Source organism: Zeus faber (genome assembly GCF_960531495.2).
Source record: "Zeus faber genome assembly, chromosome: 13".
NCBI lineage: Eukaryota > Metazoa > Chordata > Actinopteri > Zeiformes > Zeidae > Zeus > Zeus faber.
This window is the reverse complement of record NC_137198.1, coordinates 3,807,003-3,879,091: the sequence shown is the minus strand read 5'-3', so window position 1 is coordinate 3,879,091 and position 72,089 is coordinate 3,807,003. Positions and strand designations below refer to the sequence as shown.

Genomic DNA, 72,089 nt, shown 5'->3' with positions numbered 1-72,089 from the left:
CAGTTTGACACCAAATCACAGACACTAATGCATTCAACGCCAAATATGTCCAACCCGGCTAAAAGTATCTGGAACACAACAATGACATAAGCTATGAACACAGGGGTCTCGTTTGAACTGGTACATCTTGACGTTTAACTTTCATCCAATTATGGGGATGGTAGCTCAGGAGGTAGAGCTGGTGGTCTAGTGATCTAAAGGTTGCTGGTTGGATCCCAGGCTCCTCCTGCTAGCATGCTGTAGTGTCCTTGAGCAAGACACTTAACCCCTAATTGCTCCTGATGGCTGCGTCCGTCGGTGTTTGAACAATTGTAAGTCGCTTTGGATAAAAGCGTCTGCTAAATGACTAAAATGTAAATGTAAATGCAATTCGATCCACCTACGGAGCAGAAATGAGTGAAATACCCAAGTATTCAGCTGGTCCTGCTTGATTGACATGCCACTGTCCATAAACAAATGAACAAGATGATATTTCAGTAAGAGGATTTGACATCATATTATTAACTATTAATGATATTTACAGTAAGACGCTTTATAACGTCATAATTTTTACTATAAATTATATTTACAGTAAGACGCTTTATGACGTCATCATATTATTTACTATAAATGTGCAGGTTCTGATTCACCGTCACTCTGTAGTATTTAGAGATTACAAACTATACGTTTACGTATATATATTTATGTACTTTCTTACCTGGTTGATGTCTGTGGATCTGTTCCATTGATATTTTATCTCTTTGGTCTCATTACTTTGCCGGATTCATGAAAAACACTAAAAACTGTCGTCCACAAAAACACATAACCACGTGGAGTCCAATCCACTCAATGCACGACTCAGTGATGCGTTCCAGATCCAGCGAGGCATCGGAAAAATAGAAGCCGTGCAGTAATAATTACTCACAGAAATACCACAACGTTTTTCGTATTTCATGGAACAAAACGTATTGAAAATGTAACTCAAACGTAATAAATGAAAATGTCACCACTAAAATAACTGGATGACACAGTGTCCAGGGACGATCAGAATTCTTGAAACGCTGTTCTTCAGGAATATTTAAATTGAACGGCAGAACAGAAACATGCAGATGTAAGTCCATGTTGATTGGTCGAGACGTAAGTCCACCATGTTTGTTATCTTTGTATCTTGTGATGTGTTTCACAGAACCCGGAAAACTGTAGCACATACCTAAAAGGAATACACTGGACCCTGTGTATTGCAGCCTGCAGCTATATTTATTATTATAATAATAATAATAATCGTAATATTGTGAATATTATCATTATTATTACTTAATGAAGAATGAAAATAGCCTGGACTGATACAACACTGTACGATGCTCCCCCTCATGTCCACAGACTGTGGACATGAGGGGGACAGATATACAGTGTGTGTGTGTGTACACTCACCGGCCACTTTATTAGCTACGCCTGTTCAATTGCTTGTTAACACAAATAGCTAATCAGCCAATCACATGGCAGCAACTCATTGCTTTTAGGCATGTGGACATGGTGAATATGAGTTGCTGAAGTTCAAACCCAGCATCAGAACGGGGAAGAAAGGGGATTTAAATGACTTTGAACGTGGCATGGTTGGTGGTGCCAGACGGGCTGGTCTGAGTATTTCAGAACTTGCTGACCTGCTGGGATTTTCACGCACACCCATCTCTAGGGTTTATAGAGAACGGTGCGAAAAAGAGAAAATAGTGAAAGTGAGCGGCAATTTTGTGGATGAAAATGCCTTGTTGAGGTCAGAGGTCAGAGGAGAACGGGCAGACTGGTTCCAGACCATAAAAAGGCAACAGTCACTCAAATAACCACACGTTACAACCAAGGTTTGCAGAACAGCATCTCTGAACGCACAACACGTGGAACCTTGAAGCACATGGGCTGCAGCAGCAGAAGACCACAGCGGGTGCCGCTAGCAGCGCACAACAGGAAACTCAGGCTACAATTGGCACAGGCTCAGCAAAAATGGAGGAATAGAAGATTGTAAAAACGTTGCCTGGTCTGATGAGTCTCCATTTCAGCTGCCACATTCAGACGGTTGGGGCAGAATTTGGCGTAAACAACATGAAAGCATGGCTCCATCCTGCCTTGTATCAAGGGTTCAGGCTGCTGGTGCTGGTGGTGGTGTTGTAATGGTGTGGGGGATATTTTCTTGGCACACTTTGGGCCCTTAGTACCAACTGAGCATGGTTTAAAGACCACAGCGTACCTGAGTGTTGTTGCTGAGCGTGTCCATCCCATAATGAGCACAGTGCAGCATCTTGTGATGCTACTTCCAGCAGGATAATGCAGCACGTCACAAAGCTCAAAGCATCTCAACGTGGTTTCTTCAACATGACAATGAGTTGACTGTTCTCCAACGGCCTCCACCCTCATCACATGTCAATCCAGTAGAGCAGCTGTGGGAGGTGGTGCAACGGGAGCTTGGCATCATGGAGGTGCCGCCCACAAACCTGCAGCAACTGTGTGACGCTGTCAAGTCAATATGGAGCAAAACCTCTGAGGAACATTTCCAACACCTTGTTCAATCCATGCAACGAAGAATGAAGGCAGTTCTGAAGGCAACAGGCTCCAACCCGGTACTAGCAAGGTGTACCTGATAAAGGGGCCGCTGAGTGTATATATACTGTGTGTGTGTGTGTGTGTGTGTGTGTGTGTGTGTGTGTGTGTGTGTGTGTGTGTTTATATATATATGCACACACACAGAGACACACACTAACCAGGAGTCATGTCTCCCAGGAAAGTTACCTGATGCTGTAAATTTCTGGCTGGGAGAAGAGGAAGCCATCACCTCCAGTAAGCTGTGTGTGTGTGTGTGTGTGTGTGTGTGTGTGTGTGTGTGTGTGTGTGTGTGTGTGTGTGTGTGTGTGTGTGTGTGTGTGTGTGTGTGTGTGTGTGTGTGTCCTAATGTTGAAATACATTGTTGAGTCTCGTAAAAACATCTTTTGAAGTCACGAATAAAGTATTAAACTGAAAGTAACGATGACATCACGTGTGTGTGTGTGTGTGTTTTGCAGTGCACAAGGACCACTATGAGAACCTGTACTGTGTGATCTCTGGGGAGAAGCGCTTCATCCTCCATCCTCCCACCGACCGCCCCTTCATCCCCTACAGTAACCATGGCAACCGTCGCCGCATCTCCAGTTGCCATAGTACAGAAACTGACTGGTTACCATGGTAACCACCTGCTGTGTGTGTGTGTGTGTGTCAGGGTTGTACCAGCCGGCTGTCTACAGACAAACTGCAGATGGAGGCTTTGAGGTGGAGGATCAGATGGACGCTCAGAAGGTTCCTCTTCTTCCTCACCCTCCTTCTCTTCCTCATGTCACCCTCCTCTTCCTCACCCTCCTCTTCCTCACACTCTGCTCTTCCTCACCTTCCTCTTCCCTCTCACCCTCCCCTTCCTCACAGACACCCTCCTCTTTCTCACCCTCCTCTTCCTCACACCCTCTTCTTCCTAACCCTTCTCCTCTTCCTCACCGTCCTTGTCTTACTCACACAATCCTCTTCATCACCACAAGTCTTTTTGTAACGCATGTGTCTTGTCTCTGATTGGTCACTGATGTTAACATGCTAGCATCTATGGCAGTGGTTCTCAACGAGGGGTCTGGGGACCCCCAGGGGTCCTTCCCGGGGCTCCAGAAGGTCCCCGCTGTCTGACCCCTCATTAGAGTCCACACTCAATCACTTCTAATCAACCTGCGGCAGGTCAGCTTCAGTGTCCTGCTCAAGGACACTTCAGCACGGTTACAGAAGGAGCCGGGGATCGCACCGGCAACCTTCCGCTCTGTCTCCTGAGCCACTGCCCCCTGACCTCTGAAACCTGCTTGGTCCTCTGCCAGGTCCCCTGGATCCCTCTGGACCCTCTGGTTCCGGACCTGGTCCAGTTCCCAGACTACGCTGCTTCTGCTCCTGTGAGCTGCACCGTGCGACCGGGGGAGATGCTCTACCTGCCGTCGCTGTGGTTCCACCACGTCAGGCAGACGCAGGGCTGCATCGCAGGTACTACAGTACTACAAGTACTACTACCACCACACTACTACTAACACAGTACTACTAACGCAGTACTACTGCACTACTAACACTGTACTACTAACACTGTACTACTAACACAGTACTGCTGCACTACTAACACTGTACTACTAACACTGTACTACTAACACAGTGCTACTTACACTGTACTACTAACACTGTACTACTAACACAGTGCTACTTACACAGTACTACTAACACAGTACTACTCCACAACTAACAATAAGTTGTCTCTAAGTAAACCTTTTCGTTGTTGTTTTTGTACTGCAGTAAACTTCTGGTACGACATGGAGTACGACATCAAGTACAACTACTTCCAGCTGCTGAACTCTCTGTCTGGGATGGCAGGGTAGCTATGACAACACAGGATGTGTGTTGTCGTCGTCGTTCACAGTACGACTTCTGCTCCAAACTCAAGTTCAAGAAGTCCTGGTTGGACAGACTCTGATTTCCCAGCATGCATTTCACCACAAAGGAAGACTTTTATTCAACAGACCAGTGTCCATTGAGCTGATCAGTCTGGTTCTTCTCCTTTCAAACATTGTGTTTGGTGCTGGAGCAGAGCATTACGTGAGGAGTCTCCTGTGGAGTATAATAATAAATCTATCCATCAGCATGTTACTACATCAACATCAATCTCTCAATGTTCTTCATATTATTTCCTACATGATGAATAATGAAGTGTATAAGCAGTGCATTTACACAATGAGTACAAATGACAGTTGCAGACTGATAAATAAACGTGACCGGAGACCTTGTTGTACTGCTAGAACCTTAGTGAACCTTTTAGAATTTCTTTGTTTAAATCCCAAAACTACATCAAGAGAATCCAATTAATTAACAAAAAACATGAAACTTTTTCATTAATTTATTGAGCAAAATGAATGATCCAAGTTTCAGATAAAGGATGTTTAACCTTCCGATGAATATACATGAATCCATCAGCAGAGGAACCCCCAGAACTGCTCCACCCCAGAGATACTGCAGAGGAGCTCCATCCTACTGCCCCAAACCACAATACTGTCCCAAACCACCTTCCTGTCCCAAACCACCTGACTGTCCCAATCCACCACAATGCCCCAACCACAATACTGCCCCCAACAACCCTACTGCCCAGACCATTCTACTGCCCCAAAAAACCTGACTGCCCCAACCACCCTACTACCCAAAACCATCCTACTGCCTGAAATCACCCTACTGCCCCAACAACCCTACTACCTGAAACCACAATACTGCCAAAACAATCCTACTGCCCCAGCCACAATACTGCCTCAACCACCCTACTGCACCCAACCATTCTACCGCCCCAACAACCCTACTGCCCCAACAACAACACTACCCCAAACCAGCCTACTGCCCCAAACCATCCTACTGGCCCAACCACCCTACTGTCCCAAACCACAATACTACCCCAACCACCCTACTGTCCCAAACCACCCGACTCTCCCAACCACCTTACTGTACCTATTCACCCTACTGCCCCAACCACAATACTGCCCCAAAAATCTACTGCCCAAACCTCAATACTTCTCCCAACCACCCTACTGCCCCCAATCACCCTACTGCCCCAACCACTATACCTCCCCAAACCACCCCACTGCCCCAACCACAATACTACCCCAAACTAGTCTACTGCCCCAACCACCCTACTGCCCCAAACCATCCTACTGCCCCAACCACCCTACTGTCCCAAACCACAAAACTACCCCAACCACCTTATCACCCCAACCACCCTACTCTCCCAACCACCTAACTGTACCAATTCACCCTACTGCCCCAACCACAATACTGCCCCAACAACTCTACTGCCCCAACTACCCTACTGCCCCATCAACCCTGCTGTCCCAAACCATCCTACTGCCTGCAACCACCTTACTGTCCCAAACCACAATACTGGCCCCAACACCCCTACTGCCCCAATGACAATACTGCCTCAAACCACCCTGCTGTCCCAAAACACCTTACTGTCCCGAACAACCTTACTGCCCCAATCCCCCTGCTGCCCAACCACAATACTTCCCCAAAACCACCCTACTTCCCCCACCACTCTACTGTCCCAAACGACAATACTGCCCCCAACCACAATACTAAAAGATTTTAAATTTTTCCATTTCCATGTCGCCTGTCTCCTGTCTCTGCGTTTGGCTTTGCAATTCACAGGGTTGCGGAAAGTGTCTTTCTCCACGCTCACTGTCCTGGTTCAGAGTTTCCTGGTGATGGACTCATGTGAACTAACATCAACCTGAAGCAATACCTTAGACCCTGAACTAAGGATGCATTAGAAGCAGTGTGCACATGACCCTAACAATGTGCACGTGACCCGCACAGCGTACATGTGTGAGGCCTTCAGCTGCTGCTTGGTGACTGTGTGCTGCAGATTAGCTGAGCTGCTATGCGAGGTATGCTGAGAACAGATCACACTGTGAGAAGGTCCGAGTGCGGAACAGTTAGAGGAAGTCATAATTTGTACAGTAAGAAGTACTTATATCTGTTCATAATATCTGAAGTAACAATGTTTGTTAGAATACCGCCAGTAACTTTAGACATGTCAACTACTAACTAATTGAACTGATCTGTGAGGCTGAGAGAGTGAACTGCTCTGAAGACTACACCAAGATTAGCATTAGCTGTGTGTGTGTGTGTGTGTGTGTGTGTGTGTGAGATAGAGAGAGCGAGAGAGAAGGAGTTGGTGTGATCCTTTCAGCCAGTGAGAACTGCAGAATGAATGTTGCCGTGGTTCTCTTGTTGCTCTGCCCATCACTGACATGTTCTCAGGGGGCAGGAGAACCTGCCCTGCTGGGGGGTGATGGGGCTGCAGAGCCCCCTGCAGAGCTAGCTACCATCTGGGACGAGCTGCTGGGCCTTAGGCAGCTGGTGGTCAACCTGAGAGCCGCTAAGATCCTTGAGAGGCTCAGGCTCAGGAACATGGAGACCAGACTGCGAGACAACGAGCTGAGAGTGCAGGAGTATGCGGACAACATCCAGCAGCTGGAGAACACTGCAGCAAAGCATGCAGAGAACATCCAGCAGCTGGAGAACACTACAGAAAAGCATGCAGAGAACATCCAGCAGCTGGAGAACACTGCAGAAAAGCATGTAGAGAACATCCAGCAGCTGGAGAACACTACAGCCAAGCATGCAGAAAATATCCAGCAGCTGGAGAACACTACAGTAAAGCATGCAGAGAACATCTGGCAGCTGGAGAACACTATAGCAAAGCATGCGCAGAACATCCAGCAGCTGGAGATCACTGCAGCAAAGCATGCGGAAAATATCCAGCAGATGAAGAACACTGCAGCAAAGCAAGCGGAGGACATCCAGCAGCTGGAGAACACTACAGCAAAGCATGCAGAGAACATGCCGCAGATGGAGAACACTGCAGCAAAGCATGCAGAGAACATTCAGCTGCTGGAGAATGCTACAGTAAAGCATGGGGAGAACATCCAGCAGCTGAAGAACACCGCAGCAAAGCATGCGGAGAACATCCAGCAGCTGGAGAACACTGCAGCAAGGCATACAGAGAACATCCAGCAGCTGGAGAACACTGCAGCAAAGCATGGGGAGAACATCCAGCAGCTGGAGAACACTACAGCAAAGCATGCAGAGAACATCCAGCAGCTGGCGAACAGTTCAGCAAAGCATGCGCAGAACATCCAGCAGCTGGAGAACACTACAGGAAAGCATGCGGAGAACATCCAGCTGCTGGAGAATGCTACAGTAAAGCATTGGGAGAACATCCAGCAGCTGAAGAACACCGCAGCAAAGCATGCGGAGAACATCCAGCACTTGGAGAACACTGCAGCAAGGCATACAGAGAACATCCAGCAGCTGGAGAACACTACAGCAAGGCATACAGAGAACATCCAGCAGCTGGAGAACACTACAGCAAAGCATGCGGAGAACATCCAGCAGCTGGCGAACAGTTCAGCAAAGCATGCGGAGAACATCCAGCAGCTGGAGAACACTACAGGAAAGCATGCGGAGAACATCCAGCTGCTGGAGAATGCTACAGTAAAGCATGCGGAGAACATCCAGCAGCTGAGGAACACCGCAGCAAAGCATGCGGAGAACATCCAGCAGCTGGAGAACACTACAGCAAAGCATACAGAGAACATCCAGCAGCTGGAGAACACTACAGCAAAGCATTGGGAGAACATCCAGCAGGTGGAGAACACTACAGCAAAGCATGGGGAGAACATCCAGCAGCTGGAGAACACTTCAGCAAAGCATGCGGAGAACATCCAGCAGCTGGAGACCGCTACAGCAAAGCATGCGGAGAACATCCAGCAGCTGGGGAGCACTACAGCAAAGCATGCGCAGAACATCCAGCAGCTGGAGAGCACTACAGGAAAGCATGCAGAGAACATCCAGCTGCTGGAGAAAGCTACAGCAAAGCATGCGGAGAACATCCATCAGCTGAGGAACACCGCAGCAAAGCATGCGGAGAACATCCAGCAGCTGGAGACCGCTACAGCAAAGCATGTGGAGAACATCCAGCAGCTGGAGAACACCACAGCAAAGCATGGGGAGAACATCCAGCAGCTGGAGAACACTACAGCAAAGCATGTGGAGAACATCCAGCAGCTGGAGAGCACTACAGGAAAGCATGCAGAGAACATCCAGCAGCTGGACAACACTGCAACAAAGCATGCAGAGAACATCCCACAGCTGGAGAACGCTGCAGCAAAGCATGCGGAGAACATCCGGCAGCTGGAGAACACTACAGCAAAGCATGCGGAGAACATCCGGCAGCTGGAGAACACTACAGCAAAGCATGCGGAGAACATCCGGCAGCTGGAGAATAATACAGCAAAGCATGTGGAGAACATCCGGCAGCTGGAGAACACTACAGCAAAGCATGCGCAGAACATCCAGCAGCTGGAGAACAATACAGCAAAGCATGCGGAGAACATCTGGCAGCTGGAGAACACTACAGCAAAGCACGCGGAGAACATCCGGCAGCTGGAGAACACTACAGCAAAGCATGCAGAGAACATCCCACAGCTGGAGAACACTGCAGCAAAGCATGCGGAGAACATCCAGCAGCTGGAGAACACTGCAGCAAAGCATGCGGCGAGCATCCAGCAGCTGGAGAACACTGCAGTAAAGCATGCGCAGAACATCCAGCAGCTGGGGAACACGACAGCAAAGCATGCGGAGAACATCCAGCAGCTGGAGAACACTACAGCAAAGCATGGGGAGAACATCCAGCAGCTGGAGAGCACTACAGGAAAGCATGCGGAGAAAATCCAGCAGCTGAGGAACACCGCAGCAAAGCATGGGGAGAACATCCAGCAGCTGGAGAACACTACAGCAAAGCATGCGGAGAACATCCAGCAGCTGGAGACCGCTACAGCAAAGCATGTGGAGAACATTCAGCAGCTGGAGAACACTACAGCAAAGCATGGTGAGAACATCCAGCAGCTGGAGAACACTACAGTAAAGCATGCGGACAACATCCAGCTGCTGGAGAACACTGCAACAGAGCATGTGGAGAATATCCAGCAGCTGGAGAACACAACAGCAAAGCATGGGGAGAACATCCAGCAGCTGGAGAACACTACAGCAAAGCATGTGGAGAACATCCAGCAGCTGGAGAGCACTACAGGAAAGCATGCGGAGAACATCCAGCAGCTGGAGAACACTGCAACAAAGCATGCGGAGAACATCCCACAGCTGGAGAACACTGCAGCAAAGCATGCGGAGAACATCCGGCAGCTGGAGAACACTACAGCAAAACATGCGGAGCACATCTGGCAGCTGGAGAACACTACAGCAAAGCATGCGGAGAACATCCGGCAGCTGGAGAACACTACAGCAAAGCATGCGCAGAACATCCGGCAGCTGGAGAACAATACAGCAAAGCATGCAGAGAACATCCGGCAGCTGGAGAACACTACAGCAAAGCATGCGGAGAACATCCGGCAGCTGGAGAACACTACAGCAAAGCATGCAGAGAACATCCAACAGCTGGAGAACACTGCAGCAAAGCATGTAAACAACATCCAGCAACTGGAGAACACTACATTAAAGCACGCAGAGAACATCCGGCAGCTGGAGAACACTGCAGCAAAGCATGCGGAGAACATCCGGCAGCTGGAGAACACTACAGCAAAGCATGTGCAGAACATCCAGCAGCTGGAGAACAATACAGCAAAGCATGCGGAGAACATCCAGCAGCTGGAGAACACTACAGCAAAGCATGCGGAGAACATCCAGCAGCTGGAGAACACTACAACAAAGCATGCGGAGAACATCCAGAGCGTGGAGCTCCGGGTCAACGGAAGCCAGAAGCAACTAATGGAGGTGGAGACGATGACTTCCAGACTGGAACAGCAGCAGAGAAACTCAGGTAGCTGAGAAGTTCCACCATTCAGGGTTCATGGAGGATCCGTCCTGGAGTCCTCACCTCCAGGATTGTGCTCACCTCCAGATTTCAAAAGCACAGGACAAGATGTAAATATCCTTTATGTGCAAGCACTTGCCAAGAGAGTATAATGACGATGGAAGGTTGACACAGAGGGGTTCTCAAGTGGGCACCCTCCTTTCTTAACGTTTCGTTGATGAGCCCACGACGCCTCTGGAGGGCTCAACAGTGACTTCTGGCGTCCCAGAAGCACCCCACTTTGCGTCAACCTCCGGATCAACGGTTTGTTAGAGAACAACAATTAGAGAAGAAGATTAAAAGCAAAACTTGAGTGTTATTTAACATGAAACTTGTTTTTCCATCCGAGTGAAGCCAGTCACTCGGGTGGGAAAATAACAGTTTTCTTTAAGTGTTGAGCTCGGATCCAGTCACCAAAAAGTGCCTGAGCTGCATCCGGTCCAGATGTTTGTGCTGTGCTGCTTACAGACCAGGCAGAGGCGCTGTCGTCCCTGGAGGTCCGGCTGAGGGACAGCAAGACCAAGATGGACGATATGAAGAAGGCAAACACAGGTGAGCAGCCACCTGATGCAATATGTCTTTTCTTTTTTGGATTCTTTTCATGTCCTTTCTAATATTTTTGTCTTTTATTTAAATTGTATTTACTTTACAGTTCTTCTGTTTTTTGTTTGTAAATTACTACAGTCGTTACTCAATTGTATTATCAGTGCATGGGTGTCCTTTGAAGTAGTTCAAAAATACAAATCCAATATACACGGTAAAAACGAGACGAGGGCTGTACAACCTGACCCCTCATTGTACAGACAGGCCATAGTTACCATGGTAACCCTGCTGCTGTGCTGTCTCTCCGCCTGGTCACCATGGAAACCCTTTAGCTCTGGCAGCGGAACTTCCCTTCTTGGAAACGAGGCTGCGGGCGAGCGAGAGCGCAGTGGAGCAGCTGAGGATGACCAACACAGGTGAGCGGGTACTACAGTACTACAGTACTATGATACTACAGTACTGTGATACTACAGTACTATGTATGGCAGTTTCTCTTACCACACGCCACCCAAGTGGCGTTTTCAAGGCACGCCGGCACAGAGACACAGAAGACGTTGTAAACACCAGTTTATTGTAGAAAGTGCACCAGTTGGAATTAGCCAGGAGCAGATAGAACGTGTCATGACAGGGCTCCTCTTCTGAGTGTGTGTGTGTGTGTGTGGATGGAGGTTTTACCTGCTGCTTGTTAGACCAACCAATGAGCAACAGGTGCAGTATGCAGCCACTCTGATCCCAATCACCTAGATCCAGGTCAGCGTGGTTGCTCAAACTCACAACATCCCCACGCCACACTCGAGTACTATGATACTACAGTACGACAGTACTACAGTACTATGATACTACTGTACTATGATACTACAGTACTACTGTACTATGATACTACAGTACTATAGTACTATGATACTACAGTACTATGATACTACAGTACTACAGCACTGTGATACTACAGTACTACAGTACTGTAGTATCGTATCAGTCACTGTCACTGGATGTGCTCTGTCATCCTGGTACTTTTCTCATACTGTTGATATATTGATGACATACTAAAAACTTTCACATACTAGTTTGGTACTAAATATTATGGTAGTACAACTTGTTGCTACAGAGCACACTCCATGTTTAGGGTGCAGTGAGAACATCCTGGTACTTCAGGAGTTCTGGGATTGGTGTGTCCTGAGCAGAACCTGGAACAGAACCTGGAACAGTCAGCGCAGGCAGTGATCAGTGTACAAAGTACAGCTGTACCCCAGGACTACAGGTCCCCATCTTAGAAGCTCCGCTCACTATGTGAAGCTCCACCCATAATGTGAAACTCCACCAGTAATGCGAAGCTCTACCCACAATGCGAAGCTCCACCCACATCATGAAGCCCCACCCACAACGTGAACCCCCACCCATAATGTGAAGCCCCACCCACAACATGAAGCCCCACCCACAATGTGCAGCCCCACCCACACTGGGAAGCCCCACCTACAATGTGAATCTCCACCCGCAATGTGAAGCTCCACCCACAATGTGAAGGTCCACCCCTCTGTAGTTGTTGTGTTGTGTGGTTTCAGTGCTGGCAGCTAGACTGTGTTCCACTGAAAGTCACCTGGAGGAGCTGAGGAAGGAGGCTCCAGGTGAGACATGATGCTTCTCACAGCTCCAACCGCACCTCTACGCCCCCAATTCCACCCCTACATCTCCACACGCACCTCTACACTTCCACCCGCACTTCTACGCCTCCAACTTCACCTCTATACCTCCACCTGCACCTCTCCACCTCCACCTCTACACCTCCAACTCCACCTCTACAGCTCCACCTGCACCTCTACACCTCCAACAGCACCTCTACACCACCCAGAGAAAACAGAAACACTTGGAGTTGTGGATGTGTTGCAGCACCTGCTGTTCCAGGAGAGTCCAGTGAGCTGGAGCTTCTGGAGACCAGGGTCAGTTCCAGTGAGAGGCAGGTGGACCTTCTGCACCAACACAGGGAAGGTCGGTCCAGATGATGATACTGATCCAGATGATGATACTGATCCAGATGATGATACTGATCCAGATGATGATGCTGATCCAGATGATGAAGCGGATCCAGATGATGAAGCGGATCCAGATGATGATGCTGATCCAGGTGGTGATGCTGATCCAGGTGGTGATGCTGATCCAGATGATGATACTGATCCAGATGATGATGCTGATCCAGATGATGATGCTGATCCAGATGATGAAGCGGATCCAGATCATGATGCTGATCCAGGTGGTGATGCTGATCCAGATGGTGATGCTGATCCAGATGGGGATGCTGATCCAGATGGGGATGCTGATCCAGGTGGTGATGCTGATCCAGATGGTGATGCTGATCCAGATGATGATGCTGATCCAGATGATGATGCTGATCCAGATGGTGATGCTGATCCAGATGGGGATGCTGATCCAGATGGGGATGCTGATCCAGGTGGTGATGCTGATCCAGATGATGATGCTGATCCAGATGATGATGCTGATCCAGATGGTGATGCTGATCCAGATGGGGATGCTGATCCAGATGGGGATGCTGATCCAGGTGGTGATGCTGATCCAGATGATGATGTTGATCCAGATGATGATGCTGATCCAGTTGGTGATGCTGATCCAGGTGGTGATGCTGATCCAGGTGGTGATGCTGATCCAGATGGAGATCAATAATCATGAACATAATGGAACAGTGACACTGTGTTGTCTGTTTCAGCCCAGGTGGGAGCACTGTCCTCGCTGGAGAACAGGATGATGCTGACCCAGAGTCTGATAGAGCAGCTGACACAGAGAACAGAGAACAAGAGTAACTCAATACCTTAACTAATATCCTAATACTTAACTGGTCAATACTTTAACTAATATACTTATACTTTACTGATCAATACCTTAACTAATATACTAATACTTTATTGACCAATACTTTAACTAATATACTAATACTTTACTGATCAACACCTAAACTAATACACTTATACTTTACTGATCAATACCGATTGTTTATTACATTGCAGTAACAATCAATTGCAGATCAATAGCACATCAGTAGCAGATCAAAAGCAGGGAGGAGCCTCTGTGTTCTTTTATCAATAACTCTATCGATCCGCCCCCTCCTTTCCCAGCTCTGATATTGTGGAGCAAAGTCAACAACACCGAGTCACAGCAGGGGGCGCTGAGGAGCCTCCTGGCAGGTCAGCTATTTCATCCTCTTACCCTCTCACCCTGTCATCCTCTCACTCTTTCATCCTTTCATCCTCTCATTGTCTCCACCCCTGATGGTCCAGTGACACCAGAATCAGATTTGGGCCAAACATTAAAACTTGAATGAACACGTTGACTGAACTCACTGATCTGAAGACAGACAGACAGGCAGGTAGGTAGGCAGACAGACAGACAGACATACAGGCAGACGGACCGGTAGGCAGGCAGGTAGGCTGGCAGGCAGACAGACAGGCAGGTAGGCTGGCAGGCAGACAGACAGGTAGCGTGTGGGTGTAACGTTTTCCTCTGGTTCCAGTTCACTCCTCTCAGCTGCTGCAGCTGGACAGTAGGATCAATGCAGGTAAACCAATCGATCAATATTCAACCAATCAATCAGTCCCTGAGTCGAGCTGTCCTCCTTCCAGCGACATGTCCATCCAGTGTGTGTTGAACAGGTTGCTTTTGTTCACGCTGGTTGTGTCTTTGTGTGATCTCAGTCCAGTCTGCGCACTCTGCTGGGTGCTGCCACCTGCTGGAACAGACAGGTGAGACATCCAGGTCACACACTACTAGGATGGAATAGTCTGTTAGCGTGTGGATGGAATAGTCTGTTAGCGTGTGCTGCTGCCGATCTCCACACACCACAGGAGCAAATGTGTTACATTTATCATGACGTGATGTGTGGGGTCTCTCACATTTGTTAAGATGTCAAAAACGTGGGGTGTGGCCAGACACGTGCTGTTAATTAGCAGGTTGGGTGTGTCCAGCCAGTGGTCAGCTCCTCCACCTGAAAAGAGGAAGACTTTAGGTTTGCTCTGATCTGGCTGCTGCTCTCGATGGGCGGGCGGGCGGTCAGATGTTATAAATCATGTGTTGTATCAGATATATCCTCTCTCTCTCTGCTCTGCTGCGATTCTCCTGACTTCAGTTCCAGCCTTGGATGCCAGACTGAGCGCCACCAGCAGGCGAGTAGAGGAACTGCAGAGGGTGAATGAAGGTGTGAGTCCTGTCCTCTGTGGCCGACGGTGTTATTCATGCTGTAATAAGTGACAGAGTGCAGGTCCTCCAGAGAATCTTTCTGTTTTCCTTCTTCTCTGTTCAGCCCGACTGTCTGTTGCGGAGATCCGAGTGTCCGGCGTCCAGAACCACAGCGCAGGTCGGTCTGACGTCCTGGGATGCGTCTGATGTTTCTTAATTAGTCCGAACACCCCGTCTTACATGAGGGCTTGTGGACACATGAACCCGCAGCACACCCGAGGCTGTGGACTCATGACACCAAACACTTCCTGTCTGAGTTGAACCTACAGGAAGGATGTGTTGACGTTTCTGATTCCAGATCAGTTTGTAAAACATTCCATCATGGAGTCCAGAGTGACGGCCATGGAGAACACCTCTGCAGGTTGGTGGCGAAGCCTTCAGGTGCACTGAATAAATGTAAAGTATTCAGTCCAACCTTTATGAATGATGTGATTATTATAAAGTATCAAGTGGAGAACTGGGATGGCAGAGTAAGGGTTAGTAGAACAGTTAGTTATCAGAAGACGTGGTAAATTGGTGTAAACTGGTGGTAAACTTGTTATGATCACGACGAGGAGGGACCCAAACGCACGACACAGAGACAGTAGACGGACCGGCGTAACGGAGGAGGTTTATTAGGAGGTACAGTGGAGATGACCGGAGGGGTCCGGTCTGGATGGGACGGGTCCAAGCCGACGGAGCTACCGAGCCAGGTGGAGCAGGACGGAACAGAAACGGTGGCGGCTGGGCAGGAACGATCCGGGTTCCGGGTGGAGAGACGAGGGAACCGGGCTGGACGGGGCAGGACGGACAGACTTAAACAGGGAGAGGAGACAGGCAGGTAGGGACGAAGACGAGACACTGGGATAAACAGACTAGGAACTATGGACTAGGAAGGAGCCAGGAGACCACCAACACAGGTAGGTTTGCTAACGATCTGGCGATGAGTGACTGGGGAGCTGGAGAATAAATACTGTGGTGGATGATGACGGTAATAGGTCCCAGGTGTGTGGAATAGGCCGGCGAAGGAGCAGCAAGTGAGGAGAGAGCGGCCTCTAGCGGCACTGGGAGGCCGTGGGCTTGACAAGACTGGTGGTAAACTTGTGTAAACTGGTGGTAAACTGGTGGTAAACTGGTGGTTAACTGGTGGTAACCTGTTGTAAACGGGTGGTAAACTGGTACGAAACTGCTGTAAACGGGTGGTAAACGGGTGGTGAACTGGTGGTAAACTGGTGTAAACTTGTGGTAAACTACTCAAACATGAAATACTAATACTAAAACATGAAATACTAATACATGGAATACTACTACTTAAACATGAAATACTTATACATGGGATAATACTACTAAACATGATATACTAATACATGGAATAATACTCATATCATATTTTCAGCCGAGGCAGATGAATTGAAGGACACCAAGAAGCAGATAGAAGGTTTGACACTTTATTATACTCATGACATATAATAATAATAATTATTATTATTATTATTATTATTATAAATATAATAATAATAATGATAATAATAATAATAATAATAATAATAATAATAATAATAATAACAGTATTATTGCTATTTTTGTTATTATTATTATTATTATTATTGTTGTTGTTGTTGTTGTTGTTGTTGTTATTATTATTACTATTATTGTTATTATTTTATTATTAATAATAATAATAAGAAGAAGAAGAAGAAGAAGAAGAAAATAATAATAAGCGCTTCAGGCTGGACCCCTGATAATAATAACAATATCACTGTTTTGTTTTAATTGTTTCCAAACTCTGTGATGTCCCTTCCTGTCAGCTGTACAGACGCAGCTGACTGAGCTGGTCCAGCGGAGAACAGGTTAGAATCCCTCCATGTGGTGTAGGTGGGGGGTGGGGGGGGGGGGTACAGGTGGGGTGGGTTTGGAGGTGGAGGTGGGCCAGTGGTGGAGGTGGGGTGGGGGTGAGGGCTGCTCTGCTGGATGTTGGACCTGAGGTCACTTCCTGTTTGGCTCTGCCTGCAGATCTGGAGCTCTCAGCTGGATCCTTCATCACTGTTCTGTCAGAGCTGCAGAGGGCAAGCACGGGTGAGATCACTTCCTGTCTCATTGGAGGACACTTCCTGTCTCATTAGAGGACACTTCCTGTCTCATTAGAGGAGACTTCCTGTCTTATTAGTGGTTACTTCCTGTCTTGGCATGGCTACTTCCTGTAAACAACGGCCTTCCCCCAGACCTGGCGGCTCGGCTGAACCGCACCGAGGACGTCCTGCAGCAGCTGAAGGTTCCAGCCCCAGGTTTGTAGCACAGTGAGGGTTCAACTCCCACATACGGCACTGCCTTGCTCAGAGGCTTCAGGTCAATGCTGTGGAGTACTCCCTTCTGATTGGTCAATAGAGGGAAGTTATTTATGAACAATAACGCTGTATTTTGACAAGGCCCCTCGTATGCTAATGCTAATGCTAATGCTATAAAGTTGCGTCATCTGGTGGTGCTGCGTAGGAGACTCAGTTTAACACTAATAACAGGAAGTATTTTATCATGTTGTAGTGCTAGTACTAATACTAGTTGTGTTCCAGACAGGGCAGGTTACGAGTAGGGCTAGTACTTATACTAGTTGTGTTCCAGACATGAGAAGGGTACTTGTGTTCCAGACAGGGGCAGGGTACTAGTAGTGTTAGTACTAATACTAGTTGTGTTTCAGACAGGAGCAGGGTACTAGTAGCGCTAGTACTAATACTAGTTGTGTTCCAGACAGGAGCAGGTTACTAGTAGCGCTAGTACTAATACTAGTTGTGTTCCAGACAGGGGCAGGGTACTAGTAGCGCTAGTACTAATACTAGCTGTATTCCAGACAGGAGCAGGGTACTAGTAGCGCTAGTACTAATACTAGCTGTATTCCAGACAGGAGCAGGGTACTAGTAGCGCTAGTACTAATACTAGCTGTATTCCAGACAGGAGCAGGGTACTAGTAGCGTTAGTACTAATACTAGCTGTATTCCAGACAGGAGCAGGGTACTAGTAGCGCTAGTACTAATACTAGCTGTATTCCAGACAGGAGCAGGGTACTAGTAGCGCTAGTACTAATACTAGCTGTATTCCAGACAGGAGCAGGGTACTAGTAGCGCTAGTACTAATACTAGCTGTATTCCAGACAGGAGCAGGGTACTAGTAGCGCTAGTACTAATACTAGCTGTATTCCAGACAGGAGCAGGGTACTAGTAGCGCTAGTACTAATACTAGCTGTATTCCAGACAGGAGCAGGGTACTAGTAGCGCTAGTACTAATACTAGCTGTATTCCAGACAGGAGCAGGGTACTAGTAGCGCTAGTACTAATACTAGCTGTATTCCAGACAGGAGCAGGGTACTAGTAGCGCTAGTACTAATACTAGCTGTATTCCAGACAGGAGCAGGGTACTAGTAGCGCTAGTACTAATACTAGCTGTATTCCAGACAGGAGCAGGGTACTAGTAGCGCTAGTACTAATACTAGCTGTATTCCAGACAGGAGCAGGGTCGCGTTCTGTGCTGGACTCAGTGACTCTGGACCCGTCGGTCCCTTCGACATCGAGACCAAACTGGTGTTTTCCAAAACCATCACCAACGTGGGCGTGTCCTATGACCCCACCACAGGTAGTACTGCGCCATCATAGTCGTATTTTATAGTACTATGTGCTCCCGGTGGGGTCCGGGTCCCGGTGTACTGTAGTAGTAGTAGTACTGTAGTACTATGAGTCCCTAGGTGTGTTCTAGGACCCAGTGAACTGTACTAGTAGTAGTACTATATTAATAGTAGTGCTGTAGTTGGAGTACTGTAGTAGTAGTAATACTATAGTACTATGTGTCCCCAGGTGTGTTCCGGGCCCTGGTGTACTGTAGTAGTAGTAGTAGTACTGTAGTAGTAGTAGTACTACAGTACTATGTGTCCCCAGGTGTGTTCCAGGTCCCGGTGCGAGGCTTGTACTGCTTCCACTTCACTGTGACTGACTACCTGAAGGGCTGCATCGGGCTGTCGTATTAGCAGTAGTACTGTAGTAGTAGTACTGTATAGTAGTAGTACTACAGTACTGTGTGTCCCCAGGTTTGTTCCAGGTCCCGGTGCGAGGCGTGTACTGCTTCCACTTCAGTGACTGACAACCTGAAGGGCTGCATGGGGCTGTCGTATTAGCAGTAGTACTGTAGTAGTAGTACTGTAGTAGTAGTAGTAGTTGTAGTAGTACTGTAGTAGTACTATAGTATTATGTGTCTCCAGGTGTGTTCCGGGCCCCGCTGCGGGGCGTGTACTGCTTCCACTTCACGGTGACTGACTACCTGAAGGGCTACATGGGGCTGTACCTGTACAGGAACAGCCGCAGGATCCTGTTCTCGCTGCAGCTCAACGCCCACGGTGGCTACGCTGCTGCCTCCGGTGGCGTGACGCTGGAACTGCAGGAGGGCGACGCCGTGCACCTCGGTCTGCCCGCCAGCTACCGTCTCTATGACGACAACAGGGAGTTCAGCGTCTTCTCCGGCTTCCTGCTCTTCACGCTGTGAGACGCTGCAACAAACCACCATGTCACTGTGCAGTGTCTTCAGTTTCCATGGAAACAATAAACACAGTACTAATTAGCATTAAATGGCTCCATCCTGATTGGACAATAGCGGCTAACATCAGTTTGTTCCCGATAACGGCCGTTGCCACGACAACCACTCCCCCTCCTGGTTCCACGTCCCTAGTATCAGCTAGTGGTACTGTAAAGTACAAAATAACGGAACAATCATGTTTGACATTAATAACAGGAAATGGTTTATTATTGTATCACATAACAGAACTTATTATATAATGAGACATACTGGTTATTACACTAGACATACTAGTTATTACACTAGACATACTAGTTATTACACTAGACATACTAGGTATAACACTAGATATATCAGGTATAACACTAGACATAGTAGTTATAAAATTAGTCATACTAGTTATAAACTGGACATACTAGTTATAACACTATACATACTAGTTATAACACTATAAATACTAGTTATTAAGCTAGTCATACTAGTTATAAACTACACATACTAGGTGTCACACTTTACATACTAGTTATTAAACTAGACATACTATTTATAACACTATGCATACTAGTCATAAAACTAGTCATACTACTTTAGAACACCGTACATACTAGTTATTAAACTAGACATAGTAATTATAACACTATACATACTGGTTATACAACTAGACATATTAGTTATAAACTAGACATACTAGTTATGGATCCTTCTCTTGTAAGTAGTGTGGGCCTTTATCTTTAAATAACCTCCTGGTCCCTGGGGCTTATTGCTCCATAATAATATAGAATCCATGTCACCTCATTAAACCAGAGTGACGTCCATGAGTCAGTGTCACTCAGGGTCTTCATCACACTGGAGTTGCTCAGTGCGGGTGGAGGTCCTGGTGGAGCTCAGTGGTGTGATCGGATTAAAGGTTTCACCTCCTTGTTTCATCTGTGGCCTCCCAAACCAAAGTCTTTTTAAATAAATATTTTGGCCAAATCCCCTGTTTACAATCTCCTCAGACGAAACCAGGAGGTGGAACGTTTAGGACCAGTTCATCCTTAACCAGGACATGTAGTGGTGATGCCGCGGGCAGAGGAGTGGAATATCTGCAGATCACACCACCAAGGAGCCCTCGGGGAGTACATGTTGTAGTACTTGTACTTGTGGCCCCAGGACGGAGCCCTGAGGGACACCACTATTTTCTAGTCCAGGGTCTGGACAGGGTTCTCTCTGAGGGGGCCCCTTTGGGTCCATGGGCTTGTTTTTCTTTTAGTGTGAATGGCTATTGAGATTTTGTCGGGAACAGCTGTTTATATATCGACTAAAAACTACGATGCAACAAAACCCTGAGATTACAGAGAGAACAAAATGCAGAGCGAGGCTGTTTTGGGGCCAAAACAGCCCCAAATTATTATTTTATTGGAAGTTTCATTTGATCAATGATGTGTTTTGATTTTAAAAGTTGGAATTGGACACTATATTAATAATAGTCTACTTTCACTTTCATATGAGTGCCACGGACTGTGGTGAAAAAGCCCGCTGCATGACAACTCTGTAAAAAAAATGCATCTATGTAGTATGTACTGTGTGTATGTATGTATGTTTGCATGCAATTGCAATTTCATGTCACATGTGACCCCCAGTGCCCGGATGCCACCCATATATAATCTCATGGGACCTGGGGCTCTGTTCCTTCAGATCTTATCGCAAAGCAGGAAGAAACGCAGTTTGAAAAATCATTTCTAGTTTCTGTGAGGAGCTTACAGTCTAAACGTAATAGTAAAAAAATAAAAGTGTGGGGTCTCGTCAGTGATACTTCGTCCCCCAGAGGCTGAGCCCTACAGTTTGACTGCAAGCATGGAAACTAGCAACACCATGGGGAACCGGCTTCGGTATGTTTGTGTACGGTTGAAGGGAGCGGACCCGCTCCGAATATCCTACACATCGCATCGGAGGAACAACGGAGCGGAGAGCTGAGCTTGGGAGGCTACACTATAGGTAGGTAAACTGCCATCTGTTGAAGTCTGTGTGTAGTTTGCTTACGCCAGTGGTTCTGCTCCAGGAGCCTCACAGCAAGGTAAGTTATTTTTAACGGCTCTGCCAGCATTAATGTTTTGCCTATGCCTATATCCCCCTTTTTCATTTATGTTAGCTCTGATAGCATCGGGTGCCCTCACCTAAGTGTGTCAACCAGCTGACAAGCAGCTAAAAGTGCCAGTTTGGGGTGCCCCCACTGTTTATTTAGGAGCACATTGCTGTCCGCTGCGTTAGCTCTGGTAGTATCAAGTGGCCCCACCGGATCATGTCAGCCAGTTAAATGGTCACAAAAGAAGCTGACATGAACAGTCATACTTGTTCCGGGTGCATGGCTCCTCTGCTGGCCACAGACCGACATGATCTCTGTCCTAGGTGTTTGGGGGTGGAGCAGGGCCTTGGCAAACATGTAGGATGCCAGCGCCTATGGGTTGGATCACATGCCGGCAGTAGAGCCCACCATAGTCTCTCTGATTGTCTCCCCTAGCGAGGCATTGAGGCCTAACGGCCGTTGCCTCGGGCTCAATGCCACATCACTGATGACCTTATTACAAGGTTATATGACACAGCTGCCCGCATGGGCCACATGGGCAACTCCCTGGCTCACCTCACACTTGCCTTGTCCCAGACGCTACAGATGTCAGGCGTGGACAACCCTGCACTGAGCCTCAGTAATACCTCACTGCAGGCCTTTGCATTCATGGAGAGAAAGCTTGGCAGGCTAATGTCTACGCTAACCCTGGTTGCCGCCAGGTCTGGCTCACTCAATCCCCTCTTTGTTAGGCTTGTAGGCCATCACTCCACACGCTCCTGGTGGTCCTGGACCAGCTGTTTGGCCAAGCAGGACAGCAGGCTCTGGAACATACAGTGCAGGCGAGCCAGATAGGATATCAGTTTGCAGGCTTGAGGTGAACTGAGGCCTTGCTATGCCCCGCTGCACCACTCCTTTTAGGCGCCTAGGGGCGACCGCCGACCATCGGAGGACTGTCACAGTACCACCTCCATTACTGGAGGGTTTATACATCAGACCTTTGGGTCAAGGAGACCATGTCCAACGTCAGCCCCCAGGCTTCAACGAGGTCAATAGGGCAACAGTCAGAAATCCCAGAAGCTTGTTAGCCCTCATCCAGGAGATTTCCGCCCTCCTGGGGAAGGGCGCCATTGAGGCTGTCAACACATACAGCTTGATTAATTTTATTCAGTTCATTTCCTAATCAGGAAGAAGGATGGTGGGTTTCACCTGATCCTCGATTTAGGAAGGCTCAACCAATTCTTGAAGGTGTTGCCATTTCACATACTATGTCAATGTACTGCGGGCTATCTCCCCAGGCGATTGGTTTACGACCATCGACCTGATATATGCTTACTTCCAGATTCCGATTGTAGCCCATCACAGGAAATTCCTACAATTTGCCTACAGAGGTTAGGCTTATCAGTTCCGAGTGCTTGTTTTTGGGTTGTCCTCAGCCCCGAGGGTCTTCACAAGATGTGTGGGAGCAGCCCTGTCGCCCATAGAGAGCCGTGGGGTAAGGGTTCTCCCCTACCTTGACAACTGGTTAATCTACGCCCGTCCTAGGGGTACGCAGTCCTAACACGTCACTTTTGCTCGCCCAAATGGCTGGTCTGGGCCTCACAGTCAACACAGAGAAGAGCTCATTTACACCCAGCCAGAGGGCCCTAATCATAGGCATCCTCCTGGACAGGTTATGACAGCCACACCATCTCAGCAGCGGGTAGAGGCCATACTCTGTCTCCTCCTCAACTTTCCGAGCGGCACTTCTCTGCCTTTCGGTCTCTTCTTGAGAATGATGGGCATGCTGGCAGCAGCAGCTGCATTGATACCATTGGGTCTCCTCTCACTGTGCCCATTCCAGATCTGGCTGAATGGCCTTCAGCTGGACCCAGGCGGCACAGGGCTTGAAGGGTGAAGGTGATGAAAGACTTTCTCTCAGCCTTCCAGCCGTGGAGGGGAAGGGCCTGTTTGTTGGCAGGTGTCATCTTGGACTTGATCCCTTCTCATTGGGAGGTGGTCATCACGGATGCGTCAAGGTCAGGCTGGGGAGCTGTCTGGCAGCACAGGACTGTTGGAGGTGTATGGGTCGGCCCTCAGAGGTCATAAGCACATAAATGTCCTCGAGCTACAGGCAGTTTTCTTGGCTCTCAAACGCTTCCTTCCATGTCTGGAGGGCAGGCATGTCTTAGTCAGTCCAGATAAACCACCAGGGAGATATGAGATCCGACTCCTCCCTTTGGGTTTCACAGCAGTTCCTGACGTTGCCCTTCCCTCGGGGCATGCCCGGTCGGACGGCTTACTCTATGCCTTCCCACAGACCTGGCTGATCCCTGCAACGTTATGCAGAGTGAGTCAGGTCAGCACAGAGTGCTAATAGTGGCCCTGAACTGGCCGGGAAGGCCATGGTCCCCGATACTTTACAGTCTCATCGAAGGGCAAGCCTGGCACCTTCCCAGGAGACTGGACCTCCTCCCCCAATTGGGAGGTCAGATCTGACACCCAAATCCAGGCCAGCTGCAATTGTGGGTTTGGCCCCTGAGGGGCCAGAACCACTGCTGAATGCCTGTGACCAGGCGGTAGTCCAAACCATCCTAAGCAAGCTAAAAGAGCACCATCAACCAGGTCACTCTATGCGTGCTGACGGAGGATATTTTAAGACTGGTGCGTCTGAGTCTGAAGATCCCTGTGCACTGTTTGGTGCCCATAATACTATGCTTCCTGCAGTCCCTGTGGGAGATAAGAGGTCACCATCCACCCCGAAAGGTCTATGCAGCGGCCATATCTCCTTGGCATGTTAAGGTGGACAACTGACCAGTAGGGTCACATGGGTTGGTCAAAAAGATTCCTTAAAGGAGCCTGATGCTTGCAGCCTATGAGAGCCGTGAGGTTGCCCTCATGGGACTTGTCCTTGGTGCTAGAGGCCATCTCGCGGCCTCCACTCCGCCACACCAAGGTGCAGAGTTAAAGTGGCTGTCAGCCAAGAACTGTCAGTGTACGCTGGAACTCAGACAGGTCAGGAGTTACCCTGCGGCCCAAGCCATCATTCCTCCCAAAAAGACTCTCTCCCTTTCACATAAACCAAGTCATTGAGATGGCAGCTTTCAACCCACCACAGGACAGAGGCTGGGATCTTTAAACGGTGGTTCTCCAACCAGGTTTAAGGGAAGGTAAAAAGAAGAAAAACTTTCAAGGTACGATGTGTACCTGAGAGTCTCTGCGATGTGGCTGCATCGCGGTTCGGAAAACGTGGTTTCAAAGAACAAAGAAAAGACAGGCGGCTTGCCATTGCGCCAGGAAGATGGAAGGGAAGTCCCTTCAGGTGACGGTCATTGTCTAGAGAGTGAGATCCTCGGGAACAAAAGCACTAACGAGTGGTTGTGTTCCAGGGTTTTTATGTCCTCCGAGGGGGCAGAACCGGAAGTGACCTCCTTCAATGGCCATTGGTTGATGGGTTCATGAGAGGTTTTCCATTGGTTGGGGAATTCTCGTGAGGCTCTCTGTTCACTGTGGAGGCGAGATTCCTCTTCGTTGTGAGGCATTCAAAACCCTATTCTATAATCTGAATCTTACAATCCGACTCTTTCAATTCTTAATCTCCGTATTAGGTTTGTGTTTGTGAAATACATCTTGAAATTTCAACACTTAGAATCAATCAGCCAAACCTGGGACTTTGAAAATGTTTGAGACTTTGAGACAATTTTCCACAACAGATATTTATGACAGAAGGCAACTTCTCAAGATTCAGGAATAGTGTCTCATTAGACCAGACTACTAACAACCTGACTGGGACGAGAAATACATGGTTCTGCCAAGTCATCAGTCAAGTGGAGGTGGTGACTGTTCATGATGGAGCAGTGAACCCTACCTGGAGTAATACTCCTAAGGATACAGAGAATGGATAAGATTCATTTCCCAGTCTTCAATGGACGGTTGAGGAAGACTACGGTGGGTGAACACCAAACCCTGCCCCCACTCTACAGTGAGTAAATCTACATTTCCCCACTGTAGAGCCTACAGCTGCATTGAACCTAAATAGTATGGAAGTGGTGTCCTTTATCGGTTATAGATATGGCCTCTGTACATCCAATAGATCGCAGTGTCAAAAGAGTTCCAGTTTGTATTCACAAAGACATGTATCAAAAGAGTTCCAGCCTGTACTCACTATATTCTAAGAATTGTAAACACACCTGCCATAATATATTTATATTTTGTCATCTTTTTCTGTTTATACAAAGATGGTTTTGCTTATTTTTATCCATCATAAAAGTACTGAGTACAGACAGTTTTTTCTGATAATCAAACCACGATTAAGAATATTTTTGCATAAAATGTAACGCATGTAAGCAAAGAAGCCCCTGAAGACTTGCTTCAGGAGATATGTACTCAATTGCTTTGCAGGAATTTTATGTTTGGGGCTTTGTAGCCCCAAAAGGGGAGAATTATTTAATGGGAAAGTTACAGAATGTGCTTAGCACAACACATTGTTTTGGCAACTGAAATAATGGATTGAGTGTAGCTTTCTTGCTCAATGCCACTCCCAAGAAATAAGTCAGTCTGGTAGACAGTACTATTTAAACAGATGAATTGTTGGAATACACTGCTAAGAACACACTCCACGACCAGATACTATAAAGGGTTTTGTATATGTGTATTAAGCCAGTCTTGTCCTCTGCAGAGACAAACTAAGATCTTTTTGTCATAAATTATCTTAAATTAAAGGACATCTTCACCAAGGTGATTTTTTCCACCACAAGAGAACTCTTCCTGGGGTTCCCGCCAGCTTCTCTGGGGTCGTTTGCGTCACCGCACTGGACGCCTTGTGGTGCCTATCTCCACACCTCCAGATTCGGGGATCTGAAACCGACTCCCTTTCGATCGGCCAGGGGTGATGGAGGCCATTGCCTCGCGCTTTGGACCGATGCTCGCCAATCTCTCAGGACCGACTGACCCATGTTCAACTGCTGTTCATATGGAACCCTTCTCCACTTCGGCCTTCAAAGCTCTCATTTGAATATTTGCTACTACCACCAAGATCTGCACCCGCGGCGGCTCCACCTGTGCCTGCGTCCTAGGCTTCCGTGCTCACCGCGGTGGCCCTCCTACTCGGCGGCATAGCCCCCGTGGCTTCCTCGCCGTTGACGGCTGGGTATGGGTCCGACGCTCCACCGCTATCCATTTTCAGGGCTAGTTAATTCGGCAGGTGAGTTGTTACACGCTCCTTAGCGGATTCCGACTTGCATGGCCACCGTCCTGCTGTCTATATCAAACAATACCTTTTCTGGTGTCTGATGAGGGTCGGCATCGGGCGCCTTAACCCGGGCGTTCGGTTCTTCCCGCAGCACAAGTTCTGCTTACCAAAAGTGGGCCACCGGGCGTCTCGCATTTCACGCCCTGCTCCAAGCCAGCGAGCAGAGCTTCTTACCCATTTAAAGTTTGAGAATAGGTTGAGTTGGTTTCTGCCCCAAGGCCTCTAGTCATTCGCTTTACCAGATAAAACCACGAGTGTCAAGCGCCAGCTATCCTGGGTTGAACTTCGGAGGGAACCAGCTACTAGATGCAGCTGCCTGTCAGGACCGGGCCTCCGGGCTACAGGCCTCCATCAGAGTTTCCTCTGGCTTCGCCCTGCCCAGGCATAATTCATCATCTTTCAGGTACTATCGCACATGCTCGAGCCCCCCCACCCCCATGGGAACGAGCAAAGGCTTTTTACATTTAAATATTTACATTTACATATACAGATTAAAAAAATACATTTACATTTGATATTTACATTTTGACATTTACAATTTTAAATGCAGAACCACACAAAGATAAATACATCTCTCCATTCACAAACAAATGGCTTGTGGTGTGTAAAATATTTTACATATGGTGATGGTATGGTGAATGGATCATCATCATCATCATTTACAAGTGATAAAATATATTTGATTTGCTTTCATGTTCTCTAACTTTAAAACACGTGCACACGTTAATGAACTATTTGTAAACGTGTCTCCGCCTTTTAAAGTTGTAGGTGATAAAAAACAATGAAAACATATTTAATTACATACAAATGATGGAACATTTAAAGTTATTTATTAGTGGATTTTGACACGGTGTGACAGAATTCTTGCAGAAGTGCAACGAGTCGGTGTTCAAAATTTTAATACGCAGCTCTGACGTCATTAATTTCGACATTATTTAGACATTTATACATTATAAATGTACAATGTCTAAATAAATGACGTCAGAGCCGAGTCGACGCCCGCTCCCAACCGGTTTTCCAGGGCCTTTACTTTGAAATCCCGACTCTGGGCTCCACCGGAAGCAGACGGATGGAGTTTCCGGTCTGTTATTTTGAAAAGAGGGAAATTTAAACTGGGAGAAAGCGTCAAACTGCAGATAAAAGGTGAATTAAAGTTTTATCCCCGAGTTCCTTGTTCACTTCCACTTTATTGTCAGAATTATTTCTTTTTATTATAACATTGAATTAGAGCTTGATTTGAAATAAAACTATGAACTTCGCGGCTAACGAAAGCTAGCTGATGTTCATGTTATGAAGAATCCTTTAAAAGTGGAATGAACTGTGTCATTTGTATTCGATATTAAAGATGAATTAACAGATTTATTATCGCTTTATGTAAATGTGGAGCATGAGCTCACATATTAATATTAAAACTATAAAAAAAACTGTGCTTTTTGGTGTGAGTCGTCAAATTAACCCTTTAAATCCAACATGAATAATCAAACATTGTCTCGTGTTTACTCGCTGCCCCACAAAGAATTCCTCCTTGGTGGATGATTTACAAGTAAACAATACATTTTGAATGCGGTTTTAAAGTTAATATTGTTTAATGGGGTTTCATAAAGTTCATATTGTTTTGGTTTTTTTTGCAAACCGTCATCACCTAAAGATTTAAAACGGTGTGAGAGACCACAGGGAGTTGGATTAGTTTTTACAATGGAATGGCCACATTCTATTTAATAAAGATGGATGGACAGAAAGCTAGATAGACGGATAGACGGATGGCTAGATAGACAGACACATACGTAGACAGATAGACAGACAGCTAGACAGACAGACGGCTATATAGAAAGACAGACAGGCAGATACATAGACAGACAGCTAGTTAGACAGACAGACAGGCAGATAGACGGAGAGCTAGACAGACAGATACTTTATTCATCCTCGCAGGGAGATTGTATTGCCTCATCGGCTCACACCAGAACAGTAGCAAAATACAAAAAATATTTTAAAAAGAAAATATCCAATAAACATAACAGATAACTGTATGCAATATAAATAAGGCAATAGACACTGAACTTAATGCTAAATACCAAGTAAAAAAATAAAAAGGGATGTTCAAAATAGAAAATCGAGTCCTTTACAATAACATATTAAATAAAGAGTAAGGCGGGAAGATGAACGTTCACCTGACATGAAATTTAATATATAGTATAATAGAATATAATATAGTATATATCATATAATATAGCACAATATAATGTAATATAATATATATAATATAACATAATATAATGTAATGTAATATATATAATATAATATAATGTAATATATATCATCTTGTATAATAACCTAAAACTGGAAACAAAATATTGAAGTAATCCTCGACAGCAAAATATGACACAGTGAAACATACACTTCAGTTTGAACAAATTCACATTCTGCTGCTTGTGCAAATGTATTTACTTATCTATTTTTAAGTTTCTAAGGTATTTCTGCTGAACGTGGTGATGGATGTGAAGGTGGATGAGGGAGTGAAAGGAATGGAATAATATGGGATGTGCGGTTGGTCTGTTTTTATCATGGTGTCTTTCCTTTTGTGTTGTTTAAAATGTGTTTAGTTTAGTGTCAATAAGCGTGTGTGTTCAGTGAAGTCCCACCCCAAGATGAACCGGAGGTCGAGGGTACACAGGAAACACAGTGTACCCCCCAGGACTGTGAGTGACGTCCAACTTCTGTAGTTGACTCCCTGTGTTTAACATAACTCTGATAGAGTGTATGTGTGTGTGTGTGTGTGTGTGTTTAGGCTGTGCACTCTGCAGAAGCAGTGATGACGACCCAGACCAGTTTGGGGAAAAAGTCACTCTCAAAAAAGAGAGGCTCACTGTGCACTATTTATGTCTGGTAAGTGTGTGTGTGTGTGTGTGTGTGTGTGTGTGTGTGTGTGTGTGTGAGGCTAAAACAGTATTTAATCAATGTAATTGACGGAAACATGAAAACATGATTGTTTCGAGGTGACGTGGCAATAGCCGTCATCTGTTCATAATATGTAATATGTATAAACCTATATCTGTACCAAATCTGATTTTTATCACAAAAAGCACAATTATTTGGATAATTCCACTTAACTGTCCTGTTGCCATGGAAACCATGCAGCTGACTGTGTGAACCAGGGATCAGGGTGTTTCTGATGTGTTCCAGCTGACGTCCAGTGGAATCTACCAAAGAGGGGCGGAGCACGAGGGCATCTGCGGCTTCCTGCTGGAGGACATCCGCCAGGAGGTCCGACGTGCCGCCCGCCTGGTGAGACACCTGTCTGTCTGTCTCTTTGTCTGTGTGTCTGTCTGTCTCACTCTCCGTCTCCCTCCCTGTCTCGCAGACCTGTGTGGTGTGTAACCACAAGGGGGCGTCGGTGGGCTGCTTTGTCAGAAGCTGCAGGAAGAAGGTCCACTTCCCTTGTGGCATGAAACAGAACTTCATCTTCCAGTTCAGCGGCCTCTTCCCGTCAGTCTCACACACACACACACACACACACACACACACACACACACACACACACACACACACAGAAGAGTGGAAATCTAGACTTGTCCTGATAAGGCTTTATTGAATGTGCAAGAAAGTATTTTTAAAATAGATATTCTATTCTTCTGTCTGTTTGCCTGCCTGCCTGTCTGCCTGCCTGCCTGTCTGTCTCTCAGGTCGTTCTGCCCGGACCATAGCCCCTCTCAGAGTGTCAGTGTCTCTGAGTTGAGTCTCCCTCAGTCCTGCTCCGTGTGCCTGGACTCCATAGAGCCCCTGCTCTCCTTCTCCATCCTCAAGTGTCCGTCCTGCCACACCAGCTGGTTCCACCGAGACTGTGTGCAGGTACTGCCCGTCTATCTGACATCAGTCATACAATCCATCTGTCCCTCTGTGAAATCAATCCCAATGTTCTTTATTGACATGAAAACAACTCTTACATTACAAGACATTTATTACTTATCTTTGGAATAGCTTCCCTAGACACATGAGATCTGCCAGTACCGTAGAAAAGTCAAGTCTCTGTTAAAAACACGCTTTTATTCATTGGCATTTTTTTTATTATTGCTTTGTTTTATTTTTTAAATTTTTATTCTTATTTCTCTTACTTTTGTAAATAGTTTGTTTATCTTCATTTTACGTGTATGGTTTTGTTCTTTTTTATTTTTATTTGCTATATAATCTTTAAATTTCAGCTATCCAATACAACTGTTTCACTGCATTCCTATGGTGCTTCTGTATTGTTGATGTATGTCATATTTCAAGCCTGTTCAGCACTTTGGTCAACGGTGGTTGTCTTAATGTGCCATATAAATAAACTTTTATTTGATTACACATAACATATAATGAAGTAAAAGCAGTATCAACAATGTGATAACCCCCTCCCCAGCATCAGGCGCACAGTGCAGGTCTGTATTTCTTCAGATGCACTCTGTGCAACAACAAGGACATGTTCCAGGAGGAGATGCTGCGCATGGGAATCTACATCCCTGAGAGGTGAGATGCTCCGCCTGCACGCACCTGGGTCCTTGTGCACGCTCCTGGGTCATCGTGCACGCGCCTGGGTCCTCATGCACGCTGATACTAGGGCCGAATCACCGATACCGATACGGGGGGGTCGTTTAGTGATGGGAATTCCAGCTCTTTTACGTGAGTCAGATCATTTGGCGCAGCTCAGCAATAAGAGCCAACTCTTTCAGCTCTTCATTCAGTACCACTTCTGTCTTTTATATTTCAGACAAATCTAACAATGATTTGACCCTTCGATTGGTATGTGTGCACATGTCACTTAAATTATTCAATGGCATTATACTAAACCTTATAATTTACATAATACCTACACAGACACATATTTCAATTGAATTAGTGTGACATAATATGAAACTCCTCTTCACAACACCAACAGTGACGGGCGCCGAGCCGATGCAAGTAACAAAATATATACGTAGAATAAAAAAAATAATGCAGCAGCACATGCACCCACGGCGACCAACACACACACACACACACATGCTTTAAATGCAGCTCCTCAGCGTTTCTCTCACACGGACCCTGTTCTCACTGCTCCGCCTGCAGAGATGCATCATGGGAATTGGAGGCCAACGCGTTTGAGGAGCTGCTGCATGTTTACCAGAGCTGCGACGCTGCGACCTGCATCTGCAAGAACGGACGCACACACTCCGCCAAGACTGGGTAGGGTGTGGCTGTGGGTGTGGCTGTGGGGCACAAAGTGACTGTGGGAATATTGTCTGCACAGTCTCATAGACAAACCAAAATCTGCATTGTGTGTGTGTAGGTAGATAGATGGATGGATGGATGGATGGATGGATGGATGGATACTTTATTAATCTCTGGAGGGAAATTGCGATGTTCCAGCAGCTCACATCAAATCAATAGGCAGCAATCACAACAACCATAGAATGAAATATAAAAGTCAATATATGAAAAAGAAAGCTGCAATGTATGGAACAAAAGTATAATATACAGTACATTTACATTTACATTTACATTTAGTCATTTATCAGACGCTTTTATCCAAAGCGACTTACAATTGTTCAAACACCGACGGACGCAGCCATTAGGAGCAATTAGGGGTTAAGTGTCTTGCTCAAGGACACTACAGCATGCTAGCAGGAGGAGCCTAGGATCCAACCAGCAACCTTTAGATCACTAGACCACCAGCTCTACCTCCTGAGCTACCATCCCCTCAGTACAGTAAAATATACAATGAAAAGACACCGGTAACTGTACACAATAAAAATAAAAAATAACAATAAAATCGAAATATAAAAATATGGACGTTCTGGGAAGTGAGGACATTTTGGCCGTTCTCTTCTTCTGCTCTTTTTTTTTTTACTCATTACATCTGTCTCATAACTCCTAACGTGTGTGTGTGTGTGTGTGTGTGTGTGTGTGTGTGTGTGTGTGTGTGTGTGTGTGCGTGTGCGCACTTCAGCTGGTTCGAGGTTCTGCGCTGCAGGCTCTGTGGTTCCACCGGAACCCACAGGAAGTGTTCTGGTGTCGGTCTGGACACGACGGACTGGGCGTGTCCGGACTGCGCACAGGCCGTGGACGGTAAAGGTCAGTGAGTTAAAATATTTACAACAAACCAGTCTGCACCCTGGTTCAGTTTGTTTCAAATTTGTTTTAAACAAAATTTTTGAACTCAGTGAACTTCCTGTCGTTCAGCCTCCCTTGTGGCCCGCTCCAGTACTCCCCCCCAGCAGGGGGGAGACAGGAAGGGAGGCGAGAGGCGGAGTCTCCTCTCCAAGCGAAGCCTCTCCTCCTCCTACTCCCCCATCGGCTGCAAACGGTACAGTGGCGTTCTCTCCATCCACCCTCCTCTCCTCCCCGTCCACTTCCTCTCCTCTCTGTCCAGCCTCCTCTCCTCCAGGGGGCGCTGCTCTTTCCTTTCTGAGTCTGGACAACAATCAATATCTGCTCAATCATTAATCCCCCCCCAGATCTTCTCCTCCTGGGGACTCATCAGAGGATCTCCTCCAGTCTTTGGCCCTGCAGCTCGTCGCCCCCTCCCCCCCCACCTCCTCTCCTTACTCCTCTGCTGCTCCTCCTCCCCTGCTCTCTCCCTCCTCCTCCTCCTCCTCCTCCTCCTCCTCCTCCTACTCCCCCTGCAGCCTGGTGGAGCTGAGCGGGGGGGAGGCTCTGTCGGCCGGCCTAGCCCTGGTGAGGAGGGCGGACTTCAACCCCGCACACACCCTGTGTGTCAGGTCAGTGTGTGTGTGTGTGTGTGTGTGTGTGTGTGTGTGTGTGTCTGTGAGAGATCAGTGCTCAGTGCTGAAACCAAAGGATCAATAAATCCGTTACTGTTAATAATAAAACTCATCAGAACTGAAGCTAAACTGTTGAGGTGTGAGTGATCAGATCTCTCTGTGTGTGTGTGTGTGTGTGAACCAGGTTCCTGGACCAGAGGAAGAACTTGTTCCACAGCAGTCCTGGGGGCGGAGGGGAGGAGGCCTCTCGGCGTCACTTCCTGAAGCTGCTGCTGCAGCAGGTTCAGAGCAGCTCCGTGTTCGAGGGTCCGAGAGGCAACAAGAACCTGGCGCTGGATGCCCATGGTACAGCACGTTGGGATACACAGGCTCAATACAAGATCAACAGAGTATCAATACATTATCAATACATTATCAGCACAATATCAACACAGATTACCAGTACATTATCAGCACCATTTCAGTACATAATCAGTAAATTATAAAGACAGTTTCAATACATTATCAACATCGTATAAGTACATTATGAACACAGTATTAGTACACCATCAGCACAATATCAATACATTTTCAACTCAGTTTCAACACATTACCATACAGTATCAATACATTATCAGTCCATTGTCAACACAGTTTCAATACATTATCAATACATTATTAACAGAGTATCAATACTTTATCAACACATTATCAAGACCATATTAATACCTTACCTTATCTCCCCTCAGCGCTGCAGGAGGACCTGTACTTCGATGTGGGCGTGCTCCTGGCGCTTTCCCTCGTGCACGGTGGTCCTCCTCTGCTCTTCTTTTCGCCTGCTCTGTTCCAGGTTCTGTTCAACTTCCCCCGAGACGCCGCGCTCACGCCAGGTCACATGACCCCCGACACGCCACTCACACACACACTGCACACGGTGAGACACACACACTGCGCGGTGAGACACACACACACTGCACACGGTCAGACACACACACACACTGCACACGGTCAGACACACACACACACTGCACACGGTCAGACACACACACACTGCACACGGTGAGACACACACACACTGCACGCGGTGAGACACACACACACTGCACACGGTGAGAAACACACACACACACTGCACACGGTGAGACGCACACACACTGCACACGGTGAGACACACACACACACTGCACACGGTGAGACACACACACACACACTGCAGGCGGTGAGACACACACACACTGCACGCGGTGAGACACACACACACTGCACACGGTGAGACACACACACACACTGCACACGGTGAGACACACACACTGCACACGGTGAGACACACACACACTGCACGCGGTGAGACACACACACTGCACGCGGTGAGACACACACACACACACTGCACACGGTGAGACACACACACACACACCACACGCGGTGAGACACACACACACTGCACACGGTGAGACACACACACTGCACACGGTGAGACACACACACACACTGCACACGGTGAGACACACACACACTGCACACGGTGAGACACACACACACTGCACACGGTGAGACACACACACACACACTGCACACGGTGTGAGACACACACACACACACACCGCACGCGGTGAGACACACACACACTGCACACGGTGAGACACACACACTGCACACGATGAGACACACACACACACACTGCACACGGTGAGACACACACACACACACACCGCACGCGGTGAGACACACACACACTGCACACGGTGAGACACACACACTGCACACGGTGAGACACACACACACACTGCACACGGTGAGACACACACACACTGCACACGGTGAGACACACACACTGCACACGGTGAGACACACACACACTGCACACGGTGAGACACACACACACTGCACACGGTGAGACACACACACACACACACTGCACACGGTGAGACACACACACACTGCACACGGTGAGACACACACACACTGCACACGGTGAGACACACACACACACACTGCACACGGTGAGACACACACACTGCACACGGTGAGACACACACACACACTGCACACGGTGAGACACACACACACTGCACACGGTGAGACACACACACTGCACACGGTGAGACACACACACACTGCACACGGTGAGACACACACACACACTGCACACGGTGAGACACACACACACTGCACACGGTGAGACACACACACTGCACACGGTGAGACACACACACACACTGCACACGGTGAGACACACACACACTGCACACGGTGAGACACACACACAGACTGCACACGGTGAGACACACACACACGGTGAGACACACACTGCACACGGTGAGACACACACACACACTGCACACGGTGAGACACACACACACACACACACACTGCACACGGTGAGACACACACACACACTGCACACGGTGAGACACACACACACTGCACACGGTGAGACACACACACAAACACACACAAACACAGTGAGATGCACACACTGCACACGGTGAGACACACACTGCACACGGTGAGACACACACTGCACACGGTGAGACACACACACACACGGTGAGACACACACACACACTGCACACGGTGAGACACACACACACACACACTGCACACGGTGAGACACACACACACTGCACACGGTGAGACACACACACAAACACACACTGCACACAGTGAGATGCACAAACTGCACACGGTGAGACACACACTGCACACGGTGAGACACACACACACTGCACACGGTCAGACACACACACACTGCACACGGTGAGACACACACACACTGCACACGGTGAGACGCACACACACTGCACGCGGTGAGACACACTGCACGCGGTGAGACACACACACACTGCACACGGTGAGACACACACACTGCACACGGTGAGACACACACACACACTGCACACGGTGAGACACACACACTGCACACGGTGAGACACACACTGCACACGGTGAGACACACACACTGCACACGGTGAGACACACACACACACACTGCACACAGTGAGATGCACACACTGCACACGGTGAGACACACTGCACACAGTGAGACACACACACTGCACACGGTGAGACACACACTGCACATGGTGAGACACACACTGCACACAGTGAGACACACTGCACACGGTGAGAGAGACACACACACACACTGCACACGGTGAGACACACACACACACACTGCACACGGTGAGACACACACACACTGCACACGGTGAGACACACACACAAACACACACTGCACACAGTGAGATGCACAAACTGCACACGGTGAGACACACACTGCACACGGTGAGACACACACACACTGCACACGGTCAGACACACACACACTGCACACGGTGAGACACACACACACTTCACACGGTGAGACGCACACACACTGCACGCGGTGAGACACACTGCACACACACACACTGCACACGGTGAGACACACACACTGCACACGGTGAGACACACACACACACTGCACACGGTGAGACACACACACTGCACACGGTGAGACACACACTGCACACGGTGAGACACACACACTGCACACGGTGAGACACACACACACACACTGCACACAGTGAGATGCACACACTGCACACGGTGAGACACACTGCACACAGTGAGACACACACACTGCACACGGTGAGACACACACTGCACATGGTGAGACACACACTGCACACAGTGAGACACACTGCACACGGTGAGAGAGACACACACACACACACTGCACACGGTGAGACACACACACTCCACACAGTGTGACACACACACACACACACACACACACTGCACACAGTGAGACACACACACACTTGTACATGTTGAGACAAACTGCACACAGTGAGACAGACTGCACACGGTGAGGCACACACTGCACGCAGTGAGACACACACACTGCACACAGTGAGACACACACTGCACACAGTGAGACATATGCACACTGCACACGGTGAGACACACACACTGCACATTGTGAGACACACACACACACACTGCACACAGTGAGACACACACTGCACACAGTAAGACATATGCACACTGCACACGTTTAGACGCACACACTGCACATTGTGAGACACACACAAACTGCACACAGTGACACACTGCACACAGTGAGACACACTGCACACAGTGAGACATATGCACACTGCACATGGTGACACACACACACGGCACACACACAGCACACAGTGACACACTGCACACAGTGACACACACACACATGACACATGGTGAGACACACTGCACACTCTTGTTTTTGCTCAGATTTTAATTTGTATTTATCTTCTTGACTTTTTATGGCTTAAAAGTGTCTGGAACACGACAACCGGAGTACACACAGAAATGGTTGAGGTCTCGGAAACCGGGACGTTTCAGACATCTTGTGGTTCAAGTTTGATCAATAGCGATTCAGGGTGCTTGTTCGCATTCAGAGAGTTGTGCTGGCTAGACCTGGTTGCTTCGTGTAGTGTTTATGCTTGTTCGCGTCATTGCGAACAAGCACCCTGAATCGCTATTGATCAAACTTGAACCACAAGATGTCTGAAACGTCCCGGATGTAAACTTGTAACTCGATGTAACTCGTGCTGCGTTTCACAGAACCCCGAAGAACCGTCGATACGAAATGATGGTTTGTTTTACGGAAACCCGGAAAACTGTAATACGTACCAAAGACGACCCAACTGGACCCTGTGCGTTGCTGCCTGCAGCTGTATTTATTATTGTTATTTCTTTAGATCTCTGAGGCTAAGTCATTGGAGGACCTGAAGGAGGCCACGGCAGCCAGCTGGCAGTATCTGAAACTGGCCGGCTGCAACCAACCAATCAGCAGCCTGGACCAGAAGGGGGCGCTAGTGGACCATCTGGTCAGCTTCACCCTGATCACCAGGATGCAGCTCCCCCTGCAGAGGTAGGAACCGTCTTAAACTGTTTAAAACTGTTAAAAACAGGTCCTGGTTCAGGGATGTTTACCTGTGCTTTGTTTCAACTTTCTAACCCGTTCCCGTGTCTGTCCTCAGGCTGCGTGAGGGTCTGAGGACGCTCGGTGTGTTCAACCAGGTGAGACTTTTATTACTTATCTGCAATAAAAAACATATTTGTGTAATGTCATAAAGGGATCAGTGTGTATTAACGAAGCGATGACTCGTCACTCTGGCCAGGTGCAGCTCTTCCCCGCTCTGTTCTCCAGAACCTTCTGCGGGCCCCCAGAGCTGCTGTCAGGGCAGGTGGTGGCGCAGCTCCTGTCCGTCAATCTGTCCCCGCAGGACGGACGCCGGGTCGCCGAGCTTCCCGTCCTCTGCTTTTGGAGGAACTTCCTGTCGGACTGCGAAGGTGAGACGCTGCTGCGGGTTCCAATCCTGCTCTGGTGTCCAGGCAGAGGGACGGCCGTTGGATAGTAGTAATAATAATAATTATAATAATAATAATAATATACTTCCTCCTCTCTTCCTCCTCCTCCTCTTCGCCCCCTCTCCCTTTCTCTTCCTCCCCTGCTCCTCCTCTCTTCCTCCCTCCCCTCCTCCTCTCTTCCTCCCTCCCCTATTCCTCCCCCTCTTCCTCTCCTCCTCCCCCTCCTCCAGTTGGGAGGAGCGCTGTCTCCCTCCAAGATCTCCTGCGTTTCGCTACAGGAGCCGAGGAGGTCCCGGCGGCAGGTTTCCAGCCGCCGCCCTTACTCTCCTTCCTGCATCCCCCCGGCGGAGGGGAGGAGGAGGGGAGGGAAGGCGTGTTCCCTCAGAGCCTACCGAGCAGCAACCAGCTGGCGCTGCCGGTCACCTCCTGCTACGCTGCCTTCAAGAGCTGCATGGAGACGGTGGTCAGCCTCCACACACACCTCCTGGAGGGGTGAGGGAGGCAGGGGTGCATACCAGATGGGCGGAGAGACAGGTAGATTGATAGACAGATAGGTACAGTGGGGCAAAAAAGTATTTAGTCAGCCACCAATGGTGCAAGTTCTCCCACTTAAAAAGATGAGAGAGGCCTGTTATTTTCATCATAGGTATACCTCAACTATGAGAGACAAATGAGAAAAAAAATCCAGAAAATCACATTGTCAGATTTTTAAAGAATTTATTTGCAAATTATGATGGAAAATAAGTATTTGGTCAATAACAAAAGTTCATCTCAATACTTTGTTATATACCCTTTGTTTGCAATGACAGAGGTCAAACGTTTTCTGTAAATCTTCACAAGGATTTCACACACTGTTGCTGGTATTTTGGCCCATTCCTCCATGCAGATCTCCTCTAGAGCAGTGATGTTTGGGGGCTGTCGCTAGGCAACACGGACTTTCAACTCCCTCCAAATATTTTCTATGGGGTTGAGATCTGGAGACTGGCTAGGCCACTCCAGGACCTTGAAATGCTTCTTACGAAGCCACTCCTTCGTTGCCCGGGCGGTGTGTTTGGGATCATTGTCATGCTGAAAGACCCAGCCACGTTTCATCTTCAATGCCCTTGCTGATGGAAGGAGGTTTTCACTCAAAATCTCACGATACATGGCCCCATTCATTCTTTCCTTTACACGGATCAGTCGTCCTGGTCCCTTTGCAGAAAAACAGCCCCAAAGCATGATGTTTCCACCCCCATGCTTCACAGTAGGTATGGTGTTCTTTGGATGCAACTCAGCTTTCTTTCTCCTCCAAACACGACAAGTTGAGTTTTTACCAAAAAGTTCTATTTTGGTTTCATCTGACCATATGACATTCTCCCAATCCTCTTCTGGATCATCAAATGCTCTCTAGCAAACTTCAGACGGGCCTGGACATGTACTGGCTTAAGCAGGGGGACACGTCTGGCACTGCAGGATTTGAGTCCCTGGCGGCGTAGTGTGTTACTGATGGTAGCCTTTGTTACTTTGGTCCCAACTCTCTGCAGGTCATTCACTAGGTCCCCCCGTGTGGTTCTGGGATGTTTGTTCACCGTTCTTGTGATCATTTTGACCCCACGGGGTGAGATCTTGCGTGGAGCCCCAGATTGAGGGAGATTATCAGTGGTCTTGTATGTCTTCCATTTTCTAATAATTGCTCCCACAGTTGATTTCTTCACAACAAGCTGCTTAGCTATTGCAGATTCAGTCTTCCCAGCCTGGTGCAGGTCTACAATTTTGTTTCTGGTGTCCTTTGACAGCTCTTTGGTCTTGGCCATAGTGGAGTTTGGAGTGTGACTGTTTGAGGTTGTGGACAGGTGTCTTTTATACTGATAACGAGTTCAAACAGAGTGGAGGACAGAAGAGCCTCTTAAAGAAAAAGTTACAGGTCTGTGAAAGCCAGAAATATTGCTTGTTTGTAGGTGACCAAATACTTATTTTACCGAGGAATTTACCAATTAATTAATTAAAAATCCTACAATGTGATTTCCTGGATTCTTTCCCTCCATTCTGTCTCTCATAGTCGAAGTGTAGCTATGATGAAAATTACAGGCCTCTCTCATCTTTTTAAGTGGGAGAACTTGCACAATTGGTGGCTGACTAAATACTTTTTTGCCCCACTGTAGATAGACAGACAGGTAGGCAGATAGATAGACAGACAGGTAGATAGATGTAGACAGATGGGTTGATGGTCGTTGGGTCATATTGAACTTTCAGACTTGGATTTGAACAGTGTGTGTGTGATGGTTGAAACAGTGATCCCTGGGAAGCTGTGGCCTTTATCTCTTGTTCATTCATGCTTGTGTGTCCAGCTTTACCACATAAAGCAACAACCGCTGACCATCAAGATTCAAGCTCCAAGGTTCAAGAGGTTTAATCGTCACATACATATACATACGTTCATACATATATGCAGTGAAGTGTCTTTGCAACGCACCCGCAGATTATGCACAATAAGTTCTAAACCGAACATAATAGCTAACCTGTTTCCTACCTAGCAACTAACTGAAACTAACTGATTCCTAAAACGTAATGCAGTTTGTGAATAGAATAATATAAATAAAATAAAAATAGAATAAGACTCAAAGAGATAATAGGGAGTGGGGGCCTGTTCTGCTCTGCTCTGCCATCTGGGCTTTAGGTTGTTTTGGTTTTGGGGAGTGCAATGTATCACCTGTTTTGTTGTATTGTTGCATTTTAAACGGGGGTTCAGAAGCAGGGCCTTGGATTCATTGTTTGTTTCATGCGTGATTGTTGAACAAGGACCGTGAGGCACCCTTTCTCAGAGGGACAGGGAGGGCAGTGATAGGAACTGGGAGCGTTGTTTGTTTGTTTGTTTGTTTGTTTGTTTGTATGGTTGTATAAATAGTCATTTGTTGCAAGTCTGCTTTAAGTTTTGCTGTTTGGTGTCTAACACAGAGTGATTTACATGATATTATTATATTGTTTTGAGGTAAATAGGCTTTTCAGCTGATTGTTACAAGACCTTTTTATAATTGTATTTTTTATTTTATTTTATTTTTTATTTTTTTAATATTTCTGAACTGTGTCCTGGTCCCTGGTTTCCATGGTGCCTGGACGCTGTATCCACTCCATCATAGGGAGAAGCTGTGTCCTTCCATCCCTTCTCTCTCTCGCTCTCTCTGATTGTTTTTACTGATTCTTATTGTACATATTTCATCTTTTCTGTTTTTTACTGTCTTGGCGTCTGTCCTGTTTTACCGCAGGAAAAATGGTCTCAGGAGTCACGGCTCCATGATTTCAAAATGTAAATTTTTTTAATTTACTTTCTCTTTATTATAAATGATTGAACTGGATTGTGCTGGTGTCATTTCTTGTGTGTGTGTGCGTGCATGCGTTCCTCAGTGATCGCAGTGATTTATCCTTAACCTCTTTTTAAATGTATTTATTTTTTTATTAGCCAGCCTTTAACCACCTGCCACTGCCGGTCACCTCCTGCTGTGCTGCCTTCAAGAGACGGTGGTCAGCCTCCACACACAATTCCTGGAGGAGGGAGGGAGGGGTGCATACCAGATAGGTGGTTAGATGGGTGGAGAGAGAGGTAGATAGATAGACAGACAGACAGACAGATAGGTAGGTAGGTAGACAGACAGACAGGTAGGTAGATGGGTTGATGGTAGTTGGGTCATATTGAACTTTCAGACTTGGATTTAAACTGTGTGTGATGGTTGAAACAGTGATCCCTGGGAAGCTGTGGCCTTTATCTCTTGTTCATTCATGCTTGTGTGTCCAGCTTTACCACATAAAGCAACAACCGCTGACCATCGCAGCCACCACACATCACTTCCCTGTTAACTGTGCACCGTCCCTTTAAACAGGTGGAGGGAAAGAGAGCAGGTGGACTAGGTGGAGGAGTTTGGCCTTCGTGATCTGTGCTTAGAACCCCAATAGCAACAAAATTGAGAGCGGATCGTTCTGGGGGATGTTGAGCCGCGGATCCGCTGGGGACCACAGTGCCGGGGCAACCTGCTCCTGGTCAGACCGGGCGGGGGCTTAACGTCCAGGAGGCTGGTGAGACCCGCCCTGTTCTGCTCTGCTCTGCCATCTGGGCTTTAGGTTGTTTTGGTTTTGGGGACTGCAATGTATCACCCGTTTTGTTGTATTGTTTGCATTTTAAATGGGGATTTAGAAGCAGGGCCTTTGATTCTTTGTTTCATGTGTGATTGTTGAACAAGGACCGTGAGGGACGCTTTCTCAGAGCGATGTTAGTTTCACTGAGTGTCAGTGTTATTATGAATTATCATGAATTATTAATAAGTGCCGACGTAATCTGAGACAGCAGATTAAATCGAGTGTAGGAGCCGGTGGGTGCAGTACCATCTGTATCCACCAGACGGAAATAAATACTAAAGAGACATAAGAACTGTCAACGCTGACCTCACCAGGGTTAGAGTTACTCACTGAGCCACACACACAGGCTCCACTACCTCACTGTACTGTATGTAGCATACTGTACTGCATACTGTACTGCATACTGAGTCACTGTTCTGGGTTGTTCGTGATGCCGTATTGCTGCGCCGTACTGTTGTATACTGTGCTGTATTATCCCACTAACACTACCTCACTTTATTCACATGTCACTTTAATGCACATATCTGTATATACATAATTGCCTATTCCATATACATAAGCATATTCCCTTTATGTATTCCATTTTATTTTATTTTATTTTATTCTATATATTTTTATTTTATTCTATAAGTATTAAATTCACTGTATTACGTTTTAGGAATCAGTTAGTTGGTCTATTCGAAAACAATTTTTCCCGCGTTGCATTACATTTCACTGCATATATGTATGAAAGTATGTATATGCATGTGACGAATAAACCTCTTGAATCTTGAGATACTGATGATTTTAAATTCAGGATATGACGCCACAACCAATAATATTCACGTCATAAAACTCAGAATGTCATCATGTATGATTTAGAATTCAGGATATGAAGCCACAACCAATAATATTCACGTCATAAAACTCAGAATGTCATCATGTATGATTTAGAATTCAGGATATGAAGCCACAACCAATAATATTCACGTCATAAAACTCAGAATGTCATCATGTATGATTTAGAATTCAGGATATGAAGCCACAACCAATAATATCCACGTCATAAAACTCAGAATGTCATCATGTATGATTTAGAATTCAGGATATGAAGCCACAACCAATAATATCCACGTCATAAAACTCAGAATGTCATCATGTATGATTTAGAATTCAGGATATGAAGCCACAACCAATAATATCCACGTCATAAAACTCAGAATGTCATCATGTATGATTTAGAATTCAGGATATGAAGCCACAACCAATAATATTCATGTCAAAACTTTCCGATCAGCTCGGCAGACGAATGATGACGTCACGGGAGGGCCACGTCATCGCGTCAACATCGAAGATGGCGACCTCCATCCGGGAGAAGCAGACAGGTCTGGAAACAAACATTTATGACATTTAACGCAGGATTGTGCTTTATTTACAAGATGAAGAGATGGACTGACGCTGTTTTATTATATTATATTATACTGTATTATATTGTACGATACTATATTATATTATGTTATATAAGTGTTTTGGTGTAAAGATGATGAGTTGGACTGACGCTGTTTACAAGCACTTTACACACTTTAATGGAAAAGATTCTCATTTTAAAGTCAAACTGCATCAACACGCGGAACTGTATATTATCATATATTGTACTATTCTATATTATATTATACTATATTATATTATCTTGTATTGTACTATATTATAATATATCGTACTATTTTATATTATATTATACTATATTATATTATATTATATTGTACTATATTATAATATATCGTACTATTCTATATTATATTATATTGTACTATATTATATTATATTGTACTATTCTATATTATATTATATTGTACTATATTATATTATATTGTACTATTCCATATTATATTATACTATATAATATTATTTTATATTGTACTATATTATATTGTACTATTCTATATTATTCTATGTTATATTATTTTATATTGTACTATATTATATTATATTGTACTATTCAATATTATATTATATTATACTATATTATATCATCTCATATTGTACACACTTTAATGGAAAAGATTCTCATTTTAAAGTCATACTGCATCAACACACAGAACTGTATATTATAATATATTGTACTATTCTATATTATATTATACTATATTATATCATCTTATATTGTACTATACTATATTATATTATATTTTACTATTCTATATTATATTATATCATACTATATTATATTATCTTGTACTATACTATACTATATTATCTTATATTGTACTATATTATAATATAATGTACTATTCTATATTATATTACATTATATTGCATTATATTATCTTATATTGTACTATACTATATTATATTGTACTATATTATATAATTTTACATTGTACTATACTATATTGAATTATATTTTACTATTCTTTATTAGATTATATTATACTATATTATATTATATTGTACAATCCTATATTATATTATATTATACTATATTATATTATCTTATATTATAATATATAATTTTATCTTATTGTACTATACTATTTTATATTATACTATATAATGCTATGTTATACTATATTATATTGTACTTTACTATATTATATTATCTTATACTGTATTATACTGTATTATGTTGTAATATACTATATTTATTATGTTATATTATATTAAATTATATTATAATCATATATGTAGATATATTCTGCACATTGTTAGTACAACCCCTCCCACTATCTGCTGATCAGATACAGCTTTCTTGGATTTTATCTGGTTATTTACTCTCTCTGACTCTGTCTCTCTGACTCTGTCTTGCTGACTCTCTGTCTCTCTCTCAATCTCTCTCTTTCTCTCTCTGTCTGTCTCTGTCTGTCTCTCCCTCTCTCTGTCTCTGTCTCTCTCTCCCTCTGTCTCTCTCTGTCTTTCTGTGTCTCTGTCTCTCTCTCTCTCTTTCTCTCCCTCTCTCTGTCTCTCTCTGTCTTTCTGTGTCTCTGTCTCTCTCTTTGTCTCTCTCTCTGTCTCTCTCTGTCTCTGTCTCTCCCTTTCTCTCTCTCTCTCTCTCTCTCTCTCTCTCTCCCTCTCCTCTGTCACTGTCTCTGTCTCTCCCCTGCTCTCTCTCTCTGTCTTTCTGCGTCTCTGTCTGTCTCTCTCGCTCTGTCTCTCTCTGTCTCTGTCTCTCCCTGTCTCTCTCTCTATCTCTGTCTCTGTCTCTCTCTCCCTCTGTCTCTCTCTGTCTTTCTGTGTCTCTGTCTCTCTCTCTCTCTTTGTCTCTCCCTCTCTCTGTCTCTCTCTGTCTTTCTGTGTCTCTGTCTCTCTCTTTGTCTCTCTCTCTGTCTCTCTCTGTCTCTGTCTCTCCCTTTCTCTCTCTCTCTCTCTCTCTCTCTCTCTCTCTCTCTCTCTCTCTCTCCCTCTCCTCTGTCACTGTCTCTGTCTCTCCCCTGCTCTCTCTCTCTGTCTTTCTGCGTCTCTGTCTGTCTCTCTCGCTCTGTCTCTCTCTGTCTCTGTCTCTCCCTGTCTCTCTCTCTATCTCTCTCTCTGTCTCTGTCTCTCTCTCTCCAGCTGCGTTGAAGCGTATGTTAAATTTCAATTCTCCTCCTCTGAAGAACACAGCAGCTGAACCAGTATGGAAGGTACAACACACCTTACTGTCCTACTCTGTCTGTCTGTCTGCCTGTCTGTCGCTGTCTCTCTGCATGTGTGACCTCTGATCTCTGACCTCCAGGTGCTGATCTACGATCGCTTCGGTCAGGACATCATCTCTCCTCTTTTGTTGGTCAAAGAGCTGAGAGACATGGGCATCACCCTGCACCTGTAAGAACACACACACACACACACTGCACACACACACACACTGCAAATACACGCGCACGCCCGCACGCATGCACATACACGTGCTGCATATTGCACATGCACATACTGCATACTTCCCCTACTCAGACTGCACATGCACACACTGCTTACTGCACATACACACACTGCACATACACATGATGCACACTGCACATAAACACACTCCACATACACACATTGCATACTGCACGTACACACACTGCACATACACATGCTGCACAATGCACATAAACACACTCCACATACACACATTGCATACTGCAAGTACACACATTGCTTACTGCACATACACACACTGCGTCCTCCACATACACACACTGCACATACACACATTGCATACTGCACATACACACACTGCATATACACACTACATACAGCACATACACACACTGCATACTGCACGTATACACACTGCACATACATATACTGCCTATACACACTGCACATACACACAAACATACATATATACATACACACACACTACGTACACACTGCACATACACACACACATGAACACATTATTTCCCAGGCATTGACATAGTCTCTCTACCTGTCTCTTCACCTGTCTGTCTCCCTACATGTCTGTTTCTAGGCTGCTCCACTCAGACAGAGATCCCATTCCAAATGTTCCAGCGATCTACTTTGTGATGCCGACGGAGGAGAACATCGACAGGATCTGCCAGGTGGGTGGAGGAGAGAGGGTGGGAGGATGGATGGGATCACAACACATGCACAATGTTGTACCATATAAAATAGTTTGAGTAATTGTGTGTGTGCATGTGTGCGTGCGTGCGTGCGTGCATGTGTGTGTGCGTGCTCACGCAGGACCTGAGGAACCAGCTTTACGAGTCCTACTTCCTGAACTTCATCTCAGCGATCAGCCGCAGCAAACTGGAGGACATCGCAAGCTCAGCGCTGGCCGCCAACGCCGTCACCCAGATTACCAAGGTAACGGGGGATTATGATCAGCCATAGCAAGATTAGGCCTGATCAGGATTGATTTCTCCCACTTTCGTTTTCACTTTGTTAGTTTGTTATTCTTCCTCCACTTTTCCTGTAATCTTGTTTGGATGCGTTGTGTTTTAAAGGATGGTGATTTTCAATTATTTCACAGTTCGACTGATCGCATTATGTACTGGATTCCAAATTGATTAATCGCATGGGGAAGTATCTAGTTTTTAGAAAGCATCCTGGCCACACGGCACCACTGGGGCAAATGTTTTTTCCACGTTTGGCAAGTGGCAACGGAAAGCCAATCAGTTTGGACGATCTAAAGCTGACCCGTCACCTGTGACCAATCACGTTAGTGGATATAGAAATAAGCCCCGCCCCCTCCCTGGTGGACAGGTGGTGCTTGTAAACAAAGTAAACACGGAGCGGAGAAAGAGCGCAGCGTCCACGACTCTGAGGAGAAGCAGAAAGATGACGTATCCTTGACAACAGGGACGCATGCATCTGTAGTTTGGTGGTTTTTGGAAATTTTATTTTGACCCAAAGCAGACGGTAAATATTTATTATGTCAATTATAACACCACAAACTATTATTTATTTAGACCTACTTGCCATATTTTTTATTGTTTTTATTTTATCACAATTTTATTCAAGTGAAATGTTAGTCAAAGCAGCTGCACATATTACTTTTACTTCACAAATGGAAATTATTTTGTTCCAAGTCGTAATGTTTATTTATTTTTAAAATAACTTACTTATTTGATTTAGAATATTCAATACAAAAATATTATACATCTACGACTGTGTAAATATATTTATTTACTTTGCTTTTGTACATACGTTTAATAAATGGAGCTAACACGTAGCTGTGAGCCACAGACACGGTTGGGGTCTCATTCAAACTGGGACATTTCACAAGTCTTGTCGTTCGAGTTTGACCAATATCATGTAAATGTACATTTGGAGCAGAAATGAGTGAAAAACTCGTCATTTTACCAGAAGTAGAAGAACTTTGAGACGATTTGATCAGTTTCAGAAGCGGGCCGCTTTGTGACATCATGAATCGATTTTATGTCAGTCCGGTTTCTGTCTCTGGGGGCTCATGTGCATTCAGAGGGTTGCGCTGTGTCGACCACACAGCGGTTGCTCCACGAGACGAGCAACAAGGAGACGATAGACCCATGCTGCGTTCAAGTAAACTCATAAAATCGTGCTGCGTTTCAGAGACCCCCGGAAACTGTAAAACGCACCCAACACGACTAAACTGGACTCTGTGTATTGGTGCCTGCAGCTATTACTATTAACATTATTATATATTTTTTTTATTATTATTGATGGTATTCTTATACTCCTGTCTTTCACAGTCCAACACAGTAACTGTGTCTATCGATGTGAAAGTTATTGATCAATCACTTTCTTCTGATCGCTCACTGACAGGTTTATGATCAATACCTGAACTTCATCACACTGGAGGACGACATGTTCATCTTGTGTCACCAGAACAAGGAGCTCATCTCCTACCACGGTACCGTCTGTCTGTCTGTCTGTCTGTCTGTCTGTCTGTCTGATCTGATTAACCTGTCTGACTGTCTGTCTGTCTTTCTGACCTGTCTGATTAACCTGTTGTTCTGTTGGACCTGTCTGTCTGTAGCCATCAACAGGCCGGACATCTTGGACACAGACATGGAGCAGATCATGGACTCCATCGTCGACTCGCTCTTCTGCTTCTTCGTCACTCTCGGTGAGACCTACAGTACCAGCCAGCTCCACCAGAGGGTCGCACTCAGTCTGTTTGGTGGAAAAGCCTTGACACTGTGTGTGTGTGTGTGTGTGTGTGTGTGTGTGTGTGTGTGTGTGTGTGTGTGTGTGTGTGTGTGTGTGTGTGTGTGTGTGTGTGTGTGTGTGTGTGTGTGTGTGCACGCGCAGGTGCAGTACCTATAATCCGCTGTCCGACAGGGAACGCAGCAGAGATGGTGGCGGTGGTGAGTACATGTAGAAATATTATATTAAACATATTGAATGAAGTTGAATATTCATATTAAAAAAATACAGTGCAGTTTATTATGTATTTTACATTTATTTGTATTTTTTGGTGAATTGCACGTACAATACTAATGTTTGGGTCACTTGCTTTGTACTTTGTATGGACCAAGAGCATCTGTTTTCTAAGTTTGTGTGTGTGCGCGTGTGTGTGCGCGTGTGTGTGCGCGTGTGTGTGCGCGTGTGTGTGCGCGCGTGTGTGCGCGTGTGTGTGTGTGTGTGTGTGTGTGTGTGTGTGTGTGTGTGTGTGTGTGTGTGTGTAGAAGCTGGATAAGAAGCTTCGTGAGAACCTGAGAGACGCCAGGAACAGTCTGTTCACTGGAGACAGCATGACAGGAGGACAGTTCAGGTGAGAAAGACAGGCGGACAGGTTAGACAGACAGACAGATCCACGTCCACCTGTGATTCACTCACTTCATGGCTGACAGTTCGACATTATCTGTGAGTTACTCTGTACTTTTCCACACGGTCACTCACATCCTCCGTGTCCAGCTCAGATATTCGCTGTGGTTCCCCTCTGCCTCCAGCAGGGAGCGCATCGCAGGGGGAGAACTGTCTTTGACAGGTTTAGTTTGTTGTTTCCAGGTCGACATGAGATCAATACAAGCAAAGACAAATGGAGATCACGCGCGGTTTGAAAAGTCCAATCGACCTCGAAAAACAATGTTGTATTGATTCTGTTTCCTCGTCTTTAACCGATTGTTGTGTTTGTTGTTGTTTTCTCGTGAGACTTTATCACTTTTTATGTTGTTGTGTGTTCTAATGTTGGAATGGAAACAGGATGATAGAGACAGACAGGTAGACAGACAGACAGAGGGTGTGCCTCCACTTCCCATGATGCTCTGCTCCGCTCATCACCATATTTCTTCCTCCAGTTTCCAGAGGCCTCTGTTTGTCCTGGCAGATCGTAACGTGGACCTGGCCACGCCCCTCCACCACACCTGGACCTACCAGGCGCTGATCCACGACGTCCTGGTGAGACGCTCTGTGCTTCCAGCACACGGGCTCAGTCGCCGCGGCAACGCCTGAGCGATGGCCTCAGGCTGTTGGGTTTGGAAGCGGAGCGGGGTCTGTGGGAGCCATCAGAACCGCTCGGCGCCAGTTTGGAGCAGAACCGTCTGTTTGATCAGAACTTTAAAGGGCAAAGAGATAGAATAAAAAGATGTTGAAGCGGAGAAGAGACACAAGGTGTAGACTGAAACCGATTCAAACGTGTGGAGTTTGTAACGTAACGTACCAGTTTACACTTTGAAACGTTAAAGATCTGAGAGGGTGATGTTCACTAAAGGGCGGTGTTAACTATAGCTTTATAAATAAAGATGCAGTGTGCCACACCTGGTCACCTAACCACTCTGCTCTGTTCTCTGATTGGCTGATGAGGAACCGCTCAGTGCACACAAGGTTGAAGGTGTGTGTGTGTGTGTGTGTGTGTGTGTGTGTGTGTGTGTGTGTGTGTGTGCGCACACGCGCGCTCCAGGACTTTCACCTGAATAGGGTCAGCATGGAGGAGGGGTCGGGGGCGGAGCATCCTGCCGGAGCCCGACCCAAGAAGAAGAACCGCAAGACGTACGACCTGACGGCCGCTGACACCTTCTGGCAGAAGCACAAGGGCAGGTGTGTGTGTAATGTGTGTGTACTGTGTAGTGCGTGTGTGTACTGTGTAGTGTGTGTGTAGTGTGCGTGTACTGTGATGTGTGTGTGTGTACTCTGTAGTGTGTATTGTGTGTGTGTGTGTGTACTGTGTATTGTGTGTGTGTGTGTGTGTGTGTACTGTGTTGTGTGTGTGTGTACTGTGTAGTGTGTGTGTAGTGTGCGTGTACTGTGATGTGTGTGCGTGTACTGTGTAGTGTGTATTGTGTGTGTGTGTGTACTGTGTTGTGTGTGTGTGTGTGTGTACTGTGGTGTGTGTGTGTGCGGTTCTGCATCTGAGGCCTGTGATTGGCTGTTTCAGTCCCTTCCCAGAAGTGGCCGAGTCGGTTCAGGAGGAACTGGACCGCTACCGAGCTCAGGAGGACGAGGTGAAGCGGCTCAAAACCATCATGGTGAGCAACACACACACACACACACACACACACACACACACACACACACACACACACACACACACACACACACACACACACAGAAACACATTCTTGCATTTGCACCCAAGTGGGGACCATTTCTGTTCTGTTTAAAGACAAGCAGTTTATTTTTGACACTAGGTGTTGCCTTAACCGCTGTGGCACCTTCAGTTCCTTGTAATGTAACTGTTCTAGTGGGGACATTAGACTGATGCATGTTTAACTAGTATAGTGAGGACACGCCTACGGATCATCCAGCTGGAACATGTTTAGATGTTTTTAACTGTGTGTGTGTGTGTGTGTGTGTGTGTGTGTGTCTGTGTGTCTGTGTGTGTGTGTGTGTGTGTGTGTCTGTGTGTGTCTGTCCAGGGTCTAGAAGCAGAGGATGATGGCGCCATCAGCATGCTGTCTGACAACACTGCTAAACTCACCTCTGCTGTCAGGTACACACTGAAGTACTACACAGTACACACTGAAGCACTACACAGTACACACTGAAGTACTACACAGTACGTGCAAGCACCTTGTGTCGATTATGCACATTTTAGTATTTTTAAAGTTTATTGTGCATAATCACCGGGTGTCATGACATTTCACTGCATATATGTATGACTGTATGTATATATAACTCGAACATTGAAGTACTACACAGTACACACTGAGTACTAACCAGCTGGATAAGGTGTGTGAGTACTAATTAGCTGGTTGAGGTGTGCAAGTACTAACAAGCTATGTTAGGTGTGCGAGTACTTACTAGCTGGTTAAGGTGTGCAGTTACTAAAGAGCTGGTTAAGGTGTATGAGTACTTACTAGCTGGTTGAGGTATGCAAGTACTAATTAGCTGGTTAAGGTGTGCAAGTACTAACTAGCTGGTTAAGGTGTGCAAGTACTAACTAGCTGGTTGAGGTGCTTACCAATTAGTTTGTTCTGCAGCTCTCTGCCAGAGCTGCTGGAGAAGAAACGACTTATCGACCTGCACACCAACGTAGCGACAGCAGTACTGGACCACATCAAGGTACTCACACCATACTACTGCAGTACTGACACAATACTACTACAGTCCTGACACCATACAGTACAACTGCAGTCCTGACACAATACTACTGCAGTCCTGACATCATACAGTACAACTGCAGTCCTGACATAATACTACTGCAGTCCTGGCACCATACAGTACTACTGCAGTACTGACACAATACTACTGCAGTAGTAGTTTTCCCTCATCATCACACCACGCTGTCTTTGGTAGAACACTGTCTGTCTGTCTGTCTGTCCGTCTTTGCTGGAGAGGCTGAAAATGGGCTGGACCTTCTGAATCTGTCCTTCATTGGTTTAGGATCTATCTGCACAAGAGGAATTACTTTGTCTCCAGTGCAACTTTGTTTCTTAAAGAGTTAACGTGACTTGTGGAGTCCCTCAAGGGTCGACGCCAGGCCCCTTGTTATTCATGCTGCCCTGAGGCAAGATTTTGCGAAACAATAAATGTACCTCCCATAAATATGCAGACACTCAAATTGACAGCATGGTCAGCGCATCACCCAGATCAACGACTGGATGACCCACAACCTCCTTCAACTAAACAAGAGATGGAAACACGAGATGATGGTGTTTGACTGAATGTTTGCGCCTGTCTCTGCAGACTAGAAGCCAGGTCAGAAATCCCGGCGTCATTTTGGATGCAGACCTAGATTTCTACCCCTTATCAACCCAATGACAGTCGGCCTGTTATCGTCCCAAGATCATAGCGTTGATTAGAGGATTCAAGTCCAAAGACCTGGGAAACCTTACCAATGCTTTCATTTCCACGAGGTTAGATGACTGCGTTCAAAATGCTGCTGCTGAGTTCTCATAAAGAGGAAGAAGTAGGATCATATCATGCAGAGATGTTACTTTTAAAATACTCCTGCTGCTCCCATCAATCCCACCAGAACCCTGAGGAGCATCCAGGTTCTTCTGGGACGGAGCCTTTCACTGTCCACAGGGTTAAAAGACACATGAGGCAGCAGGATTAAGTTAGATAGATGCTTTATTCAGTGTGTGTGTGGGTGTGCGTGTGTGTGTGTGTGCGCGTTTGTGCACAGAGTCGTAAGCTGGACGTATACTTTGAGTACGAAGAGAAGCTGATGAGTAAATCTACTCTGGACAAATCACTGCTGGACATCATCAGCGACCCTGACGGTAACAGACACACACACACACACACACACGGATTGAGCCTCAGAAGTACAGCAACACTCACAATTATACACGCACAATACACAAATTGAGACACACACACACACTTACATACACTGACACACTAAGACACATTGACACAAGTTGGTCCTCTCAGTACAGTAGGTTTAGCAATATACCACCACCAGCATACCTACACCAACACAGATATTTACATAAATGTTAAAGTATATAGATCTGCTGCTTTACACACACACTGATTATAGCATATACACACCTGTTCATTTATTTGGCTAAAGTGTGTGTGTGTGTGTGTGTGTGTGTGTGTGTGTGTGTGTGTGTGTGTGTGTGTGTGTGTGTGTGTGTGTGTGTGTGTGTGTGTGTGTGTGTGTGTGTGTGTGTGTGTGTGTGTGTGTGTGTGCGCGCACATGTTTTCAGCTGGAACTCCAGAAGACAAGATGAGACTGTTCCTAATTTACTACATCACCACTCAGCAGGCTCCTTCTGAGGTATGTGTGTGTGTGTGTGTGTGTGTGTGTGTGTGTGTGTGTGTGTGTGTGTGTGTGTGTGTGTGTGTGTGTGTGTGTGTGTGTGTGTGTGTGTGTGTGTGTGTGTGTGTGAGAACTGATTTAATGTCTAGTTTTCTACTCGGCACAAAGAGCAGAGGTCAGTGTCCTGACATGTTCTCTGGTGGTTCTGTTATTCTCTGGTAGTAGACTGTCCACATCAGGGTGAAGGGTTTTTCAGTTAAAACCATCTCAAAGCCCTGGGAGTGTCATTTAGCTTTTCATGGTTTTCCCAAATTTTCCGGTGGCCTCATCTTCAAAAGGCAGATAATCCCAATGGGAGCCGGGATTAGAGGGATTAGCGGTTACTACCTTTCGGTCGTTAAGCAGCAGCTGCATCTTCATCACTAATCCCTCTGTGCTCCGCCCGCTCTGAGGGATGTCCTCCATGTTCACACATCTAGAGTGTGGAGAGCGGGCCCGTTCAACGGGCAGCCCGGGGGCCAAGCTGGGGCCCGCACATCGATTCAGTCTGGCCCTTTGAATGAGACAGAAGGTTAGCAAAAAAACAAAACAAAAATCATGTCTAAATGTCGTCCAATGAAATTAGGCCGTTCTACAGGGAGGCCCCCTCTTCCCGCCTCAACCCATCACTCACTTCCTCTCAAACTACTGTAGATTTTAAATAGTCACAGGGTTATTAAGCGGTAAACATGTTGATAACAAAAGTTATGAAAGGCTTCTTCATATTTTTATTAATATGGGAAATATCTGAAGGCTGAAGTATTTCAAAACAATAACAAACGTGGATCTGCAACAGAGCGATTCGTAGGAACCTTGAGCTGGAGCCCAGCGGAAAACCTGATCCCAGGACACACTGTGCTGCGAGCGCTCAGTGACATCATAAAGGATGCATTCTAAGAAAGGGAGCGTTTCAAACCCACTGGGACGTCATCCATCATCCCCCATGTCCCGAAACCACGCAGCTCTGCATATGGACGGGGCCGCCTCCATTCTTCTGCTATTGATGGAAGATGTGGAAAAAGAGACAAGTTGTTTTTGGAACAGGGAGTTCAGCTCGGAGCCCAGAAGGAAAAGATCAGACGAGCTCCGGAGTCGGGTCAGATTAAAAGAGATTTTAAACTCCAGGGACCTCCCGGTGAAATAAAGGTTAAATTAGTCGGTAATCTGAGGGACAGTAACCACAACATCCCATAATACCGCAGCAGCTTGCATGTGTTTGTTTTATGATCTCTTGATTGTAACGCATGTGGTTTATTAGTGTTAAAGGGGACCTATTCTGCTTTTTACACAAGTTAATAAAGGTCCCTGTGGTCCCCAAAACATGTCTCGGAATTTTCTTTGCTGAAAATACCCCTGAGATGATGCGTTCTAGTCATTCTAACATGCCTCTAAACCCCTCCCGTTCGCCACAGGCAGTTTGTGCATCCGTAGCTTTAAATGCAAATGAGCCGCTGCTCTCCCCCGCCCCGGGGGTGGGGCGTTACGCGCAAAAGAGCACAATAAAAACGTTTTTTATTGCTTTTGTTTGGAGGAACGGGGACGCGGAGCGGAAATCACTCTGACCCTACGGTCAAGGTTACCTGAGACAGGTTAAAAATATGGACCATTTAAGGGAAAATATTTAAAAGGGAGGTGAAGGCAGAATACGGGAGAATCCCGGGGAAAAGTGGGAGGATTGACGGGTATCCTCTGGCGTGCGTTGTAGTTCCAATGAGCCCCCACCTGACGTAGGAGGGGGAGGCAAATCTAAACGGCTTGTTGAATCACAGCAACAAACAACAAACTGACTGGGTTGTCTTATTTTACGGTGTACTATGTGCACAAGCTCTGAAAAAGTGAGTTTTTTCATAATATGTGGCCTTTAATATTCCAGACCAACATGGCGGCGTAATAACTTCCTGTTATCTCTGTGCTGCTTCGTGGGACGATCAGCGTCTGAATTTAAAGCATCAGATCTGGGTTTCGTGGTCCTGAGTGTTTCTGCAGAACCCCTCCGTGGTTTCCCTGCTCAGAGCCTCTTTGTGGGGCGGGTGGTGTGGGTGGTGCTGCCTGAAAGCGGACACTGGACACTGTTGACCATCCGCCCAGCTCACTCCTCCACAGACAGGAAGCAGGAAATGAACAGAATGTTTTCACGCTATCTGCTCCAGAAACAACATTATCCCAGAACTCTGTGAATTAAGCCGAGACTAATGAGCTTCAGCTCGGGGGGCGGTCGGTGGGGCGCTTGATTCTTCTTCTCCCCTGTCTGTCCTCATCCAAGAAGTCCTAAAGTACCAGGATGTGTCGCACCGCACCTCAATGTGGAGGATGTGTCTCACTTCACCCAAATAAGGAGGATGTGTCTCACTGCACCCAAATAAGGAGGCTGTGTCTCACTGCACCTAAACATAGAGGACGCGTCTCAGTGCACCTAAATATGGAGGACGTGTCTCACTGCACCTAAATATGGAGGACAGGTCTCACTGCACCTAAATATGGAGGACGTGTCTCACTGCACCTAAATATGGAGGGTGACCTTGCTGACTAGACTCGTACCGTGACTTATCACAGAGAACAGGAGTCAAAGGTCAGCACTGATGTACGTGTGTGTGCGTGTGTTGCAGTCGGACCTGGAGCAATACAAGAAGGCTCTGCTGGACGCAGGGTGTGACCTTTCACCTCTGAACTACGTCAAACAGTGGAAGTGAGTCAGCGGCAGCGTTTTATTAAATGCAAACTGTAAAATAACTACTGGTAATAACAATAATAATAATAATAATAACTTTATTTTGCAAAAACCCAGTTACAAAGTGCTGTACAACCTGGTTCTGTGTAGTATTATAACCCTAAATAATACGTAAACACTGAATTATAATATTGTACTAAATAATATAACAGTCCTGAGATGATGTTGCAGTGTCTTGTCTCCAAACTTGTGATGCAATTTGCTTCTATATGTTTACATTTCGACACAGTAAAGAAATCTGTTGTGTGAGATTACTCCGCCCCTCAGTGATGGGGTGGAGCGTTTGGACATTTTTATTAATATTAGGATCCCCAAATCCCGGCGTCCTGGAGAGACTGAAATGAAACTGAATATTCATATTCATGTTAATACACAGTCCAGGGTGTTGATGCGTCTTCCTGGTTTCCTGTTCAGGGCCTTCACCAAGATGGCCGCCACTCCTGCAAACTACGGCACCAGCGGAGTGAAGCCCATGGGGTGACACGCACACACACACCAACAGGCACACACACACACACACACACACACACACACTGAAGTCAGCTGTAATCCTCTTTATTTGTTTTTTTTTGTCTCTTGGTTCAGAGCGCGACGCTGAGTTTTATTTAGTTTGTTTATTTTGACTTTTATTTAAGCAGCAAAGCCACATTGAGATGGAATCTCTTTCCAGAGGGATCCCCATCTGAACCCTGCTCCCCTCCTCCATCCACCCTCCATTCCCTCCTTCGTCCCCTCCTCCATCCACCCTCCATTCCCTCCTCCGTCCCCTCCTCCATCCCCTCCTCCATCCCTTCCCCCTCTACTCTCTCAGTCTTTTTTCCAGAGTTGTGAATTCAGGATCTCAGTTTGTGATGGAAGGAGTTAAAAACTTGGTGCTCAAACAACATGTGAGTCTCACACACACACACACACACACACAGACACACATACACACACAGACACACACACACACACACACACACACACACACACACACACACACACACTCACACAGCAGTAGTTGTCTGTTGTGGTAACCTGCAGAAAACACTGGGCTTTGTTTGTTTAACCGGCAACGGCAGCTTATTGGCTGTTGAATCAGGAAGCTGAGGTCAGCGCTGGCCGGCTCCGCCCGTCTGTCAGCAGCAGGGGGCGCCGTCCAGCGCTGCTCATGACGGAGTGTTGGGTGGTGGGGGCAGTGAAGAAGTGTCTTGACAGCCATTTGTAATCCTCACACCACACACACACACACACACACACACACACATGTGTGTGTGGGGGTGTGTGTGTGTGTGTGTGTGGGGGGGGGGGGGGGGGTGTGTGTGTGTGTGTGTGTGTGTGTGTGTGTGTGTGTGTCACCAGATCCTCCCCCAAAACAGCTAACTGAACTCTTATTATTAATCATAATAACACAGATCCCAACTGTCTCTTCTAGAACCTTCCAGTGACTCGTATCCTGGACAACCTGATGGAGATGAAGTCACATCCTGTAAGACACACACACACACACTCACACTCACACTCATACACACACACACACACACACCTCTGCCTGGATTTCAGGTTTTGGGCTGAATTTGCCAAAAAGAGGTCTCCTCCAGTCGTTTATAATCATTTGGCATTCCTGGCATACACACTGTGCACATACACACTGTGCATATACACACTGTGCACATACACACTGTGCACATACACACTGTGCACATACACACTGTAACAGCAATTTGGTGATTCTCAGCCTCTGAAGTTACAGACAACAAAGATCCTGTTGTGTGAGAGAGAGAGACAGACAGAGAGAGAGAGACAGACAGAGACTTTGATCCCTATCTGTCTTCAATAACAAGTGTGTGCATGTAATGAGCAGCGTGCACACACCCAGCAGGTTCTGATTGGTCACATGGTTTGGACGCAGCGGTCTGATTGGTCGCTGACTCTCCTCTCTGGTTCCAGGAAACAGACGGGTACCGATACTTTGACCCCAAGATGCTGCGCGGCAGCGAAAGGTGAAACACAGAAACCAGGAACGCTGAGTCATGTGTCTGGCAAACGCTGAGTCATGGATTTTTCTTTCTCTCCACAGCTCCATCCCCAGGAACAAGAACCCTTTTCAGGAGGTCAGGGATGGATGGATGGATGGTTTAAAGGATGGATGGATTGACGGACGGATTGACGGACGGATGGATGGATGGAGGGGTGGATGGATGGATTAACATATGGATGGATGGAGGGGTGGATGGATGGATTAACATATGGATCGATGGAGGGGTGGATGGATGGATTGACAGATGGATGGCGAGATTGAGGCATGGATGGATAATTAGGAACAAATCTGAATCAGAGATGTTTACTTCCTGCTTTGTGGTAGGGACTCCCAGCATGCATTACTGTACATAGTGTAGTTTGCGTTAGCGCCTACTGACCGTCCTGTCGTCATGGCAACAGGCCATCGTGTTCGTGGTGGGAGGAGGGAACTACATCGAGTACCAGAATCTGGTGGACTACACTAAGGTACACACACAATACACACACTGTACACACACGCACACAAACACAATACACTCACACACACAATACACACACACACACACACACACACACACACACACACACACACACACATACAATACACAATACACACACACATACAATACACACACACACATACAAAACACACACACACACACACACACATACTATACACAATACACACACACGTACAATACACACACACACATACAATATATACACACACACATACAATATATACACACACATACAATACACACACACATACGCACATATAATACACACACACGCAATACGCACACACAATACACACACAATACGCACACACTACATACAGACGCACACACACACAATACACACACACACTACACACAGACACACAATACACATACACACTTTGTTTGATTTGATTCTTTTGTTCATTGACTTATTTCTTATTTGAATGGGTTGTAATAAACTCCCTCTCAGTCTAAACAGGGCAAGAAGGTTCTGTACGGCTGCAGTGAGCTCTTCAACGCTGCTCAGTTCATCAAACAGGTGTGTGTGTGTGTGTGTGTGTGTGTGTTAATAGAATAATGATGATTGAGTAATATTGATTTCATAATTTAAGAATAATTTCTTGTTCTCTGCTCTTCACAGCTCTCTCAACTTGGACAAAAGTGACACGATAATCCACCTCTCTCTCTCCCTCTCTCTGTCTCTTACACTCTTTCTCTCGCTCTCTCTCTCTCTCTCTCTCTCACTCGCTCTCAATTTCCAATTAAATCAAATTTGCTTTATTGTCATAACAAGACGTGCATAATAACAACAACCCAAGACTCATCATCAGGTGAAGACATTGAGACAATAAGGAAATCCATGAATGAATTGGTAAATAATAATGTAGTAACAACACCATGACAACGACAACAAAAACATGGTCAAATAGACAATAATTTTAAAACTATTGGTCTCCCTCTCTCTGCCCGAGCACAGGCACATCCTCAACCGACCTGTCTCTCTCTGCACCCGTCTGTCCTCATTCCATATGTTTTATATTGTGTATCAACTGACTTCATGTTTGTTTTGTGATTAATTTTGTTTTCTCTCAAAGTTCCAATAAAGTTGAACAGTCTTAGCTCCGTGTTTCTCCTCCTTCATCAGGTAGTTCAAAGTTTTTATCCAGAGGTAGTTGGAACCAGTCAGCAGGTTGTTGGTTCAGAGCTTTGCTCATGGGCACTTACTGTAGACCCTTAGTCTAAACATCTAGTTTGATGTGGTTAAAGGTCAAACGGTTGGGGTCCATCCCAGTGTTTTCCTCCCACCTGCCACCCCGCTCTCATTCCTCCTCTTCTGCACCAGATCCCGTCCCTCGTGGTCAGAGTTCCACAATTTAGTCCTCAGCCTGATCCTGGAGCTACCCGCCCCCCATGCCGCCTTCCCCTGGTTCACTTCTGCAGCTCCGCGGAGCTGGTGTGGTGCAGGGCCAGGCGGAGGAGCCGGTCTCGGCTTTGTTCCGTGTCCCTTCATCCCAGACCCCCACCCTTTGGTTAGCTTCAACCTTGGAGCGGCAGCGGCGGGGCCCCACGGCGAGTGAAGCCGGCAGAGCGCAATCCGCATTTCTGTGGGCTGGTCCTGCACGGTGGTCGGGATGCCGGTCAAGTAACGACATTAGCGTGGAAGAGGAGAGGCCTGTCAAAGTCTGGACGTTGTGCGTTGTCCACCTTTAAGTTCTTAAACGCTCTGTCCACTTTTGGGGTCCAGGTGTCCTCCTCTGGTTCCTTCTTTGGGGTCCTGTAGGAGAAGGGGTATCAAATGTCTACAAAGTGAAGAATAAGATACTTATTCTATTCATTCACGGTTTGGTATAACCCAATTAAATATACATCTTTGGTAGTAGCCAACTTTCTGTTGTGGTCTTAGCCGCTCACAGAGCGCCTGGACTTGCTTCACTCTAGGCCAGAAAACACTTCCTGGCCCACTTTCTGCCGTTCAACCCTGCGTCTTTCCGTTTCCAGGTGGTCAATCCGGGACTGTGTGGATGACAACATCCACCAGGTAGGGTGCAGCATGTTCCTGGAGTCTGCATATTATTGATGCCCGGAAGGGATTAATGAATTCTACAAGGAAACAAAATCAACCTCTGGAAGGTGGCTCCGGCACCAATCAGGCCAACAGTCCTGGAACAGCACCTCCTAGAAAATTCCATCTTCTCCTTGGCCGTAGGGGTGAGAGGAACTAGCCCTCAGTTAGATCAAGAGTAGAGAGATGCCTTGCCTGTCCCAAGCGCTCTACCAGCTGCTCTGGGCATGGGGAGAGTGGGAGTCACTCAGAGAGAGTGGTGGAGGTCATTGGAGAAGAGGTCACTTCCATCTGGTTTTAGGACCAAGACCCTCGGGCTTTTACCAACCTCTTCGATTGCTCCTTGGGGGAGCATCGTGAACCATCTCGTCCATCTCTTTGATTGCCTGCCGTTCGGGCCACTCCCACCTCACCCACCATGGGGGTGTGTGGATATCATGTCCTACCAACTTGGTACGTCCTGGGAGAAGAGAGGAGACATCCTGGTTTCTTGGCGGGAACTCTCTTCTTGCTTGAATGCTTCGGCATACATGTCTGTAGAGTTGGGCATCTCCTGGGAGACTGTCTATGGTCGGCCCCAGTCTATGGTTGGCCCCTTCCAGTTCCAGATCCTGCTTGGAGCCTCCCTGGGGAGGAAAGGAGCCAGTGTGTGGACCAGGCAGCTTTAGGCCAGTTTTCACTCTCTGCAAAGTGTTCCAAAGTCAGGATGCCTCTATCATCAGGCAGTACCACACAGGCTCATCTGGAGGGTTGTGGAGCGTGCACATGGACCTACTGAGCCATGCCTTTTCCCAACTCCAGGGGGCAGCGCAGGTTGACACCCAGACCACGCGTCATGGACTTATTAACATCACAGGAAGTCCCTCTGGATAACAATGAATCTGACTGTACTGTTGTAACATCCAGCAGGCAGCCCCCCCCCTCCCGCCCCCTAACGAGCAAGAGGTGCTGAGTGATGGAGTAATGAGGATGAGGATGTGATGAAGACCTCAGGGTGACCCTGAGTCGCTAAGCTGCTGCTCCACCTGCAGGGGGCCTGGGTGGGAGACACACACACACACACACACACACACACACACCATGCACATCATGCACACACACACACACACACACACACACCATGCACATCATGCACACACACACACATCATGCACATCATGCACACACCATGCACATCATGCACACACACACACACACACACACACCATGCACATCATGCACACACACAAACACACACTTTACAGACACGCACACCACACACACACACACACACACGCACACACCTTACAGTCATACACACACCATGCACACCACGTACGCACACTCTCACACCATGCACACCATGCACATCATGCGCACACACACACACACCATGCACACCACGTACGCACACCATGCACAACAAACACACACACACCATACACACCACACACGCACACACACACACCTTACAGACACACCATGCAGACCATGCATGCACACACACACCATGAACGCACACACACACACACCACACATGAAATGCAATCTTTGGAATTTCCACTGTAGTTACCGTAAGGACAAGCCCCCACATCACCGTGCAATCTGGTGTGTGTGTGTGTGTGTGTGTGTGTGTGAGATATCAGACTTTATATTAACATGCGGTTCGGTGTGAATTTACAGATTCTGTGATGGAAACTCCCGGTGGTCACCCTTGTAATAAAGCTGCTGCCTCGTTACCATGGCGACCCGGCGGCCTCAACGTGTCTCATTGCGGCAGAACCGATCCGGTGTGGTTAGACAGAATAACTTCATTATAACCTTATTATCATTATTGGACCATCTAGTAGTTCATGGTAATAGTGTAATATGAATACAGTATAATACTACATTGTAATATTATAGTTGAGTCGACTCTGTCCTGGTGAAAATGTGCACGGCCCAGGAAGTGCTCGGCTCGTGTTTTGGTTCTGTGAGATTACACAGTCAGGCTGTTCTCTTTTTAAGTCCTCATCTCTGAGAAAACAACGGGAATGTCAGCTTTGTTCCAACTCAGCTGCTCGGCACACACACACGCACGCACACACACACGCACGCATGCACACACACACGCACGCACGCACGCACGCACACGCACACACAGTGACAGCAGCCAGGCGGTCCTCGTGACGGTCAGCAGCCTCTGAGCCAATCAACGGCTCTCGCTGGGAGGTCCGAGGGTCCGAGGGCTTTAGCTGCTGGACCAGGAGCTTTTCAGTAACACTCCACTGGTCTGATCCAGGACGCTCAGGAAGTACTCATAGTAATAGATAGTCATTCCAAGGACCTGGAGGAGCAGGTCCACTGCCTCCACCTGGAAACCCTCTAGAGCGCTGCGCTCCTCCAGCCTGAACTGTGCAGCGTTCCTCTGGAAGAGACGCGACGACGGTGGAACTCCACTTCCCACCCTGCTCCTCTTGTTCATTAAATACTTCTTAGTTTTGGTGACCGATGCTGCCGCAGTTTGTCCTCTTTGGAACTAGTTTCTCGTGTTGCCACGGAAACCCACATCTCAGAATTCAGACCGTCAGACGTCTTTTAGGTTGAACTCCTGAGGTTGAAGTCCAAAGTGAGGGATGGTTGGTGCAGGTCTGTTTCTGGTGCGGTTGGGGTCATGGGAAGCTGTGGAAGGCTGGTTACCCAAGTGAAATGCATCCAAATGCCAAAGATTTTGGGGAACGCTGAAATGTCGGGCGTGCGTCATGTGATGTGTTTCAGGAGTCTCCGATGTCCAGGTTGTTGGGATTTAGTTACTTTGGGTTCAACTCCTTCTTCATGGCTGCGCCTACTGGGCCAGGGTGAAGGTTCAACCCTATTCAACAGTTTCCCTGGTAACTGCAGCTCAACACCTTCTGCTGGTGGTGAAGGGTTCAGAATCCTGTACAAAACTTCAAGATGCACGATACTCATAAGAAATAGTCACTGAATCGCTTCCCGAAGATGCCCAGAGCAGGTTGAACCTGTAGCAGGATCTAGAGGCTCATCACCACTTCAACTTGCCTCGGTTTAAACGGCATCGTGCCTCCATAGTAGCGGTCGCCTGTTGGATGTGAGTTAGGGAGGTTCCTCTGGACCACAGTTCTGACCCACGGACGCTCCTCTGATCCACTGACATTCCTCTGATGTACAGACGTTCTTCTGATGTACAGACGTTCTTCTGGACCACAGACGGCTCGGTCCAGACAAAAGAGCGATTGTTCCCTGACCTGCTGGATCGGGTGTCTCGGCTCTGAAGAGCCTCCTGTGTCTGTCTCAAGGTGTTTTTATCTCAGCTGAAAGTTATTTGGAACATTTCCACTAATCAGGTGGAAGGCGACACCGTCACCGTGCGCGCACACACACACACACACACACACACACACACACACACACACCACTGGGTGGAGAACCATGAAACCTAAACCAGGATTTCACTTAAAAACACCTCATGTTTACATTGAATCTACTAATGGAATGTGAAGAGTGAACTATACAGTACATATATTTTACTACGTAGGTAGTAGTGTACTATATATATTTTACAATGTAGGGAGTAATGAACTATATATATTTTACTACGTAGGGAGTAGTGAACTATATATATATTTTACAAGGTGATTAGGATGGAACTATATATTTTACGAGGCGGTTAATAGTGAACTATATTTCACAAGGTGGTCAGTAGTGAACTATATTTCACGAGGTGGTTAGTATGGAACTATATATATTTTATGAGGTGGTTAGTAGTGAACTATATATATTTGACTAGGTAGGGAGTAGTGAACTATACAGTATATATTTTACGAGGTGGTTAGTAGTGAACTATATATATTTGACTAGGTAGGGAGTAGTGAACTATACAGTATATATTTTACGAGGTGGTTAATAGTGAACTATATATATTTTATGAGGTGGTTAGTAGTGAACTATATATATTTTACGAGGTGGTTAGTAGTGAACTATATATATTTGACTAGGTAGCGAGTAGTGAACTATACAGTATATACTGTATTTTACGAGGTGGTTAGTAGTGAACTATATATATTTTACGAGGTGGTTTGTAGTGAACTATATATATTTTATGGGGTGATTAGTATTGAACTATATATTTTACAAGGTGGTTAGTAGTGAACTATATATATTTTAGCAGGTGGTTAGTCATGAACTATATATATTTTACGAGGTGGTTAGTAGTGAACTATATATATTTTACGGGGTGGTTAGTAGTGAACTATATATATTTTAGCAGGTGGTTAGTAGTGAACTATATATATTTTACGAGGTGGTTAGTAGTGAACTATATATATTTTAGCAGGTGGTTAGTAGTGAACTATATATATTTTACGGGGTAGGGAGTAGTGAACTATATATATTTTACGAGGTGGTTAGTAGTGAACTATATATATTTTACGAGGTGGTTAATAGTGAACTATATATATTTTATGAGGTGGTTAGTAGTGAACTATATATATTTTACGAGGTGGTTAGTAGTGAACTATATATATTTGACTAGGTAGCGAGTAGTGAACTATACAGTATATACTGTATTTTACGAGGTGGTTAGTAGTGAACTATATATATTTTACGAGGTGGTTTGTAGTGAACTATATATATTTTATGGGGTGATTAGTATTGAACTATATATTTTACAAGGTGGTTAGTAGTGAACTATATATATTTTAGCAGGTGGTTAGTCATGAACTATATATATTTTACGAGGTGGTTAGTAGTGAACTATATATATTTTACGGGGTGGTTAGTAGTGAACTATATATATTTTAGCAGGTGGTTAGTAGTGAACTATATATATTTTACGAGGTGGTTAGTAGTGAACTATATATATTTTAGCAGGTGGTTAGTAGTGAACTATATATATTTTACGGGGTAGGGAGTAGTGAACTATATATATTTTACGAGGTGGTTAGTAGTGAACTATATATATTTTACGAGGTGGTTAGTAGTGAACTATATATATTTTACGAGGTGGTTAGTAGTGAACTATATATATTTTAGCAGGTGGTTAGTAGTGAACTATATATATTTTACGGGGTAGGGAGTAGTGAACTATATATATTTTACGAGGTGGTTAGTAGTGAACTATATATATTTTACGAGGTGGTTAGTAGTGAACTATATATATTTTAGCAGGTGGTTAGTAGTGAACTATATATATTTTACGAGGTGGTTAGTAGTGAACTATATATATTTTACGAGGTGGTTAGTAGTGAACTATATATATTTTAGCAGGTGGTTAGTAGTGAACTATATATATTTTACGAGGTGGTTAGTAGTGAACCATACATATTTTACAAGGTGGTTAGTAGTGAACTATATATATTTTAGCAGGTGGTTAGTAGTGAACTATATATATTTTAGCAGGTGGTTAGTAGTGAACTATATATATTTTACGGGGTAGGGAGTAGTGAACTATATATATTTTACGAGGTGGTTAGTAGTGAACTATATATATTTTACGAGGTGGTTAGTAGTGAACTATATATATTTTACGAGGTGGTTAGTAGTGAACTATATATATTTTAGCAGGTGGTTAGTAGTGAACTATATATATTTTACGAGGTGGTTAGTAGTGAACTATACATATTTTACAAGGTGGTTAGTAGTGAACTATATATATTTTAGCAGGTGGTTAGTAGTGAACTATATATATTTTAGCAGGTGGTTAGTAGTGAACTATATATATTTTACAAGGTGGTTAGTAGTGAACTATATATATTTTAGCAGGTGGCTAGTAGTGAACTATATATATTTGACGAGGTGGTTAGTAGTGAACTATATATATTTTACGAGGTGGTTAGTAGTGAACTATATATATTTTAGCAGGTGGTTAGTAGTGAACTATATATATTTTACGGGGTAGGGAGTAGTGAACTATACATATTTTACAAGGTGGTTAGTAGTGAACTATATATATTTTAGCAGGTGGTTAGTAGTGAACTATATATATTTTAGCAGGTGGTTAGTAGTGAACTATATATATTTTAGCAGGTGGTTAGTAGTGAACTATATATATTTTACAAGGTGGTTAGTAGTGAACTATATATATTTTAGCAGGTGGTTAGTAGTGAACTATATATATTTTAGCAGGTGGTTAGTAGTTAACTATATATATTTTAGCAGGTGGTTAGTAGTGAACTATATATATTTTACAAGGTGGTTAGTAGTGAACTATATATATTTTACGAGGTGGTTAGTAGTGAACTATATATATTTTACAAGGTGGTTAGTAGTTAACTATATATATTTTAGCAGGTGGTTAGTAGTGAACTATATATATTTTACGAGGTGGTTAGTAGTGAACTATATATATTTTAGCAGGTGGTTCGTAGTGAACTATATATATTTTAGCAGGTGGTTAGTAGTGAACTATATATATTTTACAAGGTGGTTAGTAGTGAACTATATATATTTTAGCAAGTGGTTAGTAGTTAACTATATATATTTTAGCAGGTGGTTAGTAGTGAACTATATATATTTTACAAGGTGGTTAGTAGTGAACTATATATATTTTAGCAGGTGGTTAGTAGTGAACTATATATATTTTAGCAGGTGGTTAGTAGTGAACTATATATATTTTAGCAGGTGGTTAGTAGTGAACTATATATATTTTACAAGGTGGTTAGTAGTGAACTATATATATTTTAGCAGGTGGTTAGTAGTGAACTATATATATTTTAGCAGGTGGTTAGTAGTTAACTATATATATTTTAGCAGGTGGTTAGTAGTTAACTATATATATTTTAGCAGGTGGTTAGTAGTGAACTATATATATTTTACAAGGTGGTTAGTAGTGAACTATATATATTTTACGAGGTGGTTAGTAGTGAACTATATATATTTTACAAGGTGGTTAGTAGTTAACTATATATATTTTAGCAGGTGGTTAGTAGTGAACTATATATATTTTACGAGGTGGTTAGTAGTGAACTATATATATTTTAGCAGGTGGTTCGTAGTGAACTATATATATTTTAGCAGGTGGTTAGTAGTGAACTATATATATTTTACAAGGTGGTTAGTAGTGAACTATATATATTTTAGCAAGTGGTTAGTAGTTAACTATATATATTTTAGCAGGTGGTTAGTAGTGAACTATATATATTTTACAAGGTGGTTAGTAGTGAACTATATATATTTTAGCAGGTGGTTAGTAGTGAACTATATATATTTTAGCAGGTGGTTAGTAGTGAACTATATATATTTTAGCAGGTGGTTAGTAGTGAACTATATATATTTTACAAGGTGGTTAGTAGTGAACTATATATATTTTAGCAGGTGGTTAGTAGTGAACTATATATATTTTAGCAGGTGGTTAGTAGTTAACTATATATATTTTAGCAGGTGGTTAGTAGTGAACTATATATATTTTACAAGGTGGTTAGTAGTGAACTATATATATTTTAGCAGGTGGTTAGTAGTGAACTATATATATTTTACGAGGTGGTTAGTAGTGAACTATATATATTTTACAAGGTGGTTAGTAGTTAACTATATATATTTTACGGGGTGGTTAGTAGTGAACTATATATATTTTACAAGGTGGTTAGTAGTGAACTATATATATTTTAGCAGGTGGTTCGTAGTGAACTATATATATTTTAGCAGGTGGTTAGTAGTGAACTATATATATTTTACAAGGTGGTTAGTAGTGAACTATATATATTTTAGCAAGTGGTTCGTAGTTAACTATATATATTTTAGCAGGTGGTTAGTAGTGAACTATATATATTTTACAAGGTGGTTAGTAGTGAACTATATATATTTTAGCAGGTGGTTAGTCTTGAACTATATATATTTTACGAGGTAGGGAGTAGTGAACTTTATATATTTTACGAGGTGGTTAGTAGTGAACTATATATATTTTACGAGGTAGGGAGTAGTGAACTATATATATTTTACGAGGTGGTTAGTAGTGAACTATATATATTTTACGAGGTGGTTAGTAGTGAACTATATATATTTTACAAGGTGGTTAGTAGTGAACTATATATATTTTACGAGGTAGGGAGTAGTGAACCAACATTCCTCACATTCCCCTGCATTCAAGCAGCTACTTCTCAGGAAGGAGATCCAGGTTAGATCCACACATGTGACCCCACATCTATAATTGAATCTTTGGGTCTTTTAATATTTGGTCTTTTCCAGAACGTTCCACTCAGCTTCTTTCCAAATCTGCCCGGGGACAACTCAGTGTTTTGACTCTATTCAGTCACTCGGAAAAATATTCCGACATTCCTGGAAGGAGTGAGAGGGACGAGTGATTATTAGGTTGATCGTATTATATGATTATATCATATGATTATAGTAAATGATGATATTATATGATTATATTATATGATGATATTATATGATTATATTATATGATGATATTATATGATTATATTATGTGATTATATTATATTATTTTATATTATTTTATATGATTATATCATATTATTCTATTATATCATATCTTTATATGATATTATTATATTATATTATATTTATTATTATTATTTTATTATTATATGATTATACTATTAGAATGAAGCGGAAAGAATTCAACCACAATCATCTGCAAAACGTTATATGTATGAACAGATATATATAATATACTAGTACTTTAGAACTGGTATTAAACTGCAGTACTGGTACTTTAGAACTGGTAAAGTACCAGTACTGCAGTGGTTGGTATTAAACTACTGTACTAGTACTTACCAGTTCTCAAGTACCAGTACTGCAGTTTAATACCAGTTCTAAAGTACTAGTGCAGCAGTTCCAAAGTGCCAGTACTGCAGTTTAAACCGCAGTACTGGTACTTTAGAACTGGTATTAAATGACTGTTATTTGACAGCATCTCCACAGTCTAATATTTGAAGGCGTTGTGACGGTGTCGTTTTACCCAGAACCGTACACCGTCAGCTGCATCTGTTCTGGATTCAGCTTGTTTACCTCGGGGAGATCACAGACCTGCACCACCTGGGGCTTGAACCCAGGCGGAGCCCGAACGGGATACACCTGGACGCCATCCGATCCCCGTCCTTCAAGCTCCTCCAAGAACCTGGTCCAGGTAACAGCGTCACCACGCACTCCACCCAACAACTCCACTGTGATCACACTTGCTATGGATACCGTGGTTTGTTCATCAGCTTTTATTGAAGCTGAACTACGTCACTTTTTAGGGAAGAGGAAGCACGGCCATGTGTCACAGTGATGGAGATCAATCAATCACAGTTATGGGGCGAAAGGCCTAATCCCAGGAGGTCTCCACCCTCAGGTTGGACTCCCCCTGCAGGTGTAGCTGCAGGTGGTGCGGTCGCTCTCCTTGCTTGCAGTCGATATAAGGATCAGTAACTGGAGCTTGGTGTTGGAGCTTCACAATGGGAATCGAACTGATCGCTGATCAAACTTCCTGAACTGGTCTGACTTTATGTTTCATATGAGAAATGATTTAAAATATACACAAAGTCATTACCTGTCTCTCTCCCTGTCTCTCTCCCTGTCTCTCTCCCTGTCTCTCTCCCTGAGTGGATGGGAGTGTTTGTTTCTTTCTACTTTTCTGTCTTTCTCTGCATTATGAATAAATTTTTGGCGACGGGTGTTTTTTTTTTTACTAGTTGTGGTGTGTACATAACAGCGGGTGGTTGTGGTGGTGGTGGTGGTGGTGGTGGTGGTGGTAGTGGTGGTGGTGTGGGTCCGCAGCGATGTCAGACCTCACCAGGTTAACACAGAAGTTGTGCGTTAAGACCTCGGCTGCTTCCCCGTGTCCCGTGGAGGACGGAGCGCTGGCTGTGGTGCAGGTCGTCACTCCTGGCAGCGTTGTCTGCAGCCAGGATGAATAGTGCGGTTGTTATTTCTCTTTAGAGAAGGTGAACACGGTGGTGGTGGTGGTGGTGGTGTGGGGGAGTGGTGGTGGTGGTGGTGTGTGTGGGGGTGGTGGTGTGTGAGGGTCCGCAGCCAGGATGAATAGTGCGGTTGTGATTTTTCTCGACTCTTTAGAGAAGGTGAACCCTGTGGTGGTGGTGGTGGTGGTGGTGGTGTTGGAGGAGGT

General features: G+C 45.5%; 3 protein-coding genes across 4 annotated transcripts in view; all 3 read left to right on the top strand.

The window, feature by feature from the left end:
* Positions 1 to 4,787, top strand: part of jmjd7 (jumonji domain containing 7) — a 6,831-nt gene extending 2,044 nt beyond the window's left edge. Inside the window, exons 5-9 of the mRNA XM_080012276.1 lie at positions 2,749 to 2,805; positions 3,027 to 3,122; positions 3,221 to 3,297; positions 3,852 to 4,011; positions 4,312 to 4,787. Coding sequence (XP_079868402.1) covers positions 2,749 to 2,805; positions 3,027 to 3,122; positions 3,221 to 3,297; positions 3,852 to 4,011; positions 4,312 to 4,394 — 473 coding nt within the window. The 3' untranslated portion in view covers positions 4,395 to 4,787. The remainder of the gene's footprint in view (positions 1 to 2,748; positions 2,806 to 3,026; positions 3,123 to 3,220; positions 3,298 to 3,851; positions 4,012 to 4,311) is intronic.
* Positions 4,788 to 22,328: 17,541 nt separating this feature from the next.
* Positions 22,329 to 39,561, top strand: g2e3 (G2/M-phase specific E3 ubiquitin protein ligase; the record flags this gene model as incomplete). Its single annotated transcript, XM_080012697.1, has 17 exons — positions 22,329 to 22,422; positions 29,798 to 29,895; positions 30,193 to 30,294; positions 30,371 to 30,495; positions 30,693 to 30,858; positions 31,403 to 31,509; positions 32,089 to 32,205; positions 32,969 to 33,093; positions 33,202 to 33,325; positions 33,648 to 33,740; positions 33,928 to 34,088; positions 34,472 to 34,631; positions 38,316 to 38,346; positions 38,453 to 38,625; positions 38,735 to 38,774; positions 38,876 to 39,047; positions 39,296 to 39,561. 17 exons carry the CDS (start codon positions 22,329 to 22,331, stop codon positions 39,559 to 39,561), a joined length of 2,154 nt encoding a protein of 717 aa, XP_079868823.1.
* Positions 39,562 to 44,489: 4,928 nt separating this feature from the next.
* On the top strand, positions 44,490 to 61,100 carry scfd1 (sec1 family domain containing 1). Of its 2 annotated transcripts, XR_013844476.1 has the most exons (26): positions 44,490 to 44,536; positions 46,701 to 46,771; positions 46,864 to 46,952; positions 47,584 to 47,674; positions 47,817 to 47,939; positions 49,380 to 49,467; positions 49,594 to 49,683; positions 49,869 to 49,924; positions 50,246 to 50,331; positions 50,858 to 50,957; positions 51,460 to 51,596; positions 51,934 to 52,024; positions 52,415 to 52,488; positions 52,979 to 53,060; positions 54,127 to 54,223; positions 54,659 to 54,729; positions 57,357 to 57,436; positions 57,893 to 57,955; positions 58,290 to 58,365; positions 58,893 to 58,946; positions 59,408 to 59,460; positions 59,538 to 59,571; positions 59,900 to 59,965; positions 60,452 to 60,520; positions 60,623 to 60,853; positions 60,959 to 61,100. XR_013844476.1 is itself a non-coding variant. In XM_080012994.1 (25 exons), the coding sequence occupies exons 1-25, from the start codon at positions 44,506 to 44,508 to the stop codon at positions 60,644 to 60,646; spliced, it is 1,896 nt and encodes a 631-aa protein (XP_079869120.1). In that variant the 5' UTR covers positions 44,490 to 44,505; the 3' UTR covers positions 60,647 to 61,100. The 2 variants fall into 2 exon arrangements, 1 of the variants encoding a protein (XP_079869120.1); XM_080012994.1 differs by having other exon boundaries at positions 60,623 to 61,100.
* The last annotated feature ends 10,989 nt before the right edge of the window (positions 61,101 to 72,089 follow it).

What these genes read in the sequence shown, in the direction of transcription:
- scfd1 (XM_080012994.1), top strand. Translation starts at nt 44,506, where the DNA reads ATGGCGACCTCCATCCGGGAGAAGCAGACAG. An exon ending in CTGCTTCTTCGTCACTCTCG is followed by an intron (nt 49,684 to 49,868) that starts GTGAGACCTACA and finishes GTGCACGCGCAG; the next exon opens with GTGCAGTACCTATAATCCGC. An exon ending in ACTTGGTGCTCAAACAACAT is followed by an intron (nt 58,366 to 58,892) that starts GTGAGTCTCACA and finishes TGTCTCTTCTAG; the next exon opens with AACCTTCCAGTGACTCGTAT.